The sequence below is a fragment of the Dioscorea cayenensis genome, chromosome 10 (assembly GCF_009730915.1).
Source record: "Dioscorea cayenensis subsp. rotundata cultivar TDr96_F1 chromosome 10, TDr96_F1_v2_PseudoChromosome.rev07_lg8_w22 25.fasta, whole genome shotgun sequence".
NCBI lineage: Eukaryota > Viridiplantae > Streptophyta > Magnoliopsida > Dioscoreales > Dioscoreaceae > Dioscorea > Dioscorea cayenensis.
This window is the reverse complement of record NC_052480.1, coordinates 21,122,994-21,195,082: the sequence shown is the minus strand read 5'-3', so window position 1 is coordinate 21,195,082 and position 72,089 is coordinate 21,122,994. Positions and strand designations below refer to the sequence as shown.

Genomic DNA, 72,089 nt, shown 5'->3' with positions numbered 1-72,089 from the left:
TGCATTTCACATCGTTTCAAAGTTTGCTTTATTTAGTGAATATATTAGGTCAAAATTAGTAGTATCTTTGGTTTGCAATTAACATACTCTACCAAAGAGATCTTAATATTAATTATCTTGTTGCTATCCAATATTGTCTTGTTTTTAGTTTGAATTTAATCTGAAATGTCACAGTAAGTAGTTTGGAAGTGACTTCTTATTTGTTATATATTTGTTTCATATCATAAGTATTAAATTTCACACACTAAATTTGCAAAGTTGACTATGCAAGATATCTATTAGATATGTTGCACGAGGAATTAAATGTTGAAATACAAATTGATGTTAATTAGTGGAATTTGTGCATGATTATCTTATGAAATACATTTTTTAAGCTTAGCACCTAAATTTTTTAGTTGAGCATTGATCATGAAATTTTAGTTATTTAATGACATAGACAACATGAAAACTCAACTACTCATTGAAAGCACTTGTCATTGTTTGAAGCTGGTGATCTACTAAAACTTACAATCAAGCTCTACTCGTTTAGGTGTACAAGAGCTGTACCATGAGAAAAATATGGCCTTTCTTCTTCAACCTTACCGTACAAAAAAAACCCTTGGAAGTTGATCTTAATTATCCCGGTGCTATTTTTTATTTTTATTTTTATTTTATAATCTGAGATGGCATAGTAGTAAGTTTCCAGGTAGCACTTCTTATTTCCGGTCATTATTATTATTATTTTTTTAGTCATTTTTATTTGTTAATTTTGACTAATTCACATAGATTAAAAAAGTCTATTGAACATAGTTAGTAATCTAAAATTTATAACAAATTATATTAACTTTCCAACATTATTTTTATTTAAAATATTATGATTTATTGGAAGTTGTAGAAGTATATTAAATATAATGGATAAATTTGAAGAACCAATATTTAATAATACTTCATAAATTTTTAAATGAAAAATCCTTTGATTAATAAATGCTGATATCCGGTTTGATGCTAGAGGAAGCTGAACATGCTTATCTCTTGCTATTTATTTGTTTAAAAAAAAACTAACAACCCACATGACCCTCTATTTTCATGTTTCCAAATTGGAAGAATGAGTTCCATGTTCCTTTACACCAATTGGCCCATTCTTTAATGTTTCTTTTGTATACTGTACTAAACTTAAACAAGTTTTGGTCTTCGAATTGTTTGATAGAAATTTATCTGCAGAGTGAATGCTTAAAATCATTCATATATATCTACATATATGGCATTGCCAAAACCTTAGATGTAGCTCTGCAATTTAGGATATACCGATAACTCATAATTTGGGAAGTTAATAATGACAGTTCACCATCAGGTAATTAAGGTCTTAGAAATTCCAATGAAGCAACTAAACCTGACATATTTATGTGGTTATTTTCAAAATTATGTGTTATGATCCCATGAATAGCAGGAATTACAGTTAACAAATAAAGTTTATAACTATTGTTCCTCCAAACTTTTGTGTCAACTGGACTACCTAGAAAGTTGTCTCTCTTGAATAGCCTTTGATCAGTTTTACTGTGCTCACTAGAAAGATGGTATGAATTGATATCCCTGGTTTTGATTGGTTTTTAATTGAACAGTGAAAAATTGATCATCCACCTGGAATTGTTTTTTAGGCATCTTTATCTATGATATTTTATCTGTTCTGTTGATGATTTCACTCATATGACAATCATTACTTAATTTAGATAATGTTTAGTTTTCTTCGTCGAATTATTTGCTTTTCAAACTGTTCCCTTGCTAGTTTGTCATAATATGCATCGTTTGCTTTGCTTGTTTCTGTTGGGTTCTGACTATAATAAATGACTTTTGTCTTCTTTTTTTTTTTGTTCTTAAATTTGTCTTATATTTTTGTATTTATGCTGCAGATCAGACACTTCTCCAAATTACCAATAATTTGACTACAATATTAAAAAAGCTACTCAGTAACAAATCAAATCTCCCATGAAAAATGGTAACCGGTATCATCAGCACCAGATTGATTGTTATGCTTTCTGTAACATTTGGTTAGCAAAATGCAGTTATACCACGCACAAAAACCTTCATCAATGTACATTATTTTTCAAATTGATGTACGATGAAGTTATATTATCACAATATGATGTGATCTTTGAATGAAATGAATTTGGTATTGTTTGCCGGCCATTTGTGTTGTTATGAACCATGGATAGACAAAGTCTTCAAAGGAACCAACAGGAAAAGAACAAGAGAAAAGATGAAACTCCATCATGGTGATGAATTGACATAAACTTAATCTGCATTTAATTATTATCTAATCTTGATGTTAACTATGTTGTACACCAAGCAATATTAAATATTTTATATAGATGATGAAAACAGAAGACAAGGTATTCTATATAAGAAGTAGAAGTACAGATTCAGTCTATACTTAACTGGATTCAATGGTTATATCTCTATTTCCAATGGTTCAAACAATGGTAAAATTAAATTAACACAAGAAGTATAGGGAGACACACTATATATAAATATATAAAGTATAATATTAGCTTCTATTTCCAATATATATATATATATATATATAAGCTTCATCCTTAACACATCTCTCTCTCCATACATAATAAATAGATGTAATTAATTAAGAAATATAGAGAAACAACAAATCCAAGAAGAAACATTAATTAAGGCACAATTTTCAAAGCGTTTTTGGCTTTAAAACTTGTCATTTTTATTTTTTATTTAGGATAGTTTTATTTAATTTTGATGATCAACATGAAATGTAGGGTATGAGTATATTGTGATATAACTCACTAAATCGTTTTATTTTTAAAAAAAATTAATCTAAAAGAATATATATATATATATATATATATATATATAAAACAATTATATTTCGTAACATAGGTCAAATGTTAAGTCATATTAAATATTTTGAAAGTATGACAATATAAATAAATAAATAATTACTCTACTAGCATATTATACTAAATATCTTGAAAGTATAAGGATGAAAATTAACATTGCCAGAGATTATAATGACAAAATAACTAAGTACAAAGAAACAATCAAATTTGACACACTAACAACATTCATTAATTAATGAATTAGTGACTACTTCAAATCATTTCACTTTCAAGCTTGACAATTAAACATAAAGAAGACCCAAATTTCAATCACAAGAAAGAAGAGGAAGAAATACACATCAATGAGATTCATGAGACATTATTGAAACATCATCATTGAAGAAGAAGACAGAAGAACACAGAAACTTTTCCTTTCTTTTTATAGAAACTAACAGAAATCTCACACTCTATCTACATTAAAGAAAAAGACGATGAAGAAGAAGAAGAAGAAGAAGAAGAAGAAGGAGATACCAACTTGTCCTTTTTTTTTTATGGAAACAATAACAATCTTCACTTAGTCTGTTCTTCTTCTAAAAGAAGAAGAAGGAGGAGAATATTTTAATTAAAAAAAAACATTGAAAATACGAAGAAGAAAGAGTAGTCATGAAGAAGAAGAAGAAGAAGAAAGAAAGTAAAAGAAAGAAAGAGATGAGGAGCTTGCTAGCCAGTGTAGATGTGGACACCAATGGCAATGAGGAAGATGGTGATGAGTCCAAAGAAGATGATGGTGTGGACAAAGATGGAGATGCCACTGGTCTTAAAGTTGTTGAACTCCACCACCCTTCCATTCCCTGGCAACTGGAACAACAACCCTGGTGTCAATAACACAAAGAGCACCACTGCTATCACCACTGGTCCCCAGTCCGCCATTAATCTTCTTCTCCTTTTTCTTCTTATTTTATCTCTACCACCTTCTTTTGATCTCTTTCTCTTCTCTTTCTTATCATGGTAAGAGATGAAAGAAGAAGGGAGTATTCAACTGATCTTTCTCGTGGTCCTCTCTTTGGTTTTGTCTTTCCTTTTGCTCTTTGTTTGTTTCTAATTATATTGATAAGAGAGAAGGTATAGTATATTCATTTGGATCTTCTGCCTTGTAATCGTACCTTTTTGATGATTACGAGACTGAAACTACATTAACAATGGTAAGTAATAGTTACCCATTTGGTTGTGCTTGGCTATGTAATAGTTTTTATATAAAATTCTTTTAGTTGAATTTTATTTAGAGGTATATTGATAAGTACAAAAATGACAGAGTGCAATAGGTAGATACCTTTCATTGTTAGGTTACTTAATTATTTTTATTGGTTTTGATTGACTCCTTTTTTGTTCTAGATGTCTTTAAACCTTTTTATTTTCGGATGTAAAGATGTCCTTAACCTGTTGTTTTAACTCTTTGTATATATATTTGCTTTCTTTGTATGGGCATCTTATCCATTTTTTTTTAACCAAAGGAAAAAACATTGCAAGGGCATAAAAATCCTACCAATTTTAGAAGGTTGTATAAATAATGTTTTACATTTGTAGATGTTTGTAAGCAAAAAAAGAAGTTGTCTTTTAACTCCTAAAATACTTCTGTTATTTCTTCAAAAAAAAAAAAAAATACTTCTATTAGGAACATTGGTTCATCTGAGCAAACTTTATTGAAGCAAGCTTCTATAGTTGAAACGCTTATTTTCATGACGAAATCCAAATAGAGCCCCAAGTTGTGGACATAAAAAGACAAAAACTATTTATTTTATAAAATAAAATAAACATCTTTATAATAAAAACAAACATATCTAACTTCGTCAAGTTTGGTTGTGGGGTACAATATCCATTTCCCATCCTACCCACTACTCAAAGTTAATAAATATTATCTTTAATAATTTATTTTAATTTATTAATACTAGAAGGGGGAAAATAAACTTACATCCTTGAAAAACTTTTCACTTTTCAATCCATCACATTTTTTTTCACCTTGCTAAAACATTTTTTTTTTATTTTTTTTAATTTTTGAATTCAAATGAGATGAAACAACAAATTTACTTTTAGTGAAGGGGACCACACCTTAATTAAGTCTTCAAATGAACTCATTCGCCACAACAATACAAAGTTGTGTTAGGATGAGATCGCATCAATAACAGTTTATGTCCAAGATCCCTTAACCCTAACCCTAATACCGGCGAGAGAACTCAATGGCTGTAGATGATTGCGATTCTCAAGTGAAGGCTTGCTCCCAATATATATATATATATATATATATATATATATATATATATATATATGGTCAGAGTAGAGCTTGGGAAGCACGTGAGGGTCGGATGTTTTCGACCTGTTATTAAATCCGTTTAGGTCCCGGATCCCTAACCCTAACCTTAACCTCAGAGAGAGAACTCAACGGCTAAAGACAATTGCGATTCTCCAATGAAGGCTTGCTCCCAATATATAGAGTCAGAGATGAGCTCGGGAAGCATGCGAGGGTAGGATCCTTTCAACCCGTTATCATATCCGTTTAGGTTCCGGATCTCTAACACTAACCCTAATGCCGGCAAGAAAACTCAATGGCTGAAGATGATTGCTATTCTCCAGTGAAGGCTTGTTCCCAATATATATAGTCAGAGGTGAGCTTAGGAAGCATGCGAGGGTCGGATCTTTTCAACCTGTTATCAGATCCGTTTAGATCCCGGATCCCGAACCTTAACCAAAACCCTAACACCGGCGAGAGAACTCAATAGCTAAAGACAATTACGATTCTCCAGTGAAGGCTTGCTCAAAATATATATAGTCAGAGATGATCTTGGGAAGCACGTGAGGGTCGGATCTTTTCGACCCGTTATCATATCTGTTTAGGTCCCAGATCCCAATCAGAAGCCAAATTCGTTAAAAGATCTTTTCGACCCGTTATCGATCCGTTTAGGTCCCGGATCCCTAACCCTAATACTAAAGCCGGCGAGAGAACTTAATGGCTGAAGATAATTGTGAATCTCCGGTGAAGGCTTGCTCCAAATATATATAGTCAAAGATGAGCTCAGGAAGCACGCGAGGGTAGAATTGTTTCGAGTCGTTATTAGATCTGTTTATGTCCCGGATCCCTAACTCTAATCCTAACGCCGGCGAGAGAACTCAATGGTTGTAGACGATTGCGATTATCTAATGAAGGCTTACTTCCAATATATATATATATATATATATATATATATATAGTCAGAGGTGATCTTGGGAAGCACGTGAGAGTCGGATGTTCTCGACCTGTTATCAGATCCGTTTAGGTCCCGGATAACTAACCCTAACCCTAACAGCGGCGAGAGAACTCAATGGCTAAAGACAATTGTGATTCTCCAGTGAAGTCTTGCTCCCAATATATATAGTCAGAGATGAGCTCGGGAAGCATGCGAGGGTAGGATCTTTTCAACCCGTTATCATATCCGTTTAGGTTTTGGATCCCTAACACTAACCCTAATGCATGCGAGAGAACACAACGGCTGAAGATGATTACGATTCTCTAGTGAAGGCTTGTTACCAATATATATACTCAGAGGTGAGCTTGGGAAGCATACGAGGGTCAGATCTTTTTGACTTGTTATCAGATCCATTTAGATGCTGGATCCCTAACCCTAACGCTGGCGAGAAAACGCAATGGATAAAGACAATTACGATTTTCTAGTGAAGTCTTGATCAAAATATATATACTTAGAGATGAGCTTGGGAAGCACACGAGGGTCGGATCTTTTCGACTCGTTATCATATCCATTTAGGTCTCGGATCCCAATCAGAAGCCAAATTCGTTAAAAGATCTTTTCAAACCATTATCGATCCATTTAGATTCTGGATCCCTAACCCTAACACTAACGCTGGCGAAAGAACTCAACGGCTGAAGACAATTGTGAATCTCCGGTGAAGGCTTGCTCCCAATATATATAGTCAAAGATGAGCTCAAGAAGCATGCGAGGGTAGGATCATTTCGACCTGTTATCAGATCCGTTTATGTCCCGGATCCCTAACACTAACCCTAACGCAGACGAGAGAACTCAATGGCTGTAGATGATTGCGATTCTCTAATGAAGGCTTGCTCCCAATATATATATAGTCAAAGCTGAGCTTGTGAAGCACGCGAGGGTCGGATGTTCTCGAACTGTTATCAGATCTATTTAGGTCCCGGATCCCTAACCCTAACCCTAACTCCGGCAAGAGAACTCAACGACTAAAGACAATTGTGATTCTCCAGTGAAAGCTTGCTCCTAATATATATAGTCAAAGATGAGCTCAGGAAGCATGCGAGGGTAGGATCTTTTCTACCTATTATCATATCTGTTTAAGTCCTGGATCCCTAACCCTAACCCTAACACCGGTGAGAGAACTCAACGACTGAAGATGATTGCGATTCTAGAGTGAATATATATAGTCAAAGGTGAGCTTGGGAAGTACGCGAGGATCGGATCTTTTCGACTTCTTATTAGGTACGTTTAGGTCCCGTATGCTTAACCCTAACCCTAACGCTGGTGAATGATCTCAACGGCTAAAGACAATTGCGATTCTCTAGTAAAATCTTGCTCAAAATATATATAGTCAGAGATGAGCTTGGGAAGCACGTGAGGGTCGGATCTTTTTGACCCATTATCATATCCATTTAGGTCCCAGATCCCAATCAGAAGCCAAATTCCTTAGAAGATCTTTTCAACCGGTTATCGATCCATTTAGGTCCCAGATCCCTAACCCTAATCTTAATGCCGGCAAGAGAAATCAACGGCTGAAGACAATTGTGAATATCCGGTGAAGGCTTGTTCCTAATATATATATAGTCAAAGATGAGCTCGGGAAGCATGCGAGGGTAGGATCATTTTGACCCATTATCAGATCCATTTATGCCTCGAATCCCTAACCCTAACAATAACGGCAGCGAGAGAACTCAACGGTCGTAGACGGTTGTGATTCTAAAGTGAAGGCTTGCGCCCAATATATATATATATATATATATAGTCAGAGATGAGCTTGGGAAGCATACGAGGGTCGGATGTTTCTAACCTGTTATCATATCCGTTTAGGTCCCGGACCCCTAACCTTAACCGTAACACCTGCGAGTGAACTCAACGGCTAAAGACAATTGCGATTCTCTAGTAAAGGATTGCTATCAATATATATTGTCAAAGATGAGCTCAGGAAGCATGAGAGAGTATGATCTTTTCAACCCGTTATCATATATGTTTAGGTTCTGGATCTCTAATTCTAACCCTAACGCCGGCAAGAGAACTCAACGGCTACAGATAATTGTGATTCTAAAGTAAAGTCTTGTTCCCAATATATATAGTTAGAGGTGAGCTCGGGAAGCACGCGAGGGTCAGATCTTTTTGACTTATTATGATATCCCTTTAGATCCCGAATCCCAAACCTTAATACTAATGCCGACAAGAGAACTCAAGGGCTAAAGATGATTACTATTCTCCGATGAAGGCTTGTTCAAAATATATATAGTTAGAGATGAGCTTGGGAAGCACGCAAAGGTCGGATCTTTTCGACCAGTTATCATATCCGTTTAAATCCCGGATGCCAATATGAAGCCAAATTCTTTAAAAGATCTTTTCGACCTGTTATTGATCAGTTTAGGTCCCGAATCCCTGACCCTAACCCTAACACCGGCGAGAGAACTCAACGCCTGAAGATGATTGTGAATCTCCGGTAAAGGCTTCCTCCAATATATATAGTCAAAGATGAGCTCGGGAAGCACACGAGGGTAGGATCGTTTCAACCCGTTATATGATCCTTTATGTCCTGGATCCCTAACCCTAACCCTAACACCAACGATTGAACTCAACCTCTGTAGACGATTGCGATTCTCCAATGAAGGCTTGCTCCCAATATGTATATATATATATATATATATATATATATATATATATATAGTCAAAGCTGAGCTTGGGAAACTCGTGAATGTCAGATGTTTTTGACATGTTATCAGATCCATTTAGGTCCCAGATCCCTAACACTAACCCTAACGCCGTCGAGAGAACTCAACGACTAAAGATAATTGCGATTCTCTAGTGAATGCTTGCTCCCAATATATATAGTCAGAGATGAGCTCATGAAAAATGCGAGGGTAGTATCTTTTTAGCATGTTATCGTATTAGTTTAGGTCCCGGATCCCTAACCCTAACCCTAACGCTTGTGAGAGAACTTAACGGCTGAAGATGATTGCGATTTTTTTTTCCAATGAAGGCTTGTTCCCAATATATATAGTCAGAGGTAAGCTTGGGAAGCACACAAGGGTCCGATATTTTTTGACTTGTTATCAGATCCATTTAGATCTCGGATCCCTAACCCTAATCCTAACAACGGCGAGAGAACTCAACGGATAAAGGCAATTGCTACCTTCCAGTGAAGTCTTGATCAAAATATATATAGTCAGAGATGAGTTTGGGAAGCATGCGAGGATCAGATCTTTTTGACACGTTATCATATTTGTTTAAGTCCCGGATGCCAATATGAAACCAAATTCGTTAAAATATCTTTTTGACCTGTTATTGATCCGTTTAAGTCCCGGATCTTAAACCTTAACCCTAACACTGGCGAGAGAACTGAAATGGCTGAGGACGATTGTGAATCTCAAGTGAAGGCTTGTTCCCAATATATATAGTCAAAGATGAGCTTGAGAAGTATGCAAGGGTAAGATCGCTTTGACCCGTAATCAGATCCATTTATGTCCTAGATCCCTAACCCTAATCCTAACGCCGGCGAATTCTTGCTCCCAATATATATATATATATATATATATATATATATAGTCAGAGTTGAGCTTGGGAAGCACGCGAAGGTCGGATGTTTTTGACCTCTTATCAGATCCCTTTTACTCCCAGATCACTAACCCTAACGTTAACGCCGGCGAGAGAACTCAACAACTAAAGACAATTGCGATTCTCCAGTGATGGCTTGCTCAAAATATATATAGATAGAGATGAGATTGGGAACCATACGAGGGTCGGACGTTTTTGACATGTTATCAGATCCGTTTAGGTCCCGGATCCCTAATCCTAACCCTAACACTGGCGAGAGAACTCAACAGCTAAAGACAATTGCAAATCTCCAATGAAGGCTTGCTCCCAATATATATAGTCAGAGATGAACTCTGGAAGCATGCTAGAGTAGGATCTTTTCTACCTATTATCATATCCATTTAGGTCCTAGATCCCTAACCCTAACCCTAACGCCGGCGAGAGAACTCAATGGTTGAAGATGATTGCAATTCTATAGTGAAGGGTTGTTCCCAATATATATAGTCAGAGGTGAGCTTGGGAAGCACATGAGGGTCGGATCTTTTTGACTTCTTATCAGGTCCGTTTAGGTCCCGTATCCCTAACCCTAACCCTAACGCCGGTGAATGAACTCAACCGCTATAGATCTTTTCTACCCATTATCGATCCGCTTAGGTCCCGGATCCTTAACCCTAACCCTAACACCGGGGAGATAACTCAACGACTAAAGACGATTGTGAATCTCTGGTGAACATTTGCTTCCAATATATATAGTCAAAGATAAGCTCAGGAAGCACGCAAGGGTAGAATCGTTTTGACCCATTATCATATCCGTTTATGTCCCGGATCCCTAATCCTAACTCTAACGCCGGTGAGAGAACTCAAAGGATGTAGACGATTGCGATTCTATAGTGAAGGCATACTCCCAATATATATATATATATATATATATATATATATATATATATATATATATATATATATATAGTCAGAGCTGAGCTTGGGAAGCACGCGAGGGTCGAATGTTTTCGACCACTTATCAGATCTGTTTAGGTCCTGGATCCCTAACCCCATCTGTAACTGACACACCCCTTGCGTGTGACCCGCAAGTGCATGGATTTGTCGAAATAATAAATCCCAGGTGAGTGGGTTATCATATCCACATGGAATAGTGAATATAAACACAATGATTGCTACATAACTAAGAAAAGATGAAACAATAATGGTGTGGATAAAATCAATGTGAACAAGACTAAAGAAAATAAGAAAGAGAGGCACGATAAAATGAGAGGAAAGGCAATCGATAGAAAGTGGGGCACTCGGACATTGCTCCCCCTAGGGTTATTAATTCAAGTGCAAGACCAATTATTATGTCTTCTAACTGATGCTTAATGAGTTGTGGAAATCCTAAAATACACGGTCCCAAACCTAAGGTCAACCGTAACTAACTCTACACTATGTCCCGGCGGAGAAATCGCTCAGTCTCAACACCTCACACTATGTAAAGTTGTAAGAAGTTCTAGGGATTCCAAGTGATAAACCCTATTACTATATGTAGATCTAATTCTTTGGTCCAGGTGAAAGACCCCTAGTCACGATTAAGCTCCAGATACTGAGGATTATTTCAACGCTTCACTCTGTTGCTCGCACAACTAAGCCCTAGCGGAGTTCCTCTCTTAGTACTTCACTCTATTGTGACCGCAAAAAATTCTAGGAAATGGAGGTAGGATAAATCACACCGGAAGGGAAAGAGGATGCTCCACTACCTCTCGACTCACCCTCTTGACCCTCTCCAAACTTGCTTTGTCTAACTCTCATGGTGTGTCACTCACTCATAAGGATTACCAATGTAGACTCTCAACCCTAGTGTCACTCTAAGGGAGAAATCATTCAACAAGCATTCAAGATTGGAACTCAATTAAAGACATCAATTAAGGAAAACATAATAAAAGGCCAATGAAACAATAGCATCTTAGAGTTTACAAGTCCAACTACCCACTGGGGGGTTTAGCTCTCCATGGAGCAAGATACAATCAATAATCAAAACCAAAGTAAAAACATGTAATCCATAAGAAAAAACCCCTTGGTATTCACATCGATGGTCTTGTGGAGTAGCCTCGTCCTCTCTAAAGGTCCCCTTGTCAAGCCTAGAGCGCACCTCGCCGGATCGGTGCCGACGAAAGCTTCCCTAATAACTATCTTCCAAGAGAAACACGGTGTCCAAGCCGTAGAACCACTCCAAAAGCCTTGCTAAAGCCCCTCTAAACCCTAGCCGCAAGCCTCTCAAAAGATGGAGAAAAGATGGAAAGGACTCTCAAATCGGGCTGAATCGCGGCTTTATATAAGGTTGGAATCGGGAATCCACATGGGCGTGTGGAATTTGTGAACAGTAACTGCTACATTAACTACTACAGTACTCTGCCAAAAATACTCCCGAATCCATACTTTTCATTGAGGCAACATAACCGGGTACACATCTATGCTGTAGATCACGTTGCATCTTCAAGTGAAAGCATATTTGACCGAAATCTTGCTAGCCTTGCACAAGTCGGAACACATGAGTGTGACTGCCTTTGTGCCCCTCCAATTTACATATTCCATCAAGCATAATGGAGGTTTGCACACTCATATATCTTTGAGCACAACTTGTGTCTTCTCGTGTGTCCACTTCAATATTCCATCAACATAATGCATTTGTAATCTACTTTGGCTCCTTTCTTCTCTATTTGGATCCACAACCCTATATGCGCAAATGAACACAAAAATACACATATTAGCGATAAAACTTGATAAAAGTAATGCTCATCGTAAGAAAATAATACTTCATATTCTTAGCACACAAGAACTTATCAAACTCTCCCACATTTAAGCTTTTGCTTGTCCTCAAGAAAAGATAAAACATTGAAGCATAGAAGAATAAAATATTGAAAGTGCTTGGCCTTAGGTTCACCAAAGCATGCAAGGGAAGCATTCTATAAGTAAGGGAAATTTCAACACTAAATACGAAAAATCATTGCTCTAGCTAAAAACTCGAATAAAAAATGACAACAAACCTGAAATCGTGTGTGTGTAAACTCACTCAAGTTGACCCAAATTATACTCCTCAAAGTTCTAGGTATAAAGGGACTTATTTATCTACAAAATAACACAAAATAAAGAGATGGTAGTAGCTTCTCACATCCTCTAAGGTAGCCTTTTCCAAAATGGGCGCTAAGGTGGCTTTCACATTTTCGAGGTGGTAGCTCTTTCTATCGGGGTGGTAGCTTTCACTCATCCCATGAAATAGATCTTTCTCTCATTAGGGCATAACTAGTATCCGACTTATGAGAGTAGCTTCATACTTCATAGGTGGTAGCTCTTTCCATCCCAAATGCACAACTAAAACAAGAATTTTTTTTTTTCATTTTTTTTCTTTTTATTTTTTTTTTCAGCAAAATTAACAAAAGTAAACAAAACTAACTAGTCTCCTAAACATCAAACTTGAGTTTCCAAAAGGGTTTGATGAGCAAGTAGTGCAATAATTGTCAATCGGGCAAAAATTCTTAGAAATTCAAGTAAAAACTAAAGCATGAGAGCATTCAATGTTAAAAATTCCTCTAAACTTAAGAATACAATCAATACAACTAAGGTGAACCGCCATTGGCTATGTGAGCATGTATTTCAGTCAAAACTTATGTAATGAACATGTGTAATGTGAACTCCCCCCCTCCCCCCACACTTAAGATGTACATTGCCCTCAATGTACGCAAGCAAGCACAATAGGATATAAATCAATCAAAAGCATATGTGGAAGTGGGCAATGGAAACATTACTCCCTTGAACTCTGAATGGTACGTTTGATGGAGCTATAATCATTGAGAGTTGAGTCTCAAAGGGTTGTGGAGCACACATGGGCATAAGACCATGTCCATGATTAGTTCTCAAATTCCATACTCACAAGACCATCTACACATATACATAAGGGGGTTCAGTGAAGCTCAACAAAAGTAAAAACAACTTGAGTATATAAAGATAAGGCAATAAAATATAACTCGAATTTTAAAAAATAAAAGATAAAAGATCATTTCTGAGTGATACAAATCCAAAATAAAATATAGAAATGAAATACGAAAATATAAAAGCAAAGAAAAACGCATTAAGTGTTTGTGTCGTCCACGGGCTGCTCTGCTGCTGCTGCTGTCGGTGAAGATACAGGGACTGGTGGATCAACTGGTGCCTGAACTGGTGATGGTAGTGCTGTGGATGCCTGAGGGGAGGCCACGTCTCTCTCAAGAAGCTGCTGTAAGATATCGAGATGCGTCATCACCTCCATGTGGTTCGCGGCCTGTGTCACGCGAACCTCAGCTATCTCCGTCCGGAGTACCCCTACAGCACTCTTGAGCCTCTTAAAACGATCATAGGCTCGAGAAGGAGAAAACATGCGCACTGGAGGCGTCTCTTGTGCTGCAGGTGGTGCGTCAGTCTCCATCGGCTTTAACTGAGGCTCGGGAACTAGCTGAGACCCCTCTGCTGTAACTCCCTCGGCCTCTAATGGCTCTAGTAGGGGCATGTTTAGCACGTACACCCCGTATCTATACCTGCAAATCATACCCATCAGTCGCATGGTTTCTAGGGCAAGGGGTGCAGGTATGATCGTCTTCTCAGCCCCTCTGATGGCGTCCAATAGACCCATCCTGATGATAAGTCTGGTAATGTACGGGCCTGAGAAAATAACTCCAATCCTGGCGCATTGACCCTGATACCTCAGGTACTCTGCTATAATGTGCCCAAGATAAAGTGGCGTGCTCTGAACCATCGAATAAGGTACAACAGCTCCTGCCGGCTCAGGACATCGGTACTATTACCATGGCCGTTCACCGACCTGCTCATGATGGCATAAATGTAGCGGTACGCAGGTCGAGAAAGTCACGTGGCCTTGGACACCCCCGGCTCGTACTGGCCCTGACCACATAATGCTCTATATGCTCTCTGCGGGATCAAAACACTAGGATAGTCTGTCGGCAGCTGAGCGTACTCCTCTGTGCCTATGAATGCCTCATCGTACAGTCCAAGTAGAATCGAAAACTAATTGACGCTCATGCTGTGGTTATGTCCAAACGCTCTAAACTGGATTGTGTCAACTGTCAAGAAGCAGCTGTAAGAGCGATCGAACTCAAACGATGAGAACATCTCTAGTGTAAGCATGTGGATAGCTGGCTCCCTAATCAACAGTAAATGGCGCCAACTACCCACCGAGAGGAGCTCGTCAACGTCACCGGCCATGTCATCAGCTAACTGAACCTCCCTAAGTAAGCTCAAATTCGGAAATCGTGTATAACCGAACTTGAGCTTTGAATCGAGAACTCTATATGCTCCTGCTCAGGTGAGGCCTCTCGAGGATGCTTGCCAGATGCTTTCTTAGTCCTTGGTGCCAAACCTACAAGTATTGAAAAGAAAATCGATCAAATAAACTCACAAAACAATACTGCAGGAATCCACACGGTCGTGTGGAAATTGCACACGACCGTGTGAATCCATGGGGCGTGAAAACCGCACGGCCATTGTGCTAAAAATCCAAAAATACATTCAAAAATCGTTTCTAAACTCATTCTAGACATGCAATAACCACTTTAGCATAGAAACGAAGCACATTCACCCATTTAATTAGATAAAATCAAGTAATGGCGAAGAAATGAGAGAATGAGGGTTTACCGACAAGATGAAGATGAAAACCTTGAAATCAGCCAGAAAAACTCAGTAAAATCTCTCTAAACGATGGTGCACAGTCGGGAGAGTGAGAGAGAGTGTTCTCCGAGTGCTTGGGAGTGTGAAAATGAGAAAAGCTCAAAAGATTTATAAAGGAGATCGCGGCCTTTAGAGTTCTGTACATCTACACGGGCGTGTGAAAATTACCCACGCCCGTGTGGCTCCACAGGAGAGCCTTATAGGGGCAGACACACGCCCCTGTGTGCTCTCGGGATAACACTCTGACCCTCTGAATGCATCCACACAGGCATGGGAAATTTCCCGACATCCATGTGCCCGACCCATTGGGGCATCCACACGCCCTATAGCTCCTCTGGCCACATGAGAAATTCGTCTAAGTGTTTCACACGCCCTTGTGAAAATTCCACACGGGACGTGGATCTTCACATAGCCACTCACAGGGGTATTCACACGCCCCTGTGTCTTCTTAGGATGGAGGGGAACTCTCTGCGGGAATTCACACGGGCGTGTGGAAATTACCCATGGGTGTGTGTAATGCACAGAGTCAGACACAGGGACAGACACACACCCCTGTGTCTTCTCGGGATAGAGCTCTGAACACCTACAGAGAAACACACGGTCGTATAGAAATTTCACACGGGGGTGTGACTGTCAAAAGGCCATTCACAGGGGCAGACACATGCCCCTGTGTCCTCTCGGGATGAGCTCTGAATGAAAACACACGCCCGTGTGGAATTTCCACACGGCCGTGTGTCTTTTCTACATGACTTAAAAAAATTTCGCAGGCTTTGCAGAAAATTTCTAAACAAATACACTCATTCAAAGCCTGCCTGTATATGCACAAGTAACCAGAGAAACATGAAAAACACGCTCAAACGACCAAGATACTTCGCCACATGTAATTAAGCACATGATAACATCAATGATCCACAAGAAAAACACAGCAATTTGCATGTAAAATTCAAGACACCAACACTTAAAGCCTTATTCATGTAAATGCTAAACTAAAAACTAGAAAAATAGTAAAGACTTGGGTTGCCTCCTAAGAAGCACTTGTTTAACGTTATTAAGCTTGACGTACCTCTCCTTACCTTATGGGGGCTCTCGAAGAAAGAATACTTCCTTGTCATCTTTACTTACCTCCCCACCAAAATAAGGTTTTTGCCGATGACCGTTCACCTTGAATGTACCTTTCTCCGGATGAGAAATTTCAATAGCGCTATGGGGTGACACCTTAGTTACAGTATATGACCCAAACAATCTGGACTTAAGCTTCCTCAAAAATAGCCTCAGGCAAGAGTTGAACAATAACACTTGATCGCCGACCTTGAACTCTTTCGGGTTTTTGATATGCTTATCATGCCACTTCCAAATTCTCTCCTTGTAAATCCTTGCATTCTCATATGCTTTCATTCTCCATTCATCCAACTCATTGAGATGAAGCATTCTTTGTTCCCCCGCCTTGCTCAAGTCAAAATTCATGGCCTTGATGGCCCAATAGGCTTTATGCTCTAACTCCACGGGCAAGTGACACGATTTACCATATACCAAGTTATAGGGGGTGGTCCCTATTGGAGTTTTATACGCCATTCTGTAAGCCTAAAGTGTGTTATCCAAGCGTTCCGACCAATCCTGCTTTCCTTGTTCTACGGATTTTGTCAAAATTCTCTTAAGATCTCTATTAGTGACTTCCACCTGACCACTCGTCTGTGGGTGGTAGGGGGTAGCAAGGCGATGATGCACTCCATAGCGCTTCAACACTTTCTCAAGTTGAGTGTATTGATTACCTCTTCAAAATGAGTCCCTCGATCACTAATGATAATTCGGGGGGTCCCAAATCAAGTGAACAACCTCTTCAAAAATTTGACCACAGTCCTAGCATCATTAGTAGGTAAATCTTGGGCCTCCACCCATTTAGAGACATAGTGAACCGCAACCAGAATGTATTTATTGCCGTTAGACTTTAGAAACGGGCCCATAAAGTCAATTCCCCAAACATCAAATACCTCACAAAATTGAATTGGATTCCGAGGCATTTCATCCCGCCGCGATAGATTTCTAGCCCTTTGACAACTGTCTCATCGAAGAACAAACTGATGTGAATCCTGGAATAAACTCGAACAATAAAATCTGGTAGCTAAAGCCTTTTCAACCGTTCTACTTGAAGCATAATGCCGCCCAACTGGCTCGGAGTGACAATGTGCAAGGATATTCCACCCTTCTTCCCTTGATACACATCTTCAAACTATGTGATCTGCACAAATGCGGAACAAGTACGAATCATCCCAAAAGTAATTCCTCAAATCACTGAAGAACTTCTTCTTTTTCTTGAATGTAAGGCCCTGCTTAAGCACTCTCCCTAACAAGTAGTTTGAAAAATCTGCGAACCATGGAGTATCTTCTGATTCTGAACTCTGAACTGCATACAAGTTCTCCAGTAAAGTCTTGTTCCCAATATATATAATCAAAGGTGAGCTTGGGAAGCACATGAGGGTCCGATCTTTTCAACTTGTTATCAGATCCATTTAGATCTTCGATCCCTATCCCTAACCCTAATGTCGGCGAGAGAACTCAATGGCTAAAGACAATTGCGATTCTCTAGTGAATGCTTGCTCAAAATATATATAGTCAGAGATGAGCTTGGGAAGCAGGTGAGGGTTGGATCTTTTTGACCCGTTATCATATCCGTTTAGGTCCCAGATCCCAATCAAAAGCCAAATTCGTTAAAAGAAAATCCAAACCCGAGTACCTATATCAACCATTAATAATTAATCCGATCAGAGCAGGATCTTTATGCACTCGTTATCGAGATCCATTTAGATCTAATTAAATCATCACTTGTTATAATATGAAGATATAGAATCCCGATTTGGTTAAAGGTCGAGTCAGCAGGAGTCATGGGATGATGACACGTGTATAAGTCACCAATCCCAGCCATTCACTTCTTCTTTCTACTAGTTATTTATGTTATTTTGTATAAATGGCCTTGCATCCAGAACTTTGGGATTATGCTAAGTATCAGTTTGGTACAATTCCCTTTCCTCCACTTTACTCTTTTGTTTCAAATGGATAAATCACGAGATCTAAAGAAAATATGCACTTTCAAATGGATTTTTCTTACGGATGATAACCAACTATTAATGTCCACCAACTTATGGAATTTATAACTTTTTTATCTTTTTATAACTACCAAAAACACATCTCCAATCTCATATCCTACATATTGGCCAACATGCTTCAAAATTTGTTACTGCAAACAGTCTTTCAATAAACAACAACAACAACAACAACAACTATGAACATAATAATCATAATACAAATGAATAAATGAGACTAAAAATTACATCGCATAATTTTGAATTGGTAAACAAACTTCTATGTTGATACTATGTCATATAAATTTTCAGCAAAACATTAAATATTATGAACAAGGGCAAATAATAGTTAAAATTGACATGAATGAAAATTGTGGACTATACTATCATGAAACCACTCGTTAGATAAACTTTTGATCATGCTCAAAACCGAAAAAAATAATTAACTCCAACCATTTATGCTATGATGCTGCTCCAAAATGGCATTCATATTTCCATCAAGAACAACATTGACAGTGGATTCTATTTCTGCGACAGAGACATCAACTCCTGCAAATTAAATGTGTGAAGTCAAGCTATGACAAATTAAAAAAGGAAAAAAACGTAAGTAGAATAACATAAGAGAAACAATAATCTACAATTCCATTTCTCATAGAAACCACACCAATTTATAATTTTATATCTGAACTTCTTTCTAGTAACCCATACACATATGCAGTTGTGAAGATCCTAGCAATCACATATGCTCCAAAAAAAAAAAAAATTCACAGATGTTGTTGTTTCTTGTTTCTTGTTTCTTTCAAATCCTAATTGCATCTATTATAAAAGAAAGGACCTAAAGACTAGCATAATCAAATAAATGTTAGGTTTGCCTCGGTCATTGTTAATTGACCATTCTTCCCCTATAAACCAAGTAATCATCATATGAATTTCACAATCATGTAATTAGAGGTTATTTGTCTAACCAGATGGTAATTGGGGCATTTATTGACACCTTAAGACAACCACTAAATTTAAAATGAATTTAAATAACAAAAGGCAAAAAAAAACTCCTAAGGTTGTGATGTGTGTATGGGTATTGCCACAACAATATAAGCTAAAGATGAAAAATTCCAAAATTTCTAACATAGGGACAATGGAATGATTATATTGTGTGTGCATATATTTATACAGCATACACATCATTCATGGACTTATATGAATATACGTAGCAAGCACATCTACTTGAGACCAAGTGTATATGTCACCAAATTTAAAGCAAATATTACAATTTCAAATGGAATTTTTCTTACATATCATTCATGGACTTTTATGAATATACCAAGCACATCTGCTTGAGACCAAGTGGATATGTCACCAGATTTAAAGGAAATACTGCACTTTCAAATAGATCATTTCTTACATATGTTTAACAAATATTAATATCCACCAACTTATGGAATTCAAAACATTTATTGGTTTTTTTCATTTTTAATTCTTAGTCTACACAAATAGGCATGTATCATTTACACTAATAATCAACACTTGTCAAACAACTTGAGCATGGGTTTGTTAGAGCAACTAGAATTCATTGCCTCATACACAATTCATGAAAGCATGAGTATGAATTTTCCTAGTATGCTTACCTACACCACATGCGTTTTCAAATTATTTCAAGTCAAAACTTGAGACACCAACTTTGATAAGAAGTGAAAAAGCTCCATCTAACTGTGCAACCTTTTTAATCTGATTGAATGTGTTCAAGAAGTAAAGAGAACAAAATTAAAAATTGGCAGTGTTATCAACAACTAACCAAAAAGCTACTTAACCTCTCAACAAGATAATAACATGTTGAAAACAAACGGATACAAAATGCTGACACATTAAAGATGAGAAATTTACCTTCGATAAAACAACATATTCAAGTAAAGTAGGCCGATGAGCGGATGCCGCACTACTGGGATATTCAGTTACAACCTATTTCAGAAGATTAAATAAAAAAAATTACCAGTGTTTAAAAATCTCAACCAATTGATCACTGCAAATGCACCATCAAAAGTATATGAATACCCTATATAGCAAATTACCCATAGCCTTGCTGCAACCGTTAGTAACACTAGCCTGCTGACCTTGAAAGCCAAAGAATAAAGCAACTTTCAACCAAAAACAACAAGAAAAAACACAAATCAACCAAAACAACTACTCAATCAATGCATTGAAACTAAAAAATAAGAAATCATCCAATCAAGAGTACCTCAGTGATAACATCTGTAAAGTTGGAGATGCCCTTGTTGGTCGCGAGGATGTTCTCTACCGTCTTCTGATCAAGACCAATAGCAATGAAGAGATCCTGTGGCGGTGGCCCGTTGTTCTCCCCTCCTCCGACAACTATATCCTAACCCTTAACCCTAACGCCGGCGAATGGCTGAACACGAAGAGAGAACCCAGAGAAGAGAGAACCCTAACCAGCTGAAGATGATCAAGAAGAGAGAATCCTAACCCAGTGAAGACGATCAGAGAAGAGAGAACCCTAACTCATTGAAGACGATCAAAGAAGAGATAACCTTAAAACCTGCTAAAGACAATCAGAGAAAATAGAACCCTAACCTGCTGAAGACAATCAGAGAAAATAGAACCCTAACCCGCTGAAGACGATCTGAGAAGAGAGAATCCTAACCCCTGAGGATGATTAGAGAGAACCCTAACCCACTGAAGACTATCAGATAAAAGAGAACCCTAAGCCACTGAAGACGATCAGAGAAGAGAGAATCCTAACCCACTAAAGACGATCAGAGAAGAGAGAACCCTAACCCGGTAAGAAGAGAGAACCCTAACCCACAAAAGACGATCAGAGAAGCCCTAACCCGTTGAAGACGATAAGAGAAGAGAGAATCCTAACCTGCTGAAGATGATTAGAGAGAACGCTAACATGCTGAAGATGATCAGAGAAGAGAGACGATCAAGGAAGAGAGAACCCTAACTTTTTGAAGACGATCAGAGAAAAGAGAACCCTAACCTGTTGAAGACGATCTGAAGACTATTGAGAAAACCCACCCCAATCAGCTTGGTTTATATATAATATAATTAATATTAATTATTAATGTATTTCATTTAAAATAGAACTCTTTAATTTAAACTAATAAAGATAAACAAAAAATTGTTTTCTAATTATTTTTAGTATTAATAAATTGATTGTGTTAATCCATCCATAAACAGTGAACTCATTATAGTAATTTTGATTAAATAGATATTATTAACGAAAATCTTATTTACATGATTATAATTCAATAAATCTTTCCAACATTCAAAGTCAACATAAAACTATTATTTTAATTTTTTTGACAAAATATCGACACATTTTATTTTATTTTATTATTTTTATTTTTCTTAAATACAATCTTAAAATTTTAAAAAAAACAACTTATTCAATAATTGTAGATAAAAAAACAATTAATTAATTAAATTTTAAATTTAAAAAAAAAACCAAAATACAAGGGTTAAACGGAACTTCCACATGGGTCAAATCTTGGGTTAGATCTTTTTGACCGTTATCAATACGTGGCGACAGCCCATTATTCTCCCCTTCTCCGACAACCATATCCTAACCCTTAACACTAACGCTGACGAAATGCTAAAGACGATCAGAGATCCCTACCCCTAGCTAAAGACCATCTAAAAACGATTGAGAAAATCCACCCCAATCACCTGATTTATATATATTATAAATATTAATATTAATTATTAATGTAATTCATTTAAAATAGAACTCTTTAATTTAAATTGATAAAGAAAAACAAAAAGTTGTTTTTCTAATTATTTTTAGTATTAATAGATTGATTGTATTAATCCATCCATAAATAGAATAAAGCAAAGAAACAATGAACTCTTTATACTAATTTTGATTAAATAGATATTATTAACGAAAATCTTATTTACTTGGTTATAATTTAATAAATCTTTCTAACATTCAAAGGCAACATAAAACTCTTATTTTTTTGACAAAATATAAGCACATTTTATTTTCTTTTATTACTTTAATTTTTCTTAAATTCAATCTTAAAATAAAAAAAAGAATTTATTCTATAAATGAAGATAAAAAACAATTAATTCATTCAATTTAAAATTTTAAAAAAAATCCAGAAATACAAGGGCACAGCGGAATTTCACATTGGTCGGATCTTTTTTGACCCATTATCAATCCGTGGTGGTGGCCCGTTGTTCTCCCCTTCTCCGACAACCATATCCTAACCCTTAACCCTGACGTCGGCGAATTGTTGAAGACGATCAGAGAACCCTAACCCTGGTTGAAGACCATCTGAAGTCGATTGAGAAAACCTATCCCAATCAACTTGTTATATATATATATGTATATATATTATTATTAATATTAATTATTAATATTAATATTAATATTAATATAATTAATATTAATTATTAATGTAATTCATTTAAAATAGAACTCTTTAATTTAAACAAATAAAGAAAAATAAAAAGTTTTTTTTCTAATTATTTTTAGTATTAATAAATTGATTATATTAATCCATCCATAAATAGAACAGAGCAAAGAAACAGTGAACCCATTATACTAATTTTGATTAAATAGATATTATTAACGAAAATCTTATTTACTTGGTTATAATTCAATAAATCTTTCTAACATTCAAAGTCAACATAAAACTCTTATTTTAATTTTTTTTTGACAAAATATCGGCACATTTTATTTTCTTTTATTACTTTCACTTTTCTTAAATGCAATCTTAAAATTTTTTTTAAAAAAACTTATTCTATAAATGTAGATAAAAAACAATTAATTAATTAAATTAAAAATTAAAAAAATCTCAAAATACAAGGGCAAAACGGAACTTACACATGGGTCAAATTTGGGTCGGATCTTTTTGACCCGTTATCAATCCGTGGCGGCGGCCCATTGTTCTCCCCTTCTCCGACAACCATATCCTAACCCTTGACTCTAACATCGACGAATGGTTGAAGACGATCAAAGAACCCTAACCCTGGTTGAAGACCATCTGAAGTCGATTGAGAAAACCTATCCCAATCAGCTTGTTATATATATATATATATATATATATATATATATATATATATAATATTAATATTAATATAATTAATATTAATATTAATGTAATTAATTTAAAATAGAACTCTTTAATGTAAACTAATAAAGAAAAACAAAAAGTTGTTTTTTCTAATTATTTTTAGTATTAATAAATTGATTGTATTAATCCATCCATAAATAGAATATAGCAAAGAAACAATGAACTCATTATACTAATTTTGATTAAATAGATATTATTAACAAAAATCTTATTTACTTGGTTATAATTCAATAAATCTTTCTAGCATTCAAGGTCAACATAAAACTCTTATTTTAATTTTTTTTGACAAAATATCAACACATTTTATTTTCTTTTATTACTTTCATTTTTCTTAAATGCAATCTTAAAATTAAAAAAAAAAACTTATCTATAAACGTAGATAAAAAAATTAATTAATTAAATTAAAAATTAAAAAATCCCAAAAACAAGGGCAAAACGGAACTTACACATGGGTTAGATCTTGGGTTGGATCTTTTTGACCCGTTATCAATCCGTGGCGGCGGCTTGTTGTTCTCCCTTTCTCCGACAACCATATCCTAACCCTTAACCCTAATGCTGACGAATGACTGAAAATGATCAGAGAACCCTAACCCTGGCTGAAGACCATCTGAAGACGATTGAGAAAACCCACCCTAATCAGCTTGTCTTATATATATATATATATATATATATATATATTATTAATGTTAATATTAATTATTCATTTAAAATAGAACTCTTTAATTTAAACTAATAAAGAAAAACAAAAAAGTTGTTTTTCTAATTATTTTTAGTATTAATATATTGATTGTATTAATCCATCCATAAATAGAATATAGCAAAGAAACAATGAACTGATTATACTAATTTTGATTAAATAGATATTATTAACGAAAATCTTATTTACTTGGCTATAATTTAATAAATCTTTCTAACATTCAAAGTCAACATAAAACTCTTATTTTAATATTTTTGACAAAATTTGGCAGATTTTATTTTTTTATTACTTTAATTTTTCTTAATGTGATCTTAAAATTTTAAAAAAAAACTTATTCTACAAACGTAAATAAAAAAAATTAAGTAATTAAATTAAAAATTAAAAAATCTCAAAATTCACGGGCAAAATGAAACTTACACATGGGTCAGATTTTTTCGACCGTTATCAATTTTTGCTTTTATTGAATTTTTACTATCTGGCAAAGTACTTTTGGGGTTAATTTTTGGATAGGTCACCGAACTTTTCTCAATTTTCAGTTCGGTCACCGGACTTCAATTTGTATCTAATTAGTCATTGAATTTTAATTTTGTTTCACCGGTCAGTCATCCTGATAATTCCGATCCCAATTGCTGACTTGGCAATCGGAGAATCCCATTCATCCTCACCAGGCCACGTCAGATGGCTGAATGGATGTGCTGACTCAGATAATTATCCACGGTGGATGCTTCTTCTATGTTTTGAAGGCTGAGCCCCTGTCCTTCTCCTCCTCCTTCTATTTTTTTTCTTCTTTTTCTTTTTCTTCTTCTTGTTCTTCTCCTCTACCGGCCGACGCAGTTCAATCTCCGGTGAGGAAAGTGGGAAGCGACCAGTCTTTGGAGCGTCGAGATGTCCATCAATTGGGAGATACGACCCTCTGAGGGGGAGGCACCAGGGTACAGTAAGTGCTTGTCTTGAAACCCTAACCTTAATGCTTTGTTTGTAGCATTGTCTGTGAGCTCAACATTGCAAATATGTGGTTAAGTGAAGTTAGGGTTTAGATCTGAAGGTAGGGTTTTGGTGGGTTTTTTTTTGGGCGTTTTCACTGAATGCATTGTATTTTGTCTTCCTCGTGGTCCCATTTCATGTTTGTGGAATATAGATTGTCTTCCTCCTTGTCTTCCTCCTTGTGGTCCCATTGCTTGTTTGTGGAATATATATTATATTTGGTTCAATGAAGCTTTACAAGTTGTCTCTTTTTTGTTTTTAAAAGTCTTGTCTAGATGTTGAACTAAATGCTGCAAGTTGTCTCTTTTTTGTTTGTAAAGGTTTTTGTATAGATGTTGAACTAAATGCAGTACAAGTTGTTTGTGCAACATTTTTTTTGGTCAAATTTGCTAAATATTAGTGTTTGTTTGTGTTTTTGTACTACACTATAAGCTTTAATAAGGAGGACCCTAATTTGAGAAGTCTGCCATTTTGTGATTGTTTGGTTGTTGGTCATTTTTTGTCAGGTATGATCAATAAAACAAATATTAAAGAGAAAAAGAAAATTCTTTGTTAAGTTCTTGTTAGGGGGAAGTATTAGACATATTAGAGAGATATATACAATGATGTTGGTTATAGGTGGTTGTTTTTAGCTAACATTTGTGAACAAGTATTAGTTTGGTATGATTGTTAAGTATTAGGAATCATATATATATATACACACACATAATTTAGTAACAATACAATTATATATGATGATTTACCACTTAATTTTGTATATTTGTTAAGTCTCAGGAATCATATATATATGTATAGATATATATGATTGTGTCATTGTGAACATAGCTATATGGAGTGTACTTAATTGTAATGCTCCACATAGGGTGGTTCATATGGGTCTCTGCAATGTTTTTTTGGTTTACTTTTTTTTCTCTGTTGGAAAAGGTAAGTAATTATTTAAATCAAAGTATGATAACCAAAATGAGAACTAGCCAAATTGATTTGTGGCTTAGCTTTTTGGCATCATTTCATTCATTCTTCTTTCTGGTTTTTGGTATGATGTACATTCCTAGGTTTTTTAATGGTATCAGGTATTTTTGGTTGATGTACCTAACTTCTTCTTTGACAATCATGTTGATGTAATTAATTTTATACATATGTGTGATTCTTATAAATATGTCTAATTGACATTATTAGTTCTTTGACAATCATATTGATGTACTTAATTTGATACATAGATGTGATTATTTTATACATATGTCTGATGTACATTAGTAGTTTTTTTTTATTTTTATATTGTTGTTTCTGATCCATATTTACCACATTTAAATGTCATCAGGTCCTTTTTTTTATTCCTTTTGAGTTACATTTATCATTTCATTCCTCTGTATGGCATGTAAATGTGTGATTAGCTTCACTTCCCTTATTTAGCTTCATTGCAAATAGATGTTTATGATTTTATGGCATTTTCATTTCATACATTTAGCTTCACTTGTTTATGATTCATCATTGCATACATATGTCTATTTACCTTCATTGTATTTTTATCTCAGTGTCAACTGCAGAATTGTTTACTATCAAGATGCATTATAGTATAAGGGGTGTACAGAAATTTGTAGGATATATAGACTTTTGTTGCGCATACCAGATTTCAAAATTAGAGTTATTATTTATGGCAAAAGATCTTAATTTGGATGTTGAAGGAAGTAGCATTTGGTGGCTAGGTAGCAATGGTGGGCAGAATGAGCTTAGAGAGATCAATTCAGACATGGATGCTCTACAGATGGCATTAACAGTAAGTGCATCTAACAAGGAGGTCTATGTTTTGATTAGGGCTGCAGATGATCAGGTTGGACATGATGAAACAAGTGAAAATGAAGAAGAGAATGAGGAGGACAGTGATTTAGAGGGCAGATTAATTGGTGTAGGTGCCCAAAGGGAAACAAATGAGGATGACAGTGACCTAAATGATTCTAGTTATAATTTTACTGATGAGTCTGAAGAAGATGCAGTTGATGGGAGGGAAATGAATAGAAGTCTGGTGGTTGTACATGGAGAACCACTAGAAGGCCAGGATGAGGATGGTTTCCATTCAGATTATGCAGGATCTGAGGAGTTGAAGTTAGCATCATCAACAGATGAAGATGACTTATAGTCTGGTAGACCAAAGTACTCTGAATTTCATGAAGAAGTTGATATGCAAAATCCTCATTTCAAGATAGGAATGAAATTCAGAAGTTTTGATCAATTCAAAGAAGCTGTAAGGAATTATGGTATTAAAAGCAGGTATGCCATGAATTTTAAGCCCAATTCTAAAAAGAGATGCAAAGCTTTTTGCAAAAGAGGATGTCCTTTCTATCTTTGGGCATCACCAATGGTAAAGGATGGGAGTATAGTCCAGATTAAGGCAGGGAAATTAGAATATGAGTGTGCAAGAGACCACAACAACAAGCATGTTAATGCCAACTGGATAGCTAAGACGTACTTAGAGCAATTTAGCGCAGATCCTGCCTGGAAATTGGCTGGTATCATCCAAGCAGTAAAGACAAACCAAGAGGTGGATATCAGCAAATTGATGGCATACAGTGCCAAATGCATTGCGTTAAGGTATATTTCCTTTTCTTATAGTTTTATCTAAAATATGTATGAACCCAACTAAAGTTGAATCCATATTTGCATTTAATTATTTTTCTCAATCCAGAATTATTGATGGTGATGAGAAGACCCAGATAGCAAGGCTTTATGATTACAGGCTAGAACTACTAAGAACACATCCTGGTTCTACTATATAGTTCAAATGTGACTAGGGTGTGTTCCAGTGCATGTATATTTGTCTTCCTCCTTTGAGAGAAGGATTCTTGGCAGGGTGCAGACAAATAATTTCACTTGATGGTTGTTTTTTAAAAAGCCTCTATGGGGGACAACTGCTGACTGCAGTTGGGATAGATGCAGATGACTGCATTTATCCAGTTGCATGGGCCATAGGTAATCCCTAACCTTGGTTTTTAATTTGATGTATTTTTTTGTTATGTTTTACTAATTACCTATTTAATATAAATCGCTTGCTGCAGTGGACAAAGAGAACAAGAACAATTGGAAATGGTTCTTAGAATTCTTAGACAGGACCTGGGGATTAATAACAGCCATCACTGGGCATTTATAACCAACAGGCAGAAGGTAATTGTATATTTAAGTTGGTGTTTTGATTGACTCCTTCACAATTTCATTGTTGTTTTGATATAATTAATTGATGATTTCATTACTTGTTTCTTTTTTTCCCTTTGTTCCTTGTTGTGGTTGTATGTCAACTTAATTTGGTTGTTTAGGGTTTAATACCTGCTATAGAGGAGTTATTCCCTTATAGTGAGCACATGTTTTGTGTTAGACACATACACACTAATTTTAAAAAGAACTTTAGAGGAAAAGCATTGAAAGACCATTTGTGGTTGTGTGCTAAATCAAGCTACCAATCTGTATTTGAGAAAAATATAGCCATCTTAAATGGAATGTCCACAGATGCATGCAATTACATGAAGAACATAACCTATAACCATTGGAGTAGGTCACACTTCAAATCAATTTTGAAATGTGACATCCTACTCAATAATTTGTGTGAGTGCTTCAATAGGCAAATACTTGAAGCTAGGACTAAGGGGGTAGTGACAATGAATGAAATGATCAGAACAAGGTTGATGATCAGGATTCAAAAAAGAAGAGATGCAATGAGAAAATGTACAACAGTACACTGCCCTAGGATTCTAAAAAAATTATAGAATTCCAAACAATTGAGTTGGTTTTACAACACAACCTGGTCTGGAGGAAAAAAATACCAAGTTGAAGGTCTTGAAGGCCAATTTGTAGTTGATAAAGATACATGCACATACTCATATAGGAAATGGCAATTGACTGGGATTCCTTGCTGTCATGCTATCTATTTGATCTACTATAACAAAGATCAGGCTGAAAATTACATAGACAACTGTGACAAGGTGAGCTCCTACCTAGCAACATACAACAACACATTGAACCCCATGATTGGCAGGGATTGTTGGCAAAAAAGCCACCAAGCGCCCATTGATAAGTGCTTGTGCGATAAGAATACGAAGTGTTCTTTCATTGTATTAAGCATTACTTTTCTCGGGTTTTAACACTAATATGGGTGTATTTATGTTACTTTCATACAGGTAGGGTTGTGAGGCCAATTATGAGAGAAAGAAGCCAATGTGGGTCATAATGCACTAATTTGGAGGAAATCTTGCTAAGGTTCAAACGCGAAGACATAGGTCGGGTTCCAGATGCAGGAATGTGTGCCAACCTCCTCGTACTCGAGTTAGCACAACTATTTGGAGGGGCACAAGGGCAGTCACATTCAAGCATTCTGACTTGTGCATATAGAACAAGATCTCCACCAACATGTCCGTTATTAAAGAAACAAGACGATCCACGACGTAAATGTGTGCCCATTTGCGTTACCTCGATGAAAGTATGGATTTGGGAGTATTTCAGATCGATACTGTAGTAGGGTATTATAGAAAACACTGTAGCAAAATACTACAGCAGCACTGTTTACAGCCGGCCGAGAAAATAGAAAAACAGAGAATCCACACGGGCATGTGAAAATTCCACACGCCCTTGTGAAAAATCCACAAGGGCGCCCACATGGGCATGTGGATTCCCGATTCCAGCCCTTTAAAAGCTGATTTCAGCCCCGATTTCAGCATTCTTTTGTCCATCTTTTCCCCAACTTGAGAGAGGGCGGTGGCTAGGGTTTTGAGAGGTATTGGCTAGGGCTTTAGAGAGGTTCTTGCACTTGAAACGATTGTCCTAGGCGGATCAATATCCGGGTACCCCATATTTATCGATTGCCATACCTTCTCCTTTACTTGTGCTTTCTATCTTGTTGCTTTTATTTTCGTTATTTCATATTTTGTCACTCATATCACTATTCATCTTCCACATTAGTTAAGAAACAACTTAAGTGTCTTTATTCCCTACTCTTTGTGGATACGATACCCACTCATCTGGGATTATTACTTCGACACCCGTGCACTTGCGGTTTACACGCATATATGGACATGTCAAGTTTTTGGCACCGTTGCGGGGAGTAGGCGTTTAGAGATACTTTGCACTTTGTTTTCTTAGCTATTCATTCATTCTATTTCATATTTTCTTTCCTATCATTGTTCTGAATTATTCTTTTTTCTTTGGTCACATAAATGATTGGAATACCCGAGTTATTCAACACTATCACAGGAATGGTTGAAAATGCGAAACAAAAGGTTCAATTGTTTGCAGTACTGGATACACCGTGTCATTTCTTGTAAGAGTCGTATAATATTCAACAACCCATAGAAGAATAAGTTGAAGATTATATTGCCAGAATTCAAGAACGAAACTGCGAATTAGATAATGTGTTAGATCAGTTTGAGAGATCTACATTGGGATTAATGAATGATCACTTAGAGGAAAGTTTGGAGAAGGTCCTAGCTCAATTTGATTCATCTTATTATGAACAAAAGCATGAACTTTTCTCTTTGGGTATGTCGATGTCAAGAGGGGAGAGTTGTGGAATGGAAGCATTGTTTGCCATAGAACACCACACAAAAACACATTTACAAGTAGAAGAAGGGGAGAATGATTGCGAACATGAGGTGAAGGATTTTGAGGAGACTGACAAATTGAAGGAGAGCAGGCTGCGCCCTTCGATTGATGAACTACCAGAACTTGAGCTTAAAACCTTACCAGCGCATTTAGAGTATGCCTTCATGATGGAAGAATCTAAACTCCCGGTGATTGTAGCTTCAAACTTGTCGGTGGATCAAAAGGGAAGGCTTGTTAGCATGTTAAAAAGGCATACATCGGCTATTGCGTGGAAGATCTCCGACATTAGGGGCATAAATCTATCATTTTATACTCATAAAATCTTAATCGGTAATGATTACAAATCTGTGATACAACCTCAACGGAAGTTAAATCTGAACATGAAGGAAGTTGTCAAGGCGGAGGTAGTGAAGCTCCTGGATACAGGGATTATCTACCCTATATCCGATAGTGCATGGGTGAGTCCAACTCAAGTGGTTCCGAAAAAAGGGGAAATAACAGTGGTGAGAAATGAAAAGAATGAATTGATTCCAATCAGGACGGTTAAAGGATGGCGAGTCTGCATTGATTATAGAAGATTAAATGATGCCACTCGAAAAGATCATTTCCCATTACCATTTATCGATCAGATGCTGGAACGATTGGTAGGCCATCAATTCTATTGCTTCCTTGATGGCATGTCAGGATACTTTCAAATCCCCATAACTCCAGAAGATCAGGAGAAGGCCACATTTACTTTCCCTTACAGCACTTTTGTTTATAGAAGAATGCCTTTTGGGTTGTGTAATGCACCAGTAACATTTCAGCGTTGTATGATGGCCATTTTTGATGATCTTTTGGAAGATATTATGGAGGTGTTCATGGATGATTTTTCAGTATTTGGGGACTCTTTCGACATATGCTTGAAGAATTTGGAAAGAGTGCTAGTGAGATGTGAAGAAACAAACCTCGTCTTAAATGGGGAGAAATGTCATTTTATGGTCCAAGAAGGCATTGTCCTTGGACATAAGATTTCCCAAGCAGATATGGAGGTGGATAGGGCAAAGATTAAGGTCATTGAAAAGCTTCCTCCACCTACAAATGTTAAAAGGATCCGCAGTTTCTTGGGGCATGCAGGTTTTTACAGAAGGTTTATAAAGGACTTTTCGGAGATCACGCAACCTTTGACCAAACTCCTAGAAAAAGATGCTCCTTTTGATTTTGGGGATAACTGTCTGAGCGCATTCAATTTGTTTAAGGAGTGATTAGTGCAAGCACCAATTTTGACTATACCAGATTGGAATGAATCCTTTGAGCTCATGTGTGACACAAGTGATTACGCTGTGGGAGCAGTTTTGGGACAAAGGAAAGTCAAATAGTTTCGACCAATTTATTATGCTAGCAAGACTCTCACAAGTGCTCAAGAGAATTATACAACTACAGAAAAAGAGTTATTAGTAGTGGTGTTCGCTTTTGACAAGTTCAGGTCATACCTCATTTATCTAGGGTCACAGTATTTAATGATCACTCGGCACTCCGTTATCGCATGAACAAGGCCGACGCAAAGCCAAGATTGATTCGCTTGATCTTATTGTTACAAGAATTTGCAGATCATCTTTCAAGATTAGAAGGTTGTGAGGGGGGCAAGAACCGGCAAGCAAGGAAATCAATGATTTCTTCCCTGAGGAACATCTGTATATAGTACAGGAGTCATAGTCAGAAGATACTCCATGGTTCGTGGATTTTGCAAATTATTTATCAGGAAAGGTACTGAAGCAAGGCCTCAGTTTTCAACAAAAGAAAAAGTTTTTCAGTGACTTGAAGAACTATTTTTGGGATGATCCCTACCTATTCTGTATTTGTACAGACCATGTGGTTCGCAGATGTGTTTCTAGGAAGGAAGGTTGGAGCATTATTGCGCATTGTCATTTGGGTCCTGTTGGAGGTCATTATGCATCGAGCAGAACTGCTGAGAAAGTTCTGGCCACTGGTTTCTATTGGCCAACTTTATTCCAGGATGTTCATCAGTTTATTCTTCATTGTGATAGTTGTCAGAGGGCTGGAAACCTATCGCGAAGGGATGAAATGCCTCAGAATCCGATGCAGTTCTGCGAGGTGTTCGATGTTTGGAGAGTTGACTTCATGGGACCATTCCCGAAGTCTAATGGTAATCAATATATTTTGGTGGTAGTTGACTACATTTCTAAATGGGTGGAGGCTCAAGCTCTTCCAACTAATGATGCAAGAACTGTGGTGAAATTTCTAAAGAGGCTCTTCACTCGATTTGGGACTCCACGAATCATTATTAGCGATCGAGGAACCCATTTTTGTAACACACAACTTGCGAAAGTGTTGAAGTGCTATGGAGTACATCATCATCTTGCTACCCCCTATCACCCGCAAACGAGTGTTCAAGTGGAAGTTACAAATAGGGAGATCAAGAGGATTTTAATTAAGTCCGTGGAACAAGGGAAGCGGGATTGGTCTGAACGGTTATATAACACACTTTGGGCTCATAGAACAGCGTACAAAACCCTAATAGGGACTACTCCCTACAATTTGGTGTATGGAAAATCCTGTCATTTACCTGTGGAGTTAGAGCATAAAGCATATTTGGCAATTAAGGGTATGAATTTTGATTTGAGCAAGTCGGGGGAACAAAGAATGTTACATCTCAATGAACTAGATGAATGGCGAATGAAAGCATATGAGAATGCTAGGATTTATAAGGAAAGAATTCAGAAATGGCATGACAAGCATATTAAGAATCCGAAAGAGTTCAGTGTGGGCGATCAGGTGTTACTATTCAATTCTCGTTTACGGTTATTCCCCGGAAAGCTGAAGTCTAGATGGTTTGGTCCTTATACGGTAACCGAAGTTACACCTCATGGAGTTGTTGAGATCACCCATCCGGAGAAGGGTACACTTAAGGTGAATGGACACAGGCTAAAACCATACTACGGAGGAGGGTTGGTAATGACGACAAGGAAGTATTTTTCCTTCATAAACCCCCGTGAGGTAAGACAAGGTACGTCAAGCTAAGTGACGTTAAACAAGCGCTTATTGGGATTCAACCCAAGTGATTACTGTTTTCTTAATTTGGTAGTTTAGTGTTACTTGAATAAATTGTTGAGTGTTGGTGTTTTGATTTGTAGATGGTTTTGCTGTGATTTTCTTGTGGATTTGTAATTTCACTGTGTGTTTTCATGTGAATTTGATGAAGTTTTGGTCGTTTGAGCTATCTATCATGTTTCTAACGGGTATAGTTTGCATATTAGGGCAGGCTCTGAGTGTGTAAACATGTTCAGAAATTATCTGCAGAGCTTGCAGAGTTTTCTAAGGCATCCAAAGAAAAAACACACGGGCGTGTGGAATTAACACACGCCGTAGTTTTGTATTGGAGCTCATCCAGAGAAGGCACAGGGGCGTGGACTCACCCCTGTGAACGACCTTGTGATTCTCGCACGCCCGTGGTTAATTTCCGCACGGGCATGTGATTTCCTGCAGAGACTTGGCAAACTATTCCGAGAGCACACAGGGGCGTGGACTCGCCCCTGTGGGTGAACTTGTGAAATACACACGAGTGTGGGTAATTTCCACACGCCCGTGCGGATCTCTGCAGACGAGCTCTCTCCATCCCGAGAAGATACAGGGGCGTGCGGCTGCCCCTATGAGTTGGGCTTGTGAATGACCACGCCTGTGCAGAATTTCCACACCGGCATTTGAAACACTTAGTGATTCTTCTCGGTTGGACAGAGAAGCCACAGGGGCATGCGGCAGCCCCTGTGGGTTGGGCACACGGGCGTGGGTATTTCCCACACGCCAGTGCGGCTGCATTCAGAGAGGTTGAGTGTTTTCTCGAGAGCGCACAGGGGTGTGCGTCTGCCCCTGTGAATCTCTCAGGTGGAGTCACATGGGCGTTTAAAATTTCACATGCCCGTATGGTTTTTGAAGGTATTAGAGAGCTGTGTTTCCTTTTTATAAACCGTTCGAGCTTTACTCATTAATAGACCTCCGAACACTCAGGAAACATTCTTCGACCTTCTCCCGACCTCCTACTCTCTATTTTGCGTCGATTGTTTGAGCTTCTCGCCGATTTCAGGGGTTTTAGCTTTATCTCATCGGTAAATCTGTGTTTTATCTTGTCGCTACCCTAAGTCAATTCTATTCAATTTTTCTTCGATTAAATTGGCGAATGCACCTCGTTTTCATGCTAAAATGACTGTGATATGTTTTTAATGAGCTCTAGAATGGAGGAAGAGGTGTATTCATGGATTTTGCCATAAAGGGCCGTGCAGTTTTCACGCCCATGAATCCATATGGGCGTGTGGAATTTCCACACGACCGTGTGGATTCATGCATTATTAAGTTATGAATGAATTTGATCGATTCCTTTTCCAATACATGCAGGTATGGCTCCAAGATCGAAGAAGGCAGCTGGTAAGCGTCTTAGAGAGCCTACTCCTGAACCAGAAAGCATTGAATTTACACTTCCCGAACATCAAGCTCGATTTGAGGGACTAGCGAAGCTTAAGTTTGGTCAGACACAAATCCCGGATGTGAGCTCCCTTAGGGAGGTACAGTTAGCACATGACATGGCTGATGAGGTCGAGGAGTTACTATCGGTGGGTAGTTGGTGCAAGCTATTGATTATTTGTGACCCTGCTATCCGCCTACTCACATTAGAGGTGCTCGCTTCATTTGAGTTTGACCGCTCTTATGCTCATTTTGATAGTGTCGACGCCATTCATTTCTGAGCTTTTGGGCAACATCTCAGTATGAGCGTCACGTAGTTCTCCGTTAGGCTTGGTTTATATGATGAGGGGTTTACTGAAAATGAGGAGTATGAGGATCTACCAATTGACATTTCAGGAGGCTTAACTCCCCAGAAAGCATATAAAATACTATGTGGTAAGGGACGATATTAACCAGGATTGTCTAAGGCTTCATGCCTTTCTTGACCTAGTTACAGATATCTTCACGCCATCTTGAGTAGGTCAGTGAATAGTCACGGTGACAGTACATGAGTCCTAAGTAAGCAGGAACTTCTATATTTATACTCTATGGTACGAAATGAGCCGATTCATTTGGGACATATCTTAGCGGAGTATCTGAAGCACCAAGGACAGTATCCTAGGCTTGGTGTCATTTTCTCGGGCCCATACACTACTAGACTCATCTTGGGGATGGGTTTACGAGACACGATCAGAGGGGCTGAGAAAACAATAGTACAGCACCCCTCGGGCTAGAAACAATGAGACTCATGGGTATGATTAGGAAATATTCAGGTGGTGTTTATGTGCTGAATATGTTCCCACCAGAGCCTCTTGTATCCGATGAAACCGCCGCAGAGGGGTCTCAACAAGCTTTATAGCCTCAGCCAGCACCGATGGAGACTGAGGCACCTCATATGGCAGAGGATCCACCCCCAGTACGCATGTTTTGACCATTTCGTGCCCATGATCATTTTGAGAGGCTCGAGAGTGCTGTAGGGATTATACGGACAGAGGTCGCTGAGGCCCGAGTAGAGATTGCTGAGATTCGGGTTACGCAGGCCACACAGCATACAGAGTTCATGGCACATTTCGACATGTTACAGCGGATTTTAGAGCGAGACGTCGCCTCATCATTTGTCCTACGGCCGAGAACTCCCCCGGCATGTCCAGCACCTCCATCCCCTATTCCAGCACCAGTTGACCCACCATGTACTTCATCACCAGCACCAGCAGCAGTAGAGGAGCCAGAGCATGACATCGACACTTGATTTGTTTTTTTCATTTCTTTTACTTTTGCACTTATATTTTGGAGTTGTATTCTCAGAAAGGACTCCCCTTCTGAGTTTATCTTTTATTTTGCTGTCTCGAGTTGTATTCATTGCTTCATCTTTTATATACTCGAGTTGTTTTATTTTTATTGAGCTTCACTGAACCCCGTCATGTATGCGTGCAGATGGTCTTGTCATCATGGTAATTGAGAACTTTGTCATGGGCACGGGTAAGGTGTTTCGGTACTTGGCCGTGTGAGCTTCACAACCCGTTGGAACAACACTCCCAAGGACGCAACACTAGATGTCAGGGGAGTATTGTTTTGATTGCTTATCCAACATTTGAATTTAATTGATATACATTATGAGTGAGCTTACATGAGTACATTGGGGACAATGTACAACTTAAGTGTGTGTGTGGTGGGGGTGGGGGAGTTTCATAGTGCACACATCTTTTATATTAGTTTTGATTGATATACATGCTCACATAGCCAATGATGATTCACCTTAGTTGCATTGATTGTATTCGTGAGTTTAGGAGAATTTTTAACATTGAATATCCTCATGCTCTAGTTTTTGCTTGAATTTCTAAGAATTTTTGACCGATTAACACTTGTTGTATTTCTCACTCTTGAAACCCATTTGGAAACTCAAGTTTGATGTTAAAGGGACTAAGTATAGTTGTTTCTTTTGTTAATTAAAATAAAAGGATCAAAATAGTTTTATTTCTTATTTGTGCTTGTTGGGTGGAAAGAGCTACCACCTATGAAGTACGATGCTACTCTCATAAGTCGAATACTAGTTATACCCTAATGGGAGAAAGAGCTATCTCATAGGATGGGTGAAAGCTACCACTCCGGTAGAAAGAGCTACCACTTCGAAAGTGTGAAAGCCACCTTAGCGGCCTCTTTGGAAAGGGCTACCTTAGAGGATGTGTGAAGCTACTACCACCTCTGGAATGTTTTTGTTACTTTGTGTAGATCAATAAGTCCCTTGTGCTTAGAATTTTGAGGAGTATACTGTGGGTTGTTTTGAGTGAGCTCATGCACTTAAAAGATTTTGGGTTTGTTGTTTTTTTTTATTCAAGTTTTTAACTAGAACATTGATTTTTCGTATTTAGTGTTGAAATGTTCCTTACTTGTAGAATGCTCTCTTTGTATGATTTGGTGAACCTAAGGCCAAGCATTTCCAATGTTTCCTTCATCTATGCATATAATGTTTTAATCTTTGCTTGAGGACAAGCAAAAGCTTAAGTGTGGGGGAGTTTGATAAGTGCTTGTGCGATAAGAATACGAAGTGTTCTTTCCTTGTGTTGAGCAATACTTTCCTCGGGTTTTAACGCTAATATGGGTGTATTTATGTTACTTTTATGCAGGTAGGGTTGTGAGACTGATTATGAGAGAAAGAAGCCAATGTGGGTCGTAATGCACTAATTTGGAGGAAATCTTGCTAAGGTTCAAACGCAAAGACATAGGTCGGGTTCCAGATGCAGGAATGTGTGCCAACCTCCTCGTACTCGAGTTAGCACAACTATTTGGAGGGGTACAAGGGCAATCACATTCAAGCATTCTGACTTGTGCATGTAGAACAAGATCTCCACCAACATGTCCGTTATTAAAGAAGCAAGACGATCCACGACGTAAATGTGTGCCCGTTTGCATTACCTCAATGAAAGTATGGATTTGGGAGTATTTCAGACCGATACTGTAGTAGGGTATTATAGAAAATACTGCAGCAAAAATACTGCAGCAACACTGTTTACAGCCGGCTGAGAAAATAGGAAAACAGAGAATCCACACGGGCATGTGGAAATTCCACACTCTCTTGTGAAAAATCCACATGGGCATGTAGATTCCCGATTCCAGCCCTTTAAAAGCTGATTTCAGCCTCGATTTTAGCATTCTTTTCTACATCTTTTCCCCAACTTGAGAGAGGGCGGTGGCTAGGGTTTTGAGAGGTATTGGCTAGGGCTTTAGAGAGGTTCTACGGCTCTGACATCGCTCGCCATTTGGAAGAAGGTTAGTGGGAGAGCTTTCGTCGGCACCAATCCGGCGAGGTGTATCCTAGGCCGGACAAAGGGACCCTTGCGATGAGTAGAGGACTCTCCACAAGATCATCGCCATGACTAACGAGGGTTTTTTCTATGGATGCTTTGTTTTTACATTCGATTTCATTGATTGTTTCTAGCTCCATGGAGAGCTAAACCCCTAGTCGGTACTAGGGTATTTGTGAACCCTAGGATGTATTCATTTTGTTGAATCTCTTTATTATGCTTTCAATTAATTGATGTTTTTTTGTGAGTTCTAATATTGGAGACTTGATTGTATGAATATTCCCCTAGAGTGACACTAGGGTTGAGAGTTCTTGTTGGTAACTCTTGTGAGTGAGTGATACACCATGAGAGTTAGACAAAGCTAGATTGGAGAGGGTTGAGAGGGTGAGTCGAGATGTAACGGAGCGTCCCCTTTCCCCTCCCGTGTGATCTATCCTACCTCCATGTTCCAAGAGTTCTTTGCGGCCATAGTAGAGTGAATGGGCTAAGAGATGACCTTCCGCTGGGGCTTAGTTGCGAGTGCAACGGAGTGAAGCGCTGAAGTGATTTTAGCACCTAGGGCTTAATTGTGGCTAGGGACCTTCCACCTGGACCAAAATGTTAGGTCTATACATAGGAATATTGTTTATCACTTGGAATCCCTAGATCTCATTGCAATTCTATGCGAGTGCGAGGTTGAGAGGTTATTCAATCTCTCCTCCGGGACATGTATAGAGTTAGGCATTGTTGACCTTAGATTTGGGATCATGTAATTAAGGATTTCCACGACTCATTGTTGCATCAATTAGGAAGTATGATAGAGGGTTCTTGCAGTTGAAATGATTGTCATAGGCGGTTTAATATCCGGGTACCCCATCTTTATCGATTGCCGTACCTTCTCTTTTACTTGTGCTCTCTATCTTGTTGCTTTTATTTTCGTTATTTCATATTTTGTCACACATATCAGTATTCATCTTCCACATTAGTTAAGAAACAACTTAAGTGTCTTTATTCCCTACTCTCTATGGATACGATACCCACTCATATGGGATCAAGAACATCATTATGGATTAAACAAAAAGAATGACATAAAACATAAATACAAAAAAGTCTTCATATAAATTAGAATACATGAAATGAGTGATTTGACTTGGTAAACAAAATGAGGGATCATATGGAAGAGTAAACAAAAATTAAAATGAGCTGACAAATGTCTAGGCTATCCAAGAGACCTGCCAAAGGAGACCATAAAGATGAACAGGTAAAGCAGAAGGTAGAAACACAAGTACATATCAAGGCACTACTTTGCCAGGACACAATTAATTCCCTTGGTAAAGCAAAAACAACAAAAGATGCTTGATTCAGTCAAATGTGCATATTGAGATAACCAAAAGGCTGAGATTAATCATAAGAATGCATGTGATCTAAAAAATCCATGGTCAAGATAGTTATTGTTGCATAAAATACATAGTACACTGATGACAGATTCATAATTTTTGCAAACCTATGTCACAGATAAAGCCGCAGATAAGGCTATACATGAAAATGGATCAAGACAGATTAGCAAAAGGGAAACTTAGTGAGTGTGTGATGTTCTCAAGAGAATCCACAATGCAATGAGCGTAATCATAACTAGGATATATACACCACTTATCACCATCATGCGGATGGGGAGTAAACTGAACACCATGCAAGACATGTAAGAAAACTTTAAAAATAATAATAAATTAATAATAATAATCCAAAGAATTTAACCATGTCAAAATAACTACTAACCTTTATACGATATGCAATCAAATCATACATATTTTTGTTGTCACTCTGCATGTCCTGTTTCAATCTGAGTGTTGCCTTACCCTCATCAATCAAGCCACGTCTCATATCATCAAACAACTTCAAGGATTCACTAACTGGCCGATCCCTCCAAGGGCTGTTCATCTTTTTTTCTCTGTACTCCTTGATTTCCTCAGGCAGCTAACAATAAGGACAAGACAAAGTCAACACTTGTCCTGTCAACCTGATGAAAATACAACTATGTTATTTCATAGTATAGTTCACATGATTATTTTATAGATGAAAATATAGCCATGTTATTCCATAGTACAGTGCACATGATAGTTTGATAGATCCTTAAGGACACTGCTTTCAACTCTCTTCCATTATGAAGCATAAAAACTTTGTGAAATAAGAAAATGCATCAAAGCCACAAAATTATCTACATCAAACCTGGTGATCAACGTAGGCTAGATCCTTTTCTATCAGCTTAACAGCTAGATCATAGAGCTCTTTGAAATAATCACTGGTATAAGTAACCTAACAAGAGTCTCATATACGTCAGAACTATGCTAAGAATATATATATGATATGGACTCAAAAGACCAGCAGCCTACCTTGAAAGGCTTCCAACCCAACCACTGGACAATTTCCTGTATATGGTCAATGTATTCTCTCTTTTCAGCTTCAGGGTTAGTATCATCAAATCTGTACATAGTAAGTAAAAAAGCATAAACAACCTAATTAACCCCATGGGAAGATAAAGAAAACCTATTATCCATCTTAATCAATTCAAACTTTCAATCAACAATGACAACATAGGAAAAGAAAAGTTTTAGTGTTTGCATCAAACTTCAAATTTAAGATTGAAGACAACCTAATAAAGGCCATAAGAAGATAAAGAAAACCTATTATCTATCTTAGTTAATTCAATCCTTGGTTCAGCAATGACAGTATAGGTAAAGAAAAATGTTAAGTGTTTAAAACCATGCTGTGTCCTAGACATTAGAAGATGGAATGTGGACTCAAAACTTTCTCCGATAACCTTCTGTCAAAATTAAAATATTATTATTATTATAATAATAATAATAATAATAATAATAATAAGGTTAGTCTGGATAGTAAAAAAAAAACATATATGAGAGGAAATATTGACTAGTAGAAGAAATTCAATCATACGAAAATAAAGAAACCAACACCAAATTAATAATAAAAATAAATAAATAAATAAATAATGTAAATGTTATGCATACCTCAGGTAACAAGATCCATTTCTTTCTCTTGCTAGGCTAAAGTCTATAAACATAGCCTGTGTAAATCATCACATAAGGACCCTATTCAACAAATTCTATAGATGGCAGTTCAAAATTTATAAGACAGAGAGTACCTTGGCATGGCCAATATGTAGATAACCATTTGGTTCTGGAGGAAAACGAGTTAAGACTATACCACCTGTCTTCTCAAGATGTGCCTTTAGCAGATCCATTGTGTTCTGAGCACTTAATTTAGGTCTCCCATCACTATAAATGATCTCAGTGTGAACCTAGTAAATAATAAGATTACAGTTGTTAGAAGATAATGACAATATGGTAGCATCATTCTTTCTTCGGCCTTCTACTATAATGAAACTTGAAAGGAAAATTGGGTATACAATACAACAATCTCTTCGGATGAGTAAATACCATTAACTTATTTCCTAACAATATTAACTTCAGATCGTCAAGGCATCATAGATCAACTCATTACTTTAAAAGAATTTGGTCATTTCAGAATAATGCTCTTGAGACTACAAAAACTAACATGAATAAAAAGAGGCAGCCTCATCCTCATAAATGTAGATGAGAGCAAAATGCAATTGTAACTAAACTGTTCAAAGCAAATGAAAGCATGAATTAAACAAAGCAATGCAAAATAATCAAAACAAACAAAAGATGTAATCATGAAGCATATATTATCTCATATAAATGTAATAGAAACATCAGAATTTAGATTTATTTTCATATTACCTTGTAGTTTTCCTCTGGCTGTGGAAATATCAAAAAAGGATTGATTTCTGCCTCAGTAGGAAATGCAGAGTCGACCAGGGGCTTGCTTTTATCCTAGAGAAGAGAAGTTTGAACAAGAGAATCGAAAAAGCATGATTCTTCAAGGGAAAACCTAGCACATATCCTACCTTAGGTTTTGCAGGTTTTTCTTTCTTTTCTTTCAAGAGCATTTTATTATCAGATTCTGTCTTCTCTCCTAGTAATTGGCGAAGTTTGCCATCAATCATATCCTGTCATAACACCCATATCAAATTAGAACTCAACAAAGCAGAAAGTGATGATGGAAGTTCAAGGCAGCACATAACAATCACACCTTTACTATTTTGGCATCTACCCATGGTTGCAGCTTTCTAACTTCTCCACATAGCTTGCCAACTAAAGTAAAGGCAAGCCTGAATGTCAACTATAAGAATTTGCAAGCAACAGTCTACACAATAAATATTTAATTAACACGAACAGGGAGAATGAACAGTGGGGATCTAATCAAAGAAAGAAACAGTAGGTTAAAAAATGTCATGAAGACATTCTACTTTGGAAAATACATGATATAAGATAATTTCTCTCAAAGTAGGGACCTAAGAAGAATTCCAAAGTGAACCCTAGAACAAATGGGCATATTTATCACCTAAGAAAATGCATCTGCCATGAAAATTCTCAAGTAATAGCATAACACTAGCAAGTGGCATTTAAAGACTTCCCGACCTTGAATAGAAATTTGAAGGCCACCAGAAAATAGAATGTAGCATGGCATAATAGGATAGGTCTAATTCTATTGGTCATTTCAATAAAAATAATTAATACAAATTGAAGTATCTTACATATATTTGAACTAGCTCACAGAAAACATAATGAAGAGACAGAAAAAATAAGTCATTATACATAAGCATATCAAGACATGAATTATGGAGAAATACACAACTACCAAAAAAAAAAAAACACATCCAATCTCATATCCTACATATTGCCCAACATGCTTCAAACCTTGTTACTGCAAACAGTCTTTCAATAAACAACAACAACAACAACAACTATGAACATCTCAATCATAATACAAATGAATAAATGAGACTAAAAATTACATCGCATAGTTTTGAATTGGTAAAGAAACTTCTATGATGATATTGTGTCATATAAATTTTCAGCAAAACATAAAATATCATGAACATGGGCAAATAATAATTAAAAATGACATAAATGAAAATTGTGGACTATACAATCATATTACCACTCGTTAGATAAACTTTCGATCATGCTCAAAACCGAAAAAGATAATTAACTCCAACCATTTATGCTATGAAGCTGCTCCAAAATGGCATTCATGTTTCCATCAAGAACAACATTGACAGTGGATTCTATTTCTTCGACAGAGACATCAACTCCTGCAGATTAAATATGTGAAGTCAAGCTATGACAAATTAAAAAGGAAAAAAAACTTCAAGTAGAATAACTTAAGAGAAGCAATAATCTATAGCTCCATTTCTCACTGAAACCACACCAATTTATAATTTTATATCTTAACTTCTTTCTAGTAACCCATACACATATGCGGTTGTGAAGATCCTAGCAATCACATATGCCCCAAAAATTAAAAAAATATTCACAGATGTTGTTGTTGCTTGTTTCTTTCAATTCCTAATTGCATCTATCATAAAAGAAAGGACCTAAAGACTAGCATAATCAAATAAATGTTAGCTTTGCCTCCATCATTGTTAATTGACCATTCTTCCCCTGCAAACCAAATAATCATCATATGAATTTCACAATCATATAATTAGAGGATATTTATCTAACCAGACGGTAATTGGGTCATTTATTGACACCTTAAGACAAGCATTAAATTTAAAATGAATTGAAATAATGAAAGGCAAAAAAAAAAAAAACCTAAAGGTTGTGACGTATGTATGGGTATAACCACTACAATACAAGCTTAAGATGAAAAATTCCAAAATTTCTAACACAGGGACAATGGAATGTTTATGTTGTGTGTGCATATATTTATACAGCATACACATCATTCATGGACTTATATGAATATACCAAGCACATCTGCTTGAGACCAAGTGGATATATCACCAGAATTAAAGGAAATATTGCACTTACAAATGGATCGTTTCTTACATATGTTAAACAAATATTAATATCCACCGACTTATGGATTCAGAACATTTATTGGTCTTTTTCATTTTTAATTCTTAGTCTATACAAATAAGCATATGTATCATTTACACTAAAAAGCAATAGTCATCAAACAACTTGAGCATGGGTTTGTTAGAGCAACTAGAATTCATTGCCTAATACATAATTCCTAAAAGCATAAGTATGAATTTTCCTAGTATGCTTACCTACACCATAGGCTTCTTCAAATTCTTTCAAGTCAAAACTTGAAACACCAACTTTGACAAGAAGTGAAAAAGCTCCATCTAACTGTGTAACCTTCTTAATCTGATTGAATGACTTCAGGAGGTAAAGAGAACAAAATTAAAAATTGCCAGTGTTATCAACAACTAACCAAACAGCTACTTAACCTCTCAATAGGATAATGACATGTTGAAAACAAACGGATACAAAATGCTGACACATTAAAGATGAGAAATTTACCTTCGATGAAACAACATACTCAAGTAAAATAGGCCGATGAGTGGATGCCGCACTACTGGAATATTCAGTTGCAACCTATTTCAGAAGATTAAACAAAAAAATAATTACTAGTGTTTAAAAATCTCAACCTATTGATCACTGCAAATGCACCATCAAAAGTATATGAATACCCTATAAAGCAAATTGCCCACATCCTTGCTCCAACCGTTAGTAACACCAGCCTGCTAACCAAAAAAGCCAAAGAATAAAGCAACTTTCAAACAAAAACAACAAGAAAAACCACAAATCAACCAAAACAACTAGTCAATCAATGCATTGAAACTGAAAAATACCACCTTGATAACAGTCGTAAGGTTGGAGGTGACCTTGTTGTTGGCGAAGGTGTTCTCTACCATCTTCTGATCAAGACTAATAGCGATGAAGAGATCCCGTGGCGGCGGCCCATTGTTCTCCCCTTCTCTGACAACCATGGCTGAAGATGATCAGAGAAGAGAACCCTAACCCGCTGAAGATGATAGAGAATCCCGCTGAAGACGATGATCAGAGAAGAAAGATTACACTAAATCTTATTCCTCGCTCACCACCAGGTAAGATTTCATGATTTTCACTGTTGATTCACTGCAAAAACGCCGATCAAACACCAGATCAACCAAAAAACTAGCAACAAACGCAGAGATTCAAGGACTTTCAAATCGATCGCATTCTCACCCTGATAAATCTTCAAACCAAAATGAGGGTTTCGCACAGCCACCAGCAAACCACGCTTTCTCCCTCCATCACTTTATATACTATCTCTTGCGAGAAGCTTCTTATTAGTAGTCGTTCTTCACCATCCGATTGACTTTATTTAACGGATGAGACTGTTCTAGATTGGGACTTCTCTGATTTAGAAAACGTCACTGTGGGTGGAATCCTTAATGACAATAATACCCACAAGGTTTGGAAGGAATAAGTCGGGATCTATTGGGGTGAAACCGTGAAAGGGTCATTGTAGTTTAGTGAAGGGGGGTTTTGCCAAGTAACATAAAAGTGAATTCGATTCTTTACATAATAAATTTTTTAAACTATTTTTTAAATGTTTTTTTTAAATAGAAGGTAATTATCATATATATCATATCATATATATATAAATATATATAAATATATATATGAGAAAACATCAATTGCGGACGTTCGTAGGAATGTCCGCAGTTTAGCACAGTGTTAATTAGGGTGCTGCAGTTAGACCTAATTATGGGTTAGTTGAGTTAATTAGTTTTGGTTTTGTTTATAAATGTTTGTTGTGTAGAAATAGGGTTGGATGGTTCAGATTTGTTCAGCTACAGTCCACAAATTGATTGAACGGTTTAGATCAAATCACTATGCATCCCACTTTTCAATATGCTACTATTCATAAGCACGTGATACTGTTCATAAAACAGTGCTGAACTGTTGGATCGAAATCCAACGGTTGATACGAGATCCACATGCGCCTGCCTGCTGGGGGACGTGGATGTTGGGGATGCCGTTCAACTTACTCTGGATGCCGGGTCATCCGGGGTGAAGTAACGGTTAGGGCGAAAGCTTTGCTTAAAAGAGTTAGAGAGAAGAGAGCATAAGAACAAAAGGAGAGAGATATGAAGAAAGCTTGGGATTCTTATTCAAGTGATCTTATGGATGTGGGTTGAATATGCCCACTCCTTACGAACTAAGGGGCCTTATATAGGCTCCAAGAGACTTAACCCTTAAGTAACTAAACCCATGGTTAGCTAACTTAACCATAGTTGGACACTATTACAGACAAGACACTTACCAAACTATCATGTAGCAAACATGATAGTTACCTAACCCACTTATTACAAGCATGCCTTTCAACTGTAAAACTACTGTTGCTGCAGTTACAAACCTATTTTACACACTAAAAAAAACAAACACCGACTCCTTTACATAATAAAAATAAAAAATACTGCTTTAGTCCATCAAAAGATGTGCAATAGTTATGTCTTCATGTAGAGGTAATGGAGACATAAACAACACGGCTTCCGTTCATAGAGACTAAATCAGTAGAGATTTCCTAGCCTTCCATCATGTTGGCTAAGTTTTCTTCAGCAATGTCTTCTAAACCTTCTGGAGAGTCAGCTGGACTTGATATCATTAGTTTGTCTGCTGGAATGCTTAGTCTTGAATAATCTCCAAAACGGTATTCACTTGCCCATGAGCAAACTTGCTTCATGTGTAGTTCTGTAGCTGGCATTTGTGAAATGAGATTCGGAAAAGGACAGTACATGGGGAACATGTACTGATCAACATATACCTTTTTAGGAAAACTAAACTATGCAAGAAATTTCAATCATTGTAGTTTTGTAACTTTCAATCATATTTAGGAAAACTAAACTATGCAAGAAATTTCATACCAAATTTAAGTAAATTGGCTGAACCATTATATAATAAAACAAAACAAAATGGTGAAAGAAAATTCAATAATGAATACATTAAATTGGTTCAAAAAAATTAAACAAATGGTAAGCAACATAAAACCTTTAGAATTACCACCAATAAATTCATACTTAATAATTGAAACAGATGGTCGCATCGGTGGTTGGGGAGCTGTTTTAAAATTTAGACTAAAAAAGGAATCAACAAAAAATGAAGAGAAAATAAGTAGATATGACAGTGGAACATATAATACTAAAGTAACAAGCACAGATGCAGAAATACTAGCATGTATAAAAGCCATGGAAAAATTTAAATTATTTGTCATAGAAAGTAAAGAATTTTTATTAAGAACTGACTATCAAGCTATTGTCTCTTTTTATCATAAAAATTCAGAAAATAAATTATCTACAAACAGATGGTTAACATTCATAGATTATATAGTTGGAAATGGATTCCATGTTATTATTGAAAATATTAAAGGGAAAGATAATATAATAGCAGATCAATTAAGTAGGATTATACAAGAAAATAAACTTAATTGAACACAAAAGACTTGTCCATCTGCATAGTAAGACTGTGGCTGCAAAAACCAGCAGGTCCATTCGCATTCTTGCCATGGTGGGAGTCTGGATCACCATCCCTCAAAAATACAAAATTTAAAATATAAAATTATTTATAAAACTAACAAGATTCTGTTTTGCAGATGTCTAAAGTTGCTCCAGCATAAGGAAACCCTTTTCCTACCCTTCAACTCTCAAATATCCCACAAAAACATAAATTCCGTACTACCAATATCTTGGACCACGAACAACAAACTCTTCTTGACAATCTTTGGAATAATAGAAACAATACCCAATTTCTCCAATCCATGAAAAATCTTAGTCAATATTTTCAAGACCAAAATGCAAAACCAAGCCACATTATCCCATATAACTCTACATCACATCAACCTCAAACAAAAATTTATTCCCCACCAGCAGTTGAACACTTTATTGCCCAAGACCGAGCAATAAAACTATTAAAAACTGAAATTGAAGTTAAGAAAAAAGAAATTAAAGAACTCAACAAAAAGCTCCAGAAGGTAACTGAAGACTATAAAGAAATATCTCAGCATATGATCCAAAATCAGAAACAAAAAGAAGAAAATCTTGAAAGATTCCCTCCAGTTATCCAAGATGTACAACAAATCATTCTACAAAAAGTTCTCAAAACATCCTATGAAGATTTTGTCCAGACTCAAATACTTCTTCGAGAAATGGCCAAAGACAATGTACATCCTCATGGCATGGCACTCTCCGTTGATCTGTATCAAGACTCAGCACATCGCCATCAAAATTGTCAATGTGAAAAAGGTTTCTTCAATGTCAGAGCATCTTTTGATCTGTCTTCCTGGAATGACCAAGACATAAAAGGGATATCATTCAGTGTTGAAAAGTTACTACAATATGGCATGATCAGCAGACTAGTACTCACAAGGCCAAAATAGATCAAGTTCCTACAGAAGCATTGGAAACTTTCATATCTACTATCAAAAATATTCAAGAAGCTAAAACTGCCTGCAGTCATAAATCTCTCAATCAAATCAATTCTACCAGGCTATGAAGAAGAATACTTGGAAGATGCAAGACATCAAATTACTGTTGAATTATTCATGAAGTCTGTTCCGTATCAACTGCATATTCCAACTGAAGTATTCACAGAACAAATGCAGTCATTCACTACTCCAGTCACTGAACAACTTTTCTTATGGCGAGCATTCACCTTCATCAGTATCAGACAATCTTATTATCATCCCTTGGCAATGGAGGATTCCACTATGAAAGTTTATTCAAGAAAAGAGGTACTTCCTATAGACATTCCATTTGCAAACCTCAAATATAATAAACTTTCAGCAGTTCAACAATTCAAGGACATAAATGCAACCATCTCACTCCAACACATGGGAGACTATTCTTCAAGCTATCTCCCAATAATTGAGGATCAAGATGACGATCTTCCTTTGGGTGTTTGTTTTTTTTACAGCAAGATGACGATCTGACCAACTTATCGTTGCATTTATGAAGATGACGATCTTTTGGTGGACTGAAGTAGTGTTGTTTATTTTTATTATGTAAAGGAGTCGGTGTTTGTTTTTTTTAGTGTGTAAAATAGGGTTTCAACTGTAGCAACAGTAGTTTTACTGTTGAAAGGCATGCTTGTAATTAGTGAGTTAGGTAACTATCATGTTTGCTACATGATAGTTTGGTAAGTGTCTTGTCTATAATAGTGTCCAACCATGGTTAAGTTAGCTAACCATGAGTTTAGTTACTTAAGGGTTAAGTCTCCTAGAGCCTATATAAGGCACTTTGGTTTGTAAGAAGGTGGCATCTCATCCACCCTTATCCATCTTGGGATCCTTGCATCCTTAGTCTCATCCTTTGTATACCTCTCACACCATCAATGCAATAAAGAAGTCCCTCTTTGTTTATACATCTCTCTCCCCCTTATATTTATGCTTATGCTTCCTTCTCTCTAACTCTTTTAAGCAAAGCCTCCGCCCTAACTGTTACTTCACCCCTGATGACCCCGGCATCCAGAGTAAGTTGAACGACATCCCCAACATCCACGTTAATAGGTTTTTAACTGTAGCAATAGTAGTTTTACTGTTGAAAGGCATGCTTGTAATTAGTGGGTTAGGTAACTATCATGTTTGCTACATGATAGTTTGGTAAGTGTCTTGTCTATAATAGTGTCCAACCATGGTTAAGTTAGCTAACCATGAGTTTAGTTACTTAAGGGTTAAGTCTCTTGGAGCCTATATAAGGCCTCTTGGTTTGTAAGAAGGGGGCATCTCATCCACCCTTATCTACCTTGGGATCCTTGCATCCTTAGTCTCATCCTTTGTATCCCTCTCACACCATCAATGCAATAAAGAAGTCCCTCTTTTTTTATATATCTCTCTCCCCTTTATATTTATGCTTATGCTTCCTTCTCTCTAACTCTTTCAAACAAAGCTTCCGCCCTAACCTTTACTTCACCCCTGATGACCCCGGCATTCAGAGTAAGTTGAACGGCATCCCCAACATCCACGTCCCATAGGAGTAGGAGCATGTGGATCTAGTGGTATCAGAGCTACAGTAACTTTCCTCAACGAAATCCTCAAGGTATTGTTTACCATGCAGGGGTAAAACCCTTAACGGTGTCCCCATCATGTAGATAGTAAGTTTTATCTTGGTAGTATAGCTTTTATTTGATCCATGAACCATTATCTAAAAATTTCAAAAATGAGTTTTGTACAGAGCTTTTGAAAAATATTTTGAGCTTAAAAATGAATCTTTTATGTGAAAGGAGTTAATCTAACTAATATAAGGAGTAAGACAAACTAGAGAACACCAAAAAGTACCCGTCTGAAGGACAGGAGGTCCGTTTAGGGGAAAAAGAGTGTGGAGGTAAGTCTGAACTCTGAAAGTTGGACAGGATGAACTCTCACATATTAAAAGATAATCATTTGAATTGCTAAAAAATTACTCTTCTAAGTAATTATGCAAAGTGGAACACTCAGGCTTTGGAAATTGGAGACTCTACAAGGGTGGCCTAGTATCGCAGACAGGGAAAGGTTAGTACACTCTAAGACGGTAAGGTTAAACAAGCCGACAGAGAATGTTCATGGTGAAAAGAAGTTTAATTTTCCAAAAACCCATAAAAACTAAAAAACCAACAAAAACCAAAAACAAGTTTTTACTTTCAATAATTATGGATCAAATAGAGTTATTTACCAAGTTTAACTTCTATCGTATTACATGTTGTGGATCTTGTTGTTGTATAAGAATTCTCTCTTATTTATTTCAGATTATTGCAAAGTAGTAGTAATTTTATTTTACTGCAAAGTAGTAGTAATTTTATATTTTCTGCAAATCTTATTTCAATATTATAAAAACAAAATAAATCAAAGTTTATTTTATTATAACAAATCAAATCAACAAGAAAAAAAATCAAATTGATAATAACATAAAAAATCAATAACAAAATATTAAAACAACAAAATATCAAATCAACAACAACAATATCAACAAAAATATCAAAAAGAAATCATAAATCATAAATCATAAAATTAAATGAACCAAGTTCTAAAAGAAACAATAGAAAAAATAATCATAATACAAGTCATTGTATTACAATAATAATATTTATTCTAATAAACATCATGATAGTATTAAGAAATCTTAATATATTATCAAGATAACAAATAAAAATGGATGCAAAAATGGATTTAATTATTAAAAAATTAAACAATCTAGAAACACAATTATTGAAATTAGAAATTATCTTATCCAATCTAGACTATGTAAAAAATAGTATAAAAGAAAAAGAGAATCATAAAAATGAAATAGATAATCTATTTAATCATGTAAAAAATATTCAATTAGGAACAAATCAAAAAGAAAGAAAACCAATAACACCATTTAAAATTTGGACTAAAGAAGAATTATTAAAACCACGAGAATATAGATTAAAATTCCCAAGAAATGAAACATCTACTTGAAACAACAGAATATTATAAAATTGAATTAATTAAAATAAGATATTATCCTATAGAAGAATTAAATCAATATAATTTAAAAGATAAAATAAAATATCGAAAATATACATGGCTTAATGAAGTAGAAGCATATTTAACAGAAAAGTTAAGAATTATAGAAAATGGCTCAGAAGAAGAAAAAGACCAATTAAACAATTGGAAAATAAACTTAATACAAAAATTTGATAAAATAAAAACAAAATATGTCTAGAGAAAATCAAGAAAATCTAGGAGAAAAAACTATAGTAAAAAGTATAGATAATATTAGAAGATTTTCAATTTTAAATCATTTAAAATATACTAATCATATTAATAAACATCAAAAAAGAAAAGAAGTAACATACACAATTGAAGAACAACAAAATAAAGCAAGAGACAAGAATATAAAACTAATTCCTGGAGAAGAATTATATAAATTTGGAATATTTGAAACAAAAACAAAAATATATGAACATTATGATGAAATGGAAATATGTTGTACTAATGATGAAAAACAAATTATATTAGATTTAATAATAGAAGAATCATATAACAAACTTATATCATCAGGTTATACATTAATTCATTTAGTTCTCTTAATGTTAGGAGTAATAAGATTACATAGAAAAGGATTAGGAACAAGAATTTTAGTAAGCTTAGTAGATATAAGACAAATTAAAAATATGACAAGAGCAACTATAGAATCCATGAAAGTAGATATGAATATAGACCATCCAGAAATCATATATATGACCCCAGACTTTCTAATCCCACTAGAAACATTTTATAAATACATAAAATTAATAATAAATTCAAAAGGATATGACATGATTTCAAATGCAGCAAATTTAATAATAACAAAAACATTCACATGACAACTGACAAACAGTTGTAGAATCAACTATATTTTAACACCTAAAAAAGCAAAATCATTCTTAGAAAATCAAGGACTAAAAGGAATAGAAAGAAAATTTTATCAATCAGAAATGTTAGAAGGAAGTGAATGGAACATCCAACCCATAGAAATCCCAGCAACATCAAAAAGACCAAGTAATGCAGAATTTTATGAAAATATTGATGGAAGTACAAGTGTAAGAATGATAAACAAAGGCATAAAAATCGAAGAACTTCAAGAATAAAATGGAATTAATATATATAACAGATCCAGAATTAATTGAAGAACAATTAAAACCATTAAGAAAATATCTAGGAAGTATAAATGTATCTGTAACAGACCAAATAAAACATAGAAGAGCAATCTGGCTAATATGTGTAAAAGACTATATAACAATGAAAGAATTTTATAAAATAAGCTCAGAAATATTAAAGAAACAACAACAGTAAAATATGATAATCAAGGAAATTGGATATGGAATAAAAAATATATACCAAGAAGAGAATTATACCCATTAGAACAACAACAAAGAAAAATTAGACTAGAAAAATGGAAAAAATCCCTTGAAGAACAATTTAAATCTATTGAAAGTTGTTATATATGAAAGAATTAATAGATTCAACCGATATAAACTTAATAGATGATTTAATAAATAACTCAATTAAATATACAATAAAAGAAAATAGAAGTCTAAAAAGGAGTTAAAAGATATATAATTCTACGAGATCAAATTAATTATCAAGCAGAATCATTAATAGAAGTAAAATTTAAATCAAAAGAAAAAGATGAAAATGGTAAATCCATATGGAAACCAACAAAAATAAAATATAAAGAATTTCATTAAGATGAATACTTAAAAGAACAAAATAGACTATGGAATTATAGATCAAGACTAAGAAATGAATATGATTCTATAAACATTTGTTATGATTAAAAAATAAAATGAATAAACAAACTTATAATTTAGATATAAATCCAAAATATCTATTAGAACAATACAATGAAATTGAAAATTTTGAAAAATGTGAACATAAATTCGAACCATTTAAAATAAATTATAAAACAAAATGTGATAAATGTTTTAAATTTCACATAACAAAGCATAGAGTCACAAGTTTAAAATGTGAATTATCATTATGTAGGAAATGCGTATCAGATTTATGTGGTTTTACCTTTGAAGAACAAAAAATAGAAAAACCAAATAATAAATTTAGACAAGACAAAGAAATAATTGAGCAATTATGTTTATATAGAAAATTTTTATTCCTAATCCCATTAGGAAATTAGCATTGTACTTTGAATTAATGTCAAACAAAAAAAAGAGATAGATGAAAGATCATAGTGATGAATTGTATTCTCCTACTTCGAATAAAAAAAGAGACAAGGAGTATCATCCTATTCCAAATAAAAGTAGGGGTGTAAATGAAAATAATAATAATAATATAAAAGAAGAGGAGAGAGAAATATATATATATATATATATATATATATATATATATATATATATATATATATATATATATTTCAAGATATATATGCATATATATATATTCGTTTGAAGTTTCAAAATATATATATATATATATGAATAATAATAAAAAGGAGGGAATTCATAAATAAATAATAATAAATAAATAAAATAATAGTAAATATATAAAAAAAAGAGGAGATTATGGATAGCGATCAAAATTTTGAATTCAAAATTTTTTTTTTTAAAAAAAAATCTCTCCCGGGAGTTGGAGATTCTTCGGGGTGTTGAGGATTTTCGGGGAACAAGAAAAAAAAGACAGAAGAAAAAAAGAGAGAGAGGGGAGGAGGAAAAAAAAGGGAGAGTTTTGAGAAAAAAAAGTGGAAGAATAGAAGAGAAGAGGACGAAGAGTAGGAAATAAAGAAGAAGTTTTGGTTCTTTACGGGGAAGGAGACGAAAAAATTTGAAGAAGAAAGATCATCGGAAAGCTAAAAATTTCTCCCACAGTGTTCAACAATCCATTTTCACCCAAGAAATACACAATAAGATAAATAAATGTACATATATATATATATATATATATATATATGGTAAGAGAAAAGTCTTTATGTATGCATGATTGAGCATATGCATTCATGCCATGGCTTACATGGACCCACCGCTCATGCCATATGTTTTTTTTTTAAGATTAAATGCATGCCATTCACTTGTGATACTGGGCCTCTATGAGGTAGATTATCAAAGCTAGCATGCATTGTTTTTATGAACATGCAAAAATGAGCGTTTTTTTCTTGGGTTGTAAATATATAAAAAAAGGGGATTTTCTTAAAAAAAAAATATATACTCTTCATCCTTCCCACATTCCTTCTCATCTGGCAATGGTCCGATCTCTTCTAATTTGGATCTTGATTCGGATCGTACCGCCGTTGGGCACTCGTCGGATATTGATCGGGTTTGTATAATTATCAAACAAACTTCTCGTGATGGCAACATGGAGGCTGTTCCGGATGACTGCAGCGTCCATATTGAAGAACCTGTTGTGATTGGCGTCCTTGATTGGTTTTGGTATGCCCACAGGCCCACCTACTACTTCCTCCGATGCTTGAAACCATGGTGGCCACGCTTGAAGAATTAAGCAAACAGAAGCTCATCACAATCAAGATCATGAAGAAGTTCAGTTCCAAAGTGGATGTCGAGACCTTCAACTGCTTGATTGGTTTGCTAGCGAGAGTTAAGCTTGGCAAAGAAGTAAGTTCCTTGTTTGCAAAGATGAAAGATCAGTACCTGCTCAATCTCCAGACCTACACTATGCTCCTCTTCGGACATTGCAAGATGAAGAATGTGTTTGAAGCTGTAAGGATCTAGAATAAGATGAACGATAATGGATTCAAGATAGATATTTTTGTTCATAATAGCATGCTTGAGGGATTGATGAGAGCATAGCGAAGGCCAGAGGCTATCAAGATGTTTTGGCTGATGAAAACTAATGGACCAAATTAAAGGCGAATGAACACATACAATGTTGATCCACAACATGTGTAGGAAGGCAAAACCGTAGAAGAAATTGATTTAGTTGAAATAATGAAGCTGTTGCTCACATATACTTGAAAAAAAATGGGTGAAGTTGCTCTTGTTGATAATGATAGGGTGAGTTTGAACTTGCTAGTTGAATTGTTTGTTTGGTTTAGTACTTGGAAATTAAGGCATGTGAGTTAGAGGTTAGAGTGAAAGCTCTGAATATTTGAGAGTATAAGTGAGGGTAATAGTCACAAAATTTAGGATGAGAAGCTCAAGATACAAATCCCTAGCTAGCAAAGACTAATGGTTAGCATGAAGCATGGAAGAGCCGGTTTTATTTATTTATTTATTTTATTATTCTAGTAGTGTTACTACACAAAAAAAATGATGGAAAAAGTTATAAAAAAATGATAAGTGATGAGTTTATTGGTGAGGGGCATTTCGGGTAGAAAAAAAATGATTAAAAAAATGAAGTAAAAAAAAGAGGAAAAAAATGAAAGATGGGTAAAAAAAAGAGAGTAGAAAAAATGAAGGGAAAAATGAAAGGATGAGTAAAAAAATGAAGGATAAAAAAATATATGAAGGAGTGGAAAAAGAGGTAAAAAAAAATGAAAGAAAAATATGGAAAAATGAAAGAAGGATGAGTTAAAAAAAAAGAGAGAAGGAAAAATATGGAAAAAATGAAGGGTGAATTTGAAAAAAAGAGAGAAGACAAAAAAATATGAAAAAAATGAAGGGTGAATTTGAAAAAAGAGAGAGACAAAAATATGGAAAAATGGAAGGGTGAATTTAGAGAGAAGGAAAAAAATATGGAAAAATGGAAGGGTGAGTAAAATGAGAGAAGAAAGGAAAATATGGGAAAATGAAAGGATGGGTTAAAAAAAGAGAGAGTAAAAAAAAAATGAGGAAAAAAAAGTAAAGGATGAATTTGAGTGGGGGTATTTTGGTAATTTTTCTTCGCAGGCTTCCTCTAGAAAAATCCTATGAAATTTCTCTAATTCCACCTTGACTTTCTTGGGGTAACGAGACTTTTCATAAAATTTTCTCTAATTCCACCTTGAAGCTTTTGCTTAGGGAGTAACGAGAAAATTTTCACAAAATTTTCTCTAATTCCACCTTGAGCTTTGGCTTTTCTGGGATGTAACGAAAAATTTTTCATATTTTTCTCTAATTCCACCATGAGCTTTGGCTTTCTTGGGGTAACTGAGACTTTTCATAAAATTTTCTCTAATTCCACCTTGAGCTTTGGCTTTCTTGGGGTAACGAGAAAATTTTTATATTTTCTCTAATTCCACCATGAAGCTTTTGGCTCTCTTGGGAGTAACGAGAAAATTTTCATATTTTTCTCTAATTCCGACCTTTGAGCTTTTGCTTGGGAGTAACGAGGAAAATTTTTCATATTTTCTAATTCCACCGTGAAGGTTTGGCTCTCTTAGGATAACGAGAAAGTTTTTATATTTTCTCTAATTCCACCTTGAGCCTTGGCTTTCTTGGGGTAACGAGATTTTTTTTTTAAATTTCTCTCACTCCACCTTGAAGTCTTGACTTCCTAGGGGTAACGAGAAATTTTTCATAAATTTGTCTCATTCCACCATGAAGTCTCGACTTTGTAGGGGTAACGAGAAATTTTTCATAATTTCTCTAATTCCAGCTTGAAGTCTTGACACTCTTGGGGTAAAGAGAAATCTTTTCATAAAAAAAATCAAACCCTTTCTTCAAGCTCACTTTGTGGTCTCTTGACGCTCATTGGAGTAAAAAAGTGAAATGAAAAGAAAAGTAAAAAAAATTCCTTGAAGTGATAAAAAAAAATGAAATGAAAAGTTCACAAAAAAATATCTCCCATCAACACTTATAAAAAAAGAAAAAAAGTTGACAAAGATTTCTTGAAGCTCACTTGGAGGTCTTTTGATACCCGTTGGAGTGAAAAGAGATGCAATGAAAAGTACAAAATCTTTTTCTTGAAACGAAAGGAAGAGTAAAAAAATGAAGATTTCACAGAGAGAAAAAATGATGATGGATAAAAAAAAATGAACGAAAATTTTCATAAAAAGAAAAAAATGTTTCTCGTCAACACTCATTGAAATTGTTAAGTTGGCAAAGATTTTCCTAAGCTCATTATGAGGTCTCTAAAAAAAATGAGTTTGAGGTTCATTTTAAAATCAAGTCAAAATTATCAAGTTAATGACCTAACCATGCTAAAGGTCACGACTTAAAAAAAAAAAAAAAATCAAATGGTCAAGGCTCAAAAGCATTGAAGAGCTAAGACCTAAATGCATCATGTAAACGACAAATGCAACTCTGAAGTTTTAAGGCACTAAGAAGTCAAAGACTTGAGGAGTTTCACAAGTCAAGGAGTTGGAGATTTTACAAGCGCAAAGAGCCAAAGTCTTCAGCGATAAAAGAAGCAAAAGTGGCCAAGTAGGCAGCTAGTAAATGTAGAGTGGCCACAGCTTGGACTAAGCTATGTTTCAAGACATAAACCCACATAAAAAAAGGAAATCGAGGAGAGCTACATCCACAAAGCTAAAAGGATCTTCTGACACACTTTCAGTATAGGAGCTAATAGCGCCAGCTAAAAAATTAAATTTTTGAAGAGCATGATAAAAATAGCTCTTTCTAAAAAAAATCTCTTGTTAAGCTCTCTTAGAGAATAGCTCTCTACTTTTGTATTCTTGTCTATGATCATGTATTCGCATGCATCTTTGAAATTAAATATAAAAAAAATTATCATGTTTATTTAGTTACTTCTCATTCACACTTGTTTCTTAATCGGAGGTTCCCATGACATTGTCTGGGGTAATTAATATTGGGGGCTTACCCCTAATAGGAGTTATGAACCCGCAATCATCTGAAATATAAAAAATAAATAAATTTTGATTGTGATCCATGCTTTTCAACCGGTCAATCCCAAACAAAGGCCGGGTGGAAAGAAAGGAGCCCACAAATTATTAAAAAGGATTAAAACTCTTGAAGAAGAAATAGAAAATTTGAAAGAACAACTAAAAAATAAGAAAGAACAAAATAAAGGAAAAGGCATAATTATTCATGAACAAGAGGAAGAAAATACTTCAGATGATTAAGAAAAATAAAGAAAATAATATTAAAGAAATAATACAAGAAACCATAAACTTTCCATGTTTACAACAAGAGTTTAATCTCTGTTTATCTCCCTCTGATAAAGGTCTCACAAATCTCCATTATTCTTAACCTTTGGGAAAACATGTAACAGAAACATGTAACTAAAAATATTATCCCATAGTTTGTCCATTCGCATTAGAGAAAACTGTGACTGCAAGACCAACAGGTTCATTTGCGTTTTCTTTAATTGTGGGAACTATGTAACCAAGTCCCAACAAGAAACATAACAGACAAAGGTTTATTCATCTGAATAATAAGAGCTGTGGCTACAAAACCAGTAGGTCCATACGCGTCTCTTGTTATGGTGAAAACCTGGTTATCTTTATACCCCAATACATGCAAAAGCATGAAAAATTATATTTCCAACACATGCAAAAGCATGAAAATCTATTTAACTGACAAACTTATTTTTTGCAGAAATGGCAGGAAAAAATATCTATAACCACTCATCCTTTCTTGAACCCCAGTCAAATCTCCCAATATTCCCACCAAACTCCACTCTGAAGTTCAGAACACAAGCTAATCTAAATTTGTCACAACAAGTTATTCTTGACAACCTTTGGGCCAATAAACATGACCCAAAAACCCTTATTTCCCTATTTCACTCTTTAGCAAAGTTTTTTCACCAAACAAATGAGAAAATCCAAAATCCACCACATTTACCCTTACCGGAAACACCAAGTATAAGATTCTCTCTGAAACCCCAAACACTTGACTACATGGTAGAACAAGAAAAGAAAATCAAGACATTAGAAGTTGAAATCTCCAATAAAAATGAAGAAGTTATCCTGATTAAAGCTCAACTTCAACAAATTACAAAGAAGCCGAAGAAATGAAGAAAATTATAATTGAAGAAAGAAAACAAAGAACAGAGAAATTTGAACTATTCCCAGAACCAATAGAAGAAGTAAAACAAATCATTTTGAAGAAAGTGATGGCAACTCAATATAACCAGTTCATCTCTGAATAAGAAATACTGAGGCAACTTGCAAAAGAAGAAATTTTCCCAGCAGGATTTGCAATAGCAGGAAATGTACTCAGGGAATTAGCCCATAAGGATTCTGGATGCCAATATGAAGAAGGATTCACTGCAGTCAAATGCTCTTTAGACATGTCCCAATGGCATGATCAAGAAATTAATGGTGTTCAGATCAAAGAAATCAATCTCTTCAAACACGGATACCTATCCAGAGTAATGCTGACAAATCCAGAGCAGCCAAACTTCTTGAATGACTATTGGCAGCTAATACATCTTCTACACAAATTCTTCAAAGCTCTTGGATCACACATTGATGGGTATGTCAATTTAGAATTAAATTTAATTCCTCCTTGCTATGATGAAGGCTATCCTGATGAAGCACGGCATCATATCAAGATCACTCTCCTTCGCCATCATAAACCTCAACAAGAAAGAATAACTCCTATTCGATTAAAAGATATGATTATTCCAGGAGATATCAAAAGACAAATGAAGTTATGGCGAGCATGTGCAATCTCAACTGATTGGAAGAGAACTTGCCCTACAATTGCTGATAATCAAAGGTATCAACTGGTGCTGGAAACCAAAACTATGAAGGTATATGTTGATCAGTACATGTTCCCCATGTACTGTCCTTTTCCGAATCTCATTTCACAAATGCCAGCTACAGAACTACACATAAAGCAAGTTTGCTCATGGGCAAGAGAATACCGTTTAGGAGATTATTCAAGACTAAGCATTCCAGCAGACATACTAATGTACCAAGTCCAGCTGACTCTCCAGAAGGTCTAGAAGACATTGCTGAAGAAAACCTAGCCAACATGATGGAAGGCTAGGAAAACTCTACTGATTTAGTCTCTATGAACGGAAGTAGTGTTGTTTATTTTTATTATGTAAAGGAGTCGGTGTTTGTTTTTTTAGTGTGCGAAATAGGTTTTTAACTGTAGCAACAGTAGTTTTACTGTTGAAAGGCATGCTTGTAATTAGTGGGTTAGGTAACTATCATGTTTGCTACATGATAGTTTGGTAAGTGTCTTGTCTATAATAGTGTCCAACCATGGTTAAGTTAGCTAACCATGAGTTTAGTTACTTAAGGGTTAAGTCTCTTGGAGCCTATATAAGGCCCCTTGGTTTGTAAGAAGGGGGCATCTCATCCACCCTTATCCATCTTGGGATCCTTGCATCCTTAGTCTCATCCTTTGTATCCCTCTCACACCATCAATGCAATAAAGAAGTCCCTCTTTGTCTATACATCTCTCTCCCCTTTATATTTCTGCTTATGCTTCCTTCTCTCTAACTCTTTCAAACAAAGCTTCCGCCCTAACCATTACTTCACCCCGGATGACCCCGGCATCCAGAGTAAGTTGAACGGCATCCCCAACATCCACATCCCATAGAAGGAGGAGCATGTGGATCGGTAAGTGTCTTGTCTATAATAGTGTCCAACCATGGTTAAGTTAGCTAACCATGAGTTTAGTTACTTAAGGGTTAAGTCTCTTGGAGCCTATATAAGGCCCCTTGGTTTGTAAGAAGGGGGCATCTCATCCACCCTTATCCATCATGGGATCCTTGCATCCTTAGTCTCATCCTTTGTATCCCTCTCACACCATCAATGCAATAAAGAAGTCCCTCTTTGTTTATACATCTCCCTCCCCCTTATATTTATGCTTATGCTTCCTTCTCTCTAACTCTTTTAAGCAAAGCTTCCGCCCTAACCGTTACTTCACCCCGGATAACCCCGGTATCCAGAGTAAGTTGAACGGTATCCCCAACATCCACGTCCCCCAGCAGGCAGGCGCATGTGGATCTAGTCGTAGATTTCAAATCTACGACGTGTCAAGCTCTCATAAAAACTTAAATAAAATATTACAATAATATTGAACATTCATTAATTATAATTATCTTAATATTTAATTTAAAAATACAAATAGATTATTTTTTTCATAATAATAGACTTATCTATCTTATTTAATTAATATGTTAAAATAGATTTTAAAAATTTTAATTATGAAATATGTTAATTTACATCATGAAATTAAAGTCTTTTATTTAGGGGATTATAATATTATGTATCATATATCATATATCAAATTCTAAAATTAATAATAATAAATATCCTATTTTATCTGAATTCAAATATTAGAGATTATATATATATATATATATATATATATATATATATATATATATATATATATATATATATATATATATATATATTATGTTCAAGTTTGGGTTGTTAGACTTTTGGAGATTCGATGCTTCCCAGATAAATCGAAAATTAATATCATTGAGATGGTCCCTTATGGATTAACAATTTTTTTTTTTTCTTGATATAAAACTATTATTTATAGATGCTATCGATGAAAATTTTCCAAGGCTATGTTTTAGGTTTTGATCATTTGCCGATATTTTAGTTTCACGCGAACACGATAAAAAAGAATTATTTGGTAAATATTTAACAATTTATTATGCCTTTAAAACATATGCTTTATGATGCAACTTTGTTGAAGATGTCATAGGAGAAGCCGTTGGCAAAGATAATCCTAAAATTCAAGAATCTTGTGGAAAGACAAGCAAGCTCAGAATGTTATGCTTCAAGATTTAGAGTATACTTTACTTATATAGTTTTGTTTAAAAAATATCTATAAGCATCATTATAGTCTCATAATCATATTTATTATGTCAAGAAGTTTTTTATATTTTAGAGTATAGTTTTATTTGCTTATACTACTATGTATAAATTTTATGTGAATTTTTCTTCCTTTGTTTTTACAAGACAAGCTTTCATATAATTTGTGGTTGAGTTTGTATATGGGAATAATGGTTATCTAGAAGCTGAAGAATTAGGACATCTTATTTGAAAAATAAGGTTTGTGTAAAGCAAATTAGTTTTGTTTATTAAATAATAACTTTTCATATTTAATATTTTTATAATTGATTTTATTCCAACAAATAATATTTCCTCTATGTTGATGTTGTTGGCCTAAAGGTAATTTTTATGATATCACCTTTTTCTATGATAATTTTTTATTAAATTTATGACTTAATAAACTTTGATTGATGTGCAGAACTATATTTGACAATGAGGCAAAACCGTTATAAAACGATCAACAAGATGAAAAAATTGAAGCAAGAAAAAATAATTTATAATAAATGATTTTAGCCATGCAGCCCCTTATAGGATTTGTTTTATGTCATTTTAACTCTATTTAAATTTATTATTATATTTAATTCTAATGAAGGCAATATACTTTATTTATATTATTTGTTATGAATATTAATATTACCATGTACCATTTATATGCATATCAATTATTTCATTGTAAATAGATTATGAATTTATTATACGAATAATTTCATTTTCTTATTTAGTGGGGTGATTAAAGTTTGTTTATATTTAATTTAATTTAATTTATTGGAAAACAAAAATCAACTCCCAATAGTTCCTTAAAAATTTTGTTATTATAAATAAAAAAATATATTGGACTTGGAATCTGTAGGAAATAAAATTAAGTTAATTAGGAATAAAATAAAATATTCAATGTTTGAAAATATATTTATATATATAATAAGGAAAATATTAGTAAGGATATATGATAATAAAAAAAAACTTGAATATTCTATTATATTATTTTAAAATTAATATAATAATTACATGTAATAAATTAATTGAAATATGATTCAATTAATTATATACTATTAGAGGGGTTGTATCGCATATATATATATATATATATATATATCAAATATCATATATTTATCTTTAGATAGATATGCATTTTGGGATTAGAAGGGTTCATTGGTGGACTAAGGAAAAAAAATTCTTACCTTATCATTATTAAGTTAATTCATTTTGAGGAATAAAATAAAATATTAAATGTTTGAAAAAAAATATATAATAGGGAAAATATTAGTAAGCATATATGATAACTTTAAAAAAGTTTATTTTTCTTGATTAGTCTATTACATTATTATAAAATTAATGTAATATTTACATGTAATATATTAATTGAAATGTGATTCAATTAATTATATACTATTAGATGCGTTGTACTACATACATATATATATATATATATACACAGGTGATGGGTTTGACATATATATATATATATATATATATATATATATCAAATATCATATATTTATCTATGGATACATGTACATTTTCGGATTAGAAGGGTTGTTTGACTAAGAGAAAAAAATCTTATCTTGTCATTATTATATTAGTTAATTGGCTTTCAAAAGAACAATTTTTGTTAAGAATTATCATTATATATCAATAAATATAAATAAATAAATTTGTGGATGAATAAGTAATTTTTTTTTAAAATATGAAAATTTCATATAATATTTTGAAAATCTTTGAAATCATACTAAAACTTTAAAACCAAATTGATAATTTCAAAAATATTTATAATTGAAAACTAATTATTGATAATTTCAAAAATATTTATAATTGAAAAATAATTAGATAATTTTAAAAATTGACAAAAATTTGATTTACTTAATATTAATCAAACACAAGATATTTTTAATGTTGTACTAAAACTTTAAAGGAAATTTATTATTTCAAAAATATTTAAAATTCAAAAAAATATATCAATAGTTCCCTTCCTTTTTTTTAACTATCGATTACCAAATATCATATATATATATGTGTGTGTGTGTGTGTATGCATTTTGAGATTAGAGGAGTTCATATAAATTTGTGGATGAAAAGTAAAATTATTTTCAATATATGAAAAATTGATATGATATTTTCATAATTTTTTAAATCAAACTAAACTTTGAAACAAAATTTATAATTTCAAAATATTTGTAATTGAAAAATTATTGATAGTTTCAAGTGATTGATAAAACTTTGAATTACTTAGTACTAATCAGACACAAACTATCCTTTATGTTGTACCCAAACTTTAAAAGCAAATTGTAATTTCAAAAATATTTGTAATTCAAAAATATTATTGATATTTTGAGATATTGACAAAACTTTGATTAACATAATACTAATCAAACACAAACTAGAAACTTAAATAATAAATAAAAATGAAACAATGTGAGAAATTGGGAATTTGTGGTGTAAGTGATTGGATTATCATAATTCATTGCTAATAGCAATTGGATCAATTATTTGTAGACACTCTCCAAAAATACTAACAAGGTAATATAATCTAATTGTTTGTCTTATTTGACTTAGATATCCTATAATAATATATTAGTATATATACACTCACATATATATAACATATTCATTATTCTCTCTGCTATATAAATAACAATTTCAATTCATATATGAACTATGTTACTTAATAGATTGGAGGTATTTTTTTAACTCCTATTTTGGTCTTTAAAATAGTTTTAAAAAGAAATGGAGAATCATTCAATGGGGCAATAATGGAAAAAACCAATAAACAAATTTTTAAAATTTAGATTAAGTTTGTTATTTTCCAAAGCTTGAATAAATTAAGTTTCAAGGATTATTATGTCTTTGGTGTAAACACTATTATTAACATCATCTATTGCATTAATTTATCCTGTGCATAGCACGGGCATAAAGCTAGTTTTAATAAAAATAAATAAACAAATGTACAATCTGAAACATACAAAAACACTCTTGGGATCGTCTCCATATTTACTTCAGATGGTAAGCATGATAAAGGGCGAGATCATTGCCGCTTTGATCCGACCATTAAGTTTGCGGGCTGGTACTTGAAGATTGCGGCCGTCTTAGCGATCATCGGCGGCTGCATGGAGGTCTTCATGATCCACACTGGCTTCTGTGTGTGAGAACCCTCTTTTCTTCTTTTTTGGTTTTTTTCTTCTTCTTCACTTTATTTGATTTTGATGTTTTTTTTTTGGGAGATTTCTTTTGTTTCCGGCCATATAATTGTTTGTTTCTATCCAATTTAATTATAATCAAGTTGTTCCTACTTAGTTGGATCAATGTTCGGATTGGATTTTGGATTTCTTATTTTTGTCATTAAAAATTGACTGTCTTTGAAACTAAAAAACTTTTCCCTTTTTTTCTCTTTTTTTTGGAGGAGAATGATGGTGTGGATTTTCAGTTCAATTTCACCAAAAAGTCCGTTTCTTTCGGAATATTGACGATGAACATCATTATGTGAAAAGACAATTAGCCAAGTGAATGGTAAGGCTTACATGTACATGGTATTCAAAGGTTTTGCAACTATTTAATCATCCTAGACTACTAAATTTCCAAATTTTGATGACTTTTCATTATTTTAAAGACATGTACTATAAGTGAACTTCAGAAAACAACTTTAGTTGTTCAGAACCACTCAACCATACTTTGATAGAGCTTTTATAGAACCATTCAATTTGATTTCATGCCTACTTGAGTGGATCTTTATAAATCTTTTATTATAGAATGTATAGTTTCTTATATGATTGAGCATAAGGATTTTGACGTTGCAGTGATGCTCAATGTATTTGTAGGCTTTTTTCCTTGTTGATTGTTATTACGTGTAAAGTAAGATGTTTTTATTGAGATTTTTTTTGCATGTATGACATGAAAACTAGGTTTTTATTCAAACTTTCTAGTATTATGATCATAGACAAGCACCACGTGTTCATTTTGACAAAGGTTGTTCATGATTGTTAACTCGACAAGAATATCTTGGAACATGTGGTATAAATCTAATTTCGGTCTTGACCTTGTGATTTATATGTAGTAATGTGATTGTTAAAATTTGTCCATATCAAAGCATTTCCATAAAAGATGGTCCGACTTTGTATTAGTGGTGGGCACGGGCCGTTTGTCAACCCGGCCTGGTCAGTACCCGCCGGGTCACTGACCCGGCGGGTTGGGTCAACGAACCGTAACTGGCCCGTCATGGAGACGGGCCGGTTACAGGTTAGGCTTGCCCCAACCCATGGCCCGACGGGTTGGCCCGCCGGGTCAACCCATTGGGCTAGACTCAGCTTAGAACCGGGTTGCAAGGGCGGATTGGGAGCCGTTGAAGCCCAACGGCTTTTTTTTATTTTTTTTTAATTCAAAATTTAAATTTTGAAAAAGTCAGTTTTTTTATAAAGTTCTATATATACCCCTCATCCCCACATTATTTAGTTTTTACCAATTATCAATCTTTTCCAACTCTCTTACTCTCATGCTCTCTTAATCTCATTATTTCTCAACGCTCCTACTTTCATTCTCTCTTAATCTCACTCTATCAAGGCATATTATTTGAATTCTTGGAGTTTAATTATTTCAAGTCAACATTATGAAGGCTTAATATTACAAGTTGGAGTCTTGGAGACTTGGAGTGGTGCAAATTTTGGTTATCTCTTAATTTCTTACATTTTGGAAGTCGCCAATTAACAAAGTTGGTCATGATTTATTTATTTTTATTTTTAGTTATAGTTTTGTAGGCTTGCCTTGTTTTAATCATGCAAGTATTAGTTGTATTCTTGATATATTTATCTTAATTATTAGTTTAGACTTGAGGTTTTTTTTAAAAAAAAATGCATGAAATTATTATTTGTAGTTTTGGTAGACTTTTTTTTAAAATATTTGGACGAAATTATTATTGTAGACATGAATAAAAGTATTAATTGAAATTCTTGATATTTATTTTAATTATTAGTTTAGACTTGTGGTTTTTCAAAAAATGCATGAAATTATTATTTGTAGTTTGTATAGAGTTGTTTTTCTTAAATAATTGTATGAATTTATTTTTCTAGACTTGAACAAAATTATTAGTTGTATTCTTGATATTTATTTTTATTATTAGTTTAGACATGTGGTTTTTTAAAAAAATGCATGGAATTATTATTTCTAGTTTTTGTAGACTTGGTTTTTTTCTTAATATTTGCATGAAATTATTTTTGTAGAGTTGAATGAAATTATTTTTTGTATTTATAATATTTATTTTTATTATTAGTTTAGAGTTGTGGTTTTTTTGAAAAAATGCATGAAATTACTTTTTGTGGACTTGAATGAAATTATTTTTAACTTGTGGGTTTTTAAAAAGTACATGAAATTATTATTTGTAGTTTTCATAGAGTTGTTTTTTAAAAAATATTTGCAAGAAATTATTTTTGTAGACTTGAACAAAATTATTAGTTGTATTCTTGATATTTATTTTTATTATTAGTTTGGACTTGTGGTTTTTTTAAAAAATGCATGAAATTATTATTTGTATTTTTTGTAGGTTTAGTTCAGAAGAAATCAACACAGACATGACTTTCACCGTCCTCAACTGGTGGCAAGGTAATGGAAATCCGTACCCCATTCTTTCACTAATGGTAAAGGATATTTTTGCGTGTCCTATGTCTACAGTAGCTTGTGAGTAGACTTTTAGCGCATATGGGAACATGTTGGTTACGACACGTTTGCAGTTGACCCCACAAAATATTGAAATTCAAGTTTGCATAGATGACTGGAAATGTTCTCAAGTTCGGCAACAAGAAGCAGAACAAGAAAGTCCAGATGCTAGTGATTTCTTCTACACAGATAACATGATGAGCACACGTGGCTCGACAACAACAGCCATTGAGTCTGACCAAGACCTAGATGTTACCGATTAGGTAAGTAGGTGACCGGTTACACAAGGTAAGAGAACTACGTGGGCTTTGATTCCTCTCACACCCAGGAGGGTACGTAGACAACTTGATTCGACACGTAAACGAATTAAGTGCAAGCCATTTATTTTCAAAGTTAGTGTAATTTAAAATTTTCTAAATTTTTAGTAATTAATTATCATCCTTCCCCAACTCTTTATCTTAATCTCAATATTTCCCAACTCCTACTCTTATTCTCTTTTAATTTCATTAATTCCCAACTTCAATAAGTTTTTATCTCTTGATTTTGTTTAATAAGAAACATATTTAGAGGAACTTAATGATATGTTTTTTTTTTGTTTTCATTTGCAGTGAAATGTCAGCAAAGAAGAACACAAATATGAAAGGGAAAAAATAAACAACCATTCCAAAAGAACCAAATTTTCAAAGAATTGGGATCGCCTTTAGCCCCAGTTATCAGGTTTCCATGCTTCTTCTTCTCTTCAATGTCTTCTCATTGGACAATGGCAACACTGTCAAATGGCATTCAATAAGGTTGCAAAGAGAGACAAACTCAAAGGTGTCATACAGAGGACTGCGATAGTCCCATATGGACACCTCTTCTTTCATTTTTTGATCTCAAGGGATAGTATGTAAGTATTGTTTTTGCATTTAGTTTTGTCTTGCTCATTGTTGGAAAACCATCAGTTTTTATATCTTTTGATACAATATTTTAAACAATATTTGAATATAGTCTTCATATGATCTATATTGTATCCATTTATTTAAGAACTTCGAAAGATTAAGTTCATGTGGTCCATGAGATCAATTTTCTGATTCTAAATTTATTAAATTGTCATAAAAGTCAATATCTGTGATTCAGATAGTTTGATCTTATTTTTGGTTTCTCTTTTTTTCATTGATGGTGGATGACTTGATTCTCAGATAAGGGATTCCTGATAATGAGTTTTCCCCATGTTGCTTTTTGTTATTCAGGATATGAGAGCAACATATGCTATTCATGCCATTTCTTTTAGAGAAATTGATCTTAAGGTAGATTGTAGCTTTTTATTTTTGTATTCAGATTGCCATGAAGTGGACTAAAGAAATCTTCAGTCATGATTAATATTTACTCTTTCAACATTGTATGACAAATGATGCTTATTTTCATGGTTATTGATTTTAATGTCTGGATTTTACTTTAGTCACTGGGATTAGAATTTGCAAAACCTAATATTCATTTATCCAATCATGAAGCTCTTTTAATCTTTTAGTGCTTAGATGATTCTTATATTTACAATTGTTTGAAATAGGGAGAGCAAGTTATTGATAATATTATGGATATGGTGGACAGCTAATCTGATGGAAGTGATAGCCTTGAAAGTTTTGTCAAGAATATTTTTTTTTAATGTTTGATGTGATTTTGTGGCAGATTTACTAGCATTATTGAGCCAATGTTATTGACATTTTAAAATAAGGCACATGGTTGGTTTCAAATTAGGTTATGGTGTCAGTGATATATATATATATATATATATATATTGACTTTTGACAATGGGTACAGTCAAACATGAAATAACCCTTTCATTCTTTGTATAAAGCTGCCAGTGCTTTATAACATATATACATCTACACATACTTAATCTTAAGCTTGACGAATTGAGGCTATCTTTCATTCAAAAAATAAGGTAAATTCAAAGATTTTCATTAGCAACTTCAATATGGGTAGATGCAAAGATTTTCATTGTGCATATATATAATATTAATGTTTTTTATATCTAAAAAAGTTTTAAAAAAAATAATAATAACAATTAAAGCAAACAAACAATGTAAATTTACATTACTGTTCAACTGGTATATATTAAAGCTATCCTCCACTAATAGCAATGCATTCAAATGGTTTTTTGATTGGCATTTGTAAGAAAATACGGTAAACAATCTTATATTTTTGTGTATTTTTTTCAATTAGCTTTAAAAAGTTATGATTTAATCCCTTGCTTTTAATGTTTATGATGATTTAGTCACCCGAATATACACTATTAACGACGATTACATCTGACATACTATGTGGCATATATTTGCTCAAAGTTGAATATGAGGTACACAAGTATAGCCTGTGAAATCTTGATTGATGCTTTTATTTCTCTTCCTCATTTGTTTTAAGAAAAAATAGAAACTATATTCTTTAATACAAAAAATAATATTTATTCCATTCAAATAAATTTTTGTGTGAACCGAATGGATCTGAAGCTATAAAATTTAAATATTTTCTTAAGAAAAATTAGAAACAATATTGTTCTATACAAAAATAATATTTATTCCATTCAAATATTTTTACTGTGAACTGAATGTATCTAAAACTATATACATATATATATACACTCAATGCCTCTTTGTTTATTTGTATATAATAAGAATCGCTATTGCAATATATTGATTAGTAGTATATATATTTATATATATTATATTGGTTAATGTGTAGTTTGTTTGACTTTTGAGACAAAAACATCTCTTTCTTCCCTACATATGAGGTTATCAAGTTTGAAAACTAAACAAAAAAATAAAAATAAAAACAAGCAAAAACAAAGTTAGGAATGGGAAGACAAGGAACAAAAGACATATAAGAGTTGCATGTGAATGGTGGGGCGATCCTAATATATAAGCAAAGGAAAAATACAACAACTACACATTGTAGTCAAGGAAACGTAGGCTATGCCCTAACTAATCAAAGACAAATAATGTTTTGTTGCATATTGACAAAAACCTCTTTATGGTTTGTCATGGAGACTAGAACCCCTTTCTCTTACCGTAAGACATTTTAATAAATGTATTAATTATATTGTCAATATTCCAAATTTCACAATATCAATTTTTCTTTGAAAAGATGTTAACAAAAAATAAAAATACTTTTTATAATTCGGACACTTTTGAAAATAAATATATGAAAAATACCATAATTAGCAAGAATACTTAAAAACTAAAACAATTTGAAAAGAATTAACACGTTGGTGTTTAATATTTAGTTATTACGTTTTAGAAGATTTATTGAAATAATATTTTCCCCTATAGTTTTGTCTTAAAAATACAAAAACAATAAGAAAAAATTCTGATATATATTTTAAAATTTGAGAACATACCTCCAATATTAAAATTCATTTTAAAAATTTATATTATTAATGTCAGTACACCATTTTGATATATTGAACCCGCGGCGTTAGCGTGGGCCTTTACACTAGTCTCTTATTATTTGGAAACTTGGGTTCTTAAATCTTAGGGTCTTAATTAATTAATTTTTTTCTATAAAATTTTCTGAATTTTTTTTCTATTTTTTTTTGAATTTTTTCTTATTTTTCTGAATTTTCAAAAATTTTCTTATTTTTTCTATTTTTTCCTGAATTTTCAGAAATTTTCTGATTTTTTCCTATTTTTTCCAGAATTTTTAGAAATTTTTAGGATTTTTTAATTTTTTTGTCGGGTGGGTGGGCCCCAATCCGGTCCGCCCGGCCCAACCTACCGGGTTGACCCGCCGGGCCTGCCAGGCCGGCCCAGTCAACATGGAAGCTGGGCCGGTTCCGGGTCTGGCTTCCTGTGACCTGGACCCGCCTGGTTAGACGGGCCAACCAGGCCCGACGGGTTCTACACCCTAGCCAGGCCGGGTCCGGGT

At 34.6% G+C, this 72,089-nt stretch overlaps 3 protein-coding genes across 3 annotated transcripts in view; 1 reads left to right on the top strand and 2 right to left on the bottom strand.

The window, feature by feature from the left end:
• LOC120270541 overlaps positions 1-2,163 on the top strand; it is a 3,624-nt gene extending 1,461 nt beyond the window's left edge. The window contains exon 2 of the mRNA XM_039277573.1: positions 1,887-2,163. Coding sequence (XP_039133507.1) covers positions 1,887-1,966 — 80 coding nt within the window. The 3' untranslated portion in view covers positions 1,967-2,163. The remainder of the gene's footprint in view (positions 1-1,886) is intronic.
• Positions 2,164-3,172: 1,009 nt separating this feature from the next.
• Positions 3,173-4,110, bottom strand: LOC120270542. Its single transcript, XM_039277574.1, has one exon. The coding sequence runs from the start codon at positions 3,747-3,749 to the stop codon at positions 3,540-3,542; it is 210 nt and encodes a 69-aa protein (XP_039133508.1). The 5' UTR covers positions 3,750-4,110; the 3' UTR covers positions 3,173-3,539.
• Positions 4,111-40,084: 35,974 nt separating this feature from the next.
• Positions 40,085-45,420, bottom strand: LOC120270358 (glutamine--tRNA ligase). The gene is made up of 14 exons (XM_039277357.1): positions 45,286-45,420; positions 45,121-45,174; positions 44,951-45,025; positions 44,695-44,794; positions 43,636-43,731; positions 42,666-42,727; positions 42,481-42,582; positions 42,314-42,406; positions 41,695-41,850; positions 41,561-41,616; positions 40,925-41,015; positions 40,761-40,847; positions 40,311-40,508; positions 40,085-40,213 (listed from the first exon to the last, which is right to left on the bottom strand). Exons 1-14 carry the CDS (start codon positions 45,418-45,420, stop codon positions 40,085-40,087), a joined length of 1,434 nt encoding a protein of 477 aa, XP_039133291.1.
• Between the last annotated feature and the right edge of the window lie 26,669 nt (positions 45,421-72,089).

Bases quoted from the DNA above. Each gene is read 5' to 3' on its own strand.
- LOC120270542 (XM_039277574.1), bottom strand. From the start codon at position 3,749: ATGGCGGACTGGGGACCAGTGGTGATAGCAGTGGTGCTCTTTGTGTTA.
- LOC120270358 (XM_039277357.1), bottom strand. From the start codon at position 45,420: ATGGTTGTCAGAGAAGGGGAGAACAATGGGCCGCCGCCACGGGATCTC. The intron at 44,795-44,950 runs GTAAATTTCTCA...TCATTCAATCAG, and splicing joins AGTATGTTGTTTCATCGAAG to ATTAAGAAGGTTACACAGTT. The intron at 40,509-40,760 runs GTTTGATGTAGA...CCTTATTGTTAG, and splicing joins TAGCCTACGTTGATCACCAG to CTGCCTGAGGAAATCAAGGA.